General features: G+C 48.5%; 2 protein-coding genes across 3 annotated transcripts; one reads left to right on the forward strand and one right to left on the reverse strand.

Moving 5' to 3' along the window:
* Nucleotides 1–5,511: 5,511 nt before the first annotated feature.
* Nucleotides 5,512–5,829, reverse strand: LOC130829750 (cytochrome c-like). The gene has a single exon (XM_057696211.1). It carries the CDS (start codon nucleotides 5,827–5,829, stop codon nucleotides 5,512–5,514), a length of 318 nt encoding a protein of 105 aa, XP_057552194.1.
* Nucleotides 5,830–12,359: 6,530 nt separating this feature from the next.
* IL6R (interleukin 6 receptor) lies at nucleotides 12,360–60,369 on the forward strand. 2 transcript variants are annotated; one of them, XM_057725373.1, is made up of 10 exons: nucleotides 12,360–12,690; nucleotides 30,600–30,848; nucleotides 31,782–31,905; nucleotides 34,877–35,058; nucleotides 35,352–35,518; nucleotides 36,066–36,207; nucleotides 46,778–46,824; nucleotides 47,966–48,035; nucleotides 51,272–51,365; nucleotides 56,477–60,369. In XM_057725373.1, the coding sequence occupies exons 1-10, from the start codon at nucleotides 12,606–12,608 to the stop codon at nucleotides 56,721–56,723; spliced, it is 1,407 nt and encodes a 468-aa protein (XP_057581356.1). In that variant the 5' UTR covers nucleotides 12,360–12,605; the 3' UTR covers nucleotides 56,724–60,369. The 2 variants fall into 2 exon arrangements, with proteins under 2 accessions (XP_057581356.1, XP_057581357.1); XM_057725374.1 differs by having other exon boundaries at nucleotides 35,009–35,058.
* Nucleotides 60,370–60,948: the final 579 nt, after the last annotated feature.

Below are 60,948 nucleotides of genomic sequence, written 5' to 3' on the forward strand. Positions count from 1 at the left end.
AGGAACTTGTTTTATGCACTGAGGTTATAGTGATGACTGGACAGACACAGTGCCTATGAGAAGGCAATGAGGGCTCTAAGCAAAAAAAAAAAAGATATGATAGATGTGGACTAGTGCAGTGGATGTAGAGATGCAGATGGACTTGAGATCTGTTCTGCATCGCAGTGCTGTAACTAACTGCATGACAGAGGAGAGGAGAAGGAGTTAAGGATGCCTCCTAGGTTTCTGACATGGACAGAGGGTGGGGCAAGTCCCCGAGGTAGAGAACATAGGAGGGAGATTAAGTAGTGCGAGGAAGTGGATGGCTCAGTTTTGGACACACTGAGTTTGAGCCGCACATGAGACCTCAAAGTGGAGAAGTCAGGTAAGCAGTGGTATGTGCTGAGCACAAGTGCAAACAAAATATTTGGGCTGGAGATAAACATTTGAGAGTCCGTGGAAGTGGATGAAATAGACTAGGGAGAGAATGTTTGGGAGGACAAGGGAGCAATTTCAACACTGAAACATCAGATTGAGGAGGAAGAGTTTATAAGAAACTGAGAAGGAGTGGCCAGGAAGGTGGGAGGGAAGCGTGATAGAGAGGAAGCCAAAAGAGTGAACTAAGAAGGAAGGAATGGTAAGCCTGTCCAAGGCTGCTCAAAGGTCAAATATAGTAACCCTAGAGTACGTTTTTGTATTTCTTAATCTGGATGGCAGTACACGGATGTCTATTGTATGATTCTTTTCACCTTTATATGTAATCATGAGGGTGAGTCAAAAATTATCCAAACTGCAGTTGTATGAAAACTTCTGTAAATTATACAGCCAGAGTGCAGATAATTTTTGACTCATCCTCGTAATATAGTATTATATATGAGTAATCAATTACAGGTATAATTATCATGGACAATTATTAATACATTAATATGTAATTAATAATAAAATTGATGGAATTACTATATTGATTTTTCTATATTAAGTATTGCATATAGGAAAAGAAAATCAGGATTAAGAAGCTCTAGAAACATCAAAAAGGAGGATTGAAAATAAACATTTTAAACATTTGAAAAAAAAAAGAGGCACTTCCCTGGTGGCCCAGGAGTGAAGACTCCACGCTCCCAATGCACGGGGGCCTGGGTTCCATCCCTGGTCAGGGAACTAGATCCCACATGCACGCCAACTGAGAGTTTGCATATCGCAACTAAGCAGCCCACAATCTGCAACTAAGACCAGGCACAACCAAAGAAATAAATATTTTTAAAAAAGGGAGAGAGAAAGAGAAGAAAAAAGACGTCCATTGAATTAAGTGGCGTGGAAGATACTTTTTCATAGCTCTTGCCACTATCTGAGAGGACCTTTTCCTTAGTCTGTTCTTCTGTGAGTGTTCATTGTTTCATTCCAATGCCAGCTCCGGGAGGTCTCAGTCACTGCTGTTTCTGGTGCCTGGGAGAGTGTTGCTAAGGAGGCCCTCGATGAAGGGTTGTAGGGTGAATGGTGCCTTTAGAAACAGCAGTTTCAGGGGAAGGGTGGGTCAAGGCGCAGGTTAGATGGGATGAGAAGGAAATGGCGAGGAGGAAGTAGGGACAGTGAGTGAGTTCCCCTCTTTCAATCACAATCAGAAGTTTGGCTGTAAGTACAAAAGAGACAGGGAAGTAAGTGCAAAGCAGTGTGGGGCACAGGGAAAGTTCTTTGTTTCTCAAGGTGGGAGAGAGGAGGGCCTGTTAGGTGCTGAGGGGTGGGATCCATCAGGGAGGGAGAGGTTGACGGCAGAGGAGAAGAGTGGGGTAACTTAGGGTCAGAGCTTCCGGAGAAGGCAGGGTGGTGTCCTAGGCTAATACTGGAGGTATTAGCCTCAGATAAGAAGGGCACAATCGGTCCTTCTTATCTGTGACTTTGTTGTGGTGCCAAGCTCCAAGTTTGGTACATGGCTGACATCCAATAGATATTTGTTAGAAAGGTGATGCTACCTCCTAACGGCATGCTGAGTTAATACTACGTGCCCAGCACTGTGCTAAGCAATTCACGTGGGTTATCTCATGTCCACCCTGTGGTTTTGGTCCTACTCTTGGTCCTATTTTACTGGCAAGGAAATCAAGACTGGGAAAGGTTAAATAACTAATACACGGATTTCAAACTGAGTGTGACTCAAAAGCTTCAAAAATTTATTTCATTTTATTTATTTATTCTTTTAAACAGCTTCATTGAGATATAACTTACATAACATATAATTCTCCCATTTAAAGTGTAAAATTTAGGACTTCTCTGGTGGTCCTCTGGTTAAGACTCTGAGCTCCCAGTGCTGCGGGCCTGGGTTCCATCCCTGATCAGGGAACTAGATCTCGCATGCATGTCACGACTAAGAGTTTCCATGCTGCAACTAAAAAGATCCTGCCTGCCGAAACGAAGATCCCTCATGCTGAAACTAACCCAGGAGCAGCCAAATAAATAAATAAATAAATATTTAAAACAAAAATCCAAAAATACCATAACCTTTAGTTATCACCCCTCTATTTCTTCATCCATCCTCTACACTCCCAGCCCTAAGCAATCACTAATCTACTTTTTTTTTTTTTAAGATTTATTATTTATTTATTTATTTTTGGCTGCATTGGGTCTTTGTTGCTGCGCGGGGGCTTTATTTACTTTTGGTGAGCAGGGGCTACTCTTTGTTGTGGTGTGCAGGCTTCTCATTGTGTGGCTTCTCTTGTTGCGGAACACAGGCTTTAGGCTTGTGGGCTCAGTAGTTGTGGCACATGGGCTCTAGAGCGCAGTCTCAGTACTTGTGGTGCACGGGCTTAGTTGCTCTGTGGCCTGTGGGATCTTCCTGGACCAGGGTTCGAACCCGTGTCCCCTGCATTGGCAGGTGGCTTCTTAACCACTGCGCCACCCAGGAAGTCCCTAATCCACTTTCTGTCTCTATAGTTTTCCCTAATCTGGTCTTTCGTATGAATGGAATCTTATAATATGTGGATTTTTGTGCCTGGCTTCTTTCATTAGCATACTGTTTTCAAGGTTCATTCATGCTGTAGTATGTATCACTACTTTATTCTTTTTTATAGCTGAATTATGTTCCGTTGTATGGAGATACCACATTTTTGTTTATCCGTTCAGCCGTTGATGGACATTTGGGCTTTTTCTGCCTTTTAGTTATCATAAATGACATCATTTATAATAAAATGTTTTTATTTCTCTTGGGTATATACTTGGGAGTGGAATTGCTTGGTCATATAGTAACTGTATGCTTAATCATTTGAGGAACTTCTAGAATGTTGTCCAAAGTGACTGTATCATTTTACAGTCCCATTAGAAGTGTATGAGGGACTTCCCTGGTGGTCCAGTGGTTATGACTCTGCACTTTCACTGCAGGGGGCATGGGTTTAATCCCTGGTCCGGGGAACTAAGATCCCACTTGTGTGGCCAAACAAACCAAACCGAAGCCAAGCACCAATGCTGTTTTTCAATTAAAATTAGAATCTTAAAAAAAAAAAGTGTATGAGGTTCTGATTTCCTCACATCCTTCTCAACACTTATCGCTATTTGACTTTTAAACTCTAGCCGACTCAAAAGCATTTACTCTCTATGCTATATTACTTGAAATTTAATAAAATTATGTTCAGCATGATCTAGAAAAGTGTATAATATATTTAGCAAAGTAACTCATGAAAATGGTCAGTATAAATAAGGTTTTTTCCTTGGAGGAAAGTTTCAGTCAGCAGGAAAAAAAACAAGATATAAGTGACACCTTCATTCTTCTATAAGTAACACCCATCTCTATACATGCAGAGTATTGCCATTGTCATCTAACTGTTCCTGAGCACTTACTGGGTGCCAGGACTGAGCTAAGTACTTCAGGTAGATTTCCTCAGTTAATCCTCACAATAACCCTGTGCAGTAGAAACTCTTACTATTCCCATTTTACAGATAAGGAAAAATGAGGTTGGAGAAATGGAACTGAGAAATTGTCCAAGGGCCTCAGCTGGCAGAGCTGGATTTGAATTCGGGCAGCTTGGCTCAGGACTCTGCTTACACATGTATGTCTGCACCTACGTTTACAGCTACGTGTATAGGGATGATTGCTAAAGAACCAGCTAATGGACACACATGGAGCAAACGATCAGTGACGCAAAGGGTAATTATTACGCGAAGGGTAATTGTTACTCAACCCTTATTCTGTGACAATCCAGAGTGTAATGCAGCCTCTGCTGGGAAGTGCAAGAACAAACAGCTCACAGGTACTCGTGAAGTCCAAGTTTAGACTATCTTCCAGGAAAGGTGAAATGGCAGACAGAGGTAGTAACTGCAGAGGCCCCAGCCCTGAGAAAGACAACCATTGGCAGCAGAAGCAAACCGGGCTGGAACGTGAAGTCTGCTGGTAAATTGTTCCCTATTCCAGAACACTGTTTAACCCATGAGCTAGAAGGGGCCTCAGAGAGTGTCTAATAACCACATTCTTTTGCAACCTGTTCATTTTCATGGGTGATATGATGAGTTATAATTAGAAAACATATTCAGATGGACTCTTTTATCTAGAAAAAAATGTGCTTTGGGAAAATTTACTTTTACATTTTTAAAACAAGCAGTCATATAAGGACCTACCACATGTGGGGCATTGTTATAAACTTTTTACTTATGTAATTAACCTAATTCTCATAAAAATCCCATGAGGGTACTTTTATTTCCCCTATTTTACAGATGGAGATATTGAAACACAGTAATGTTAAGTAATTTGTCTAAGGACACAGCTAATAAGTGGCAGAGCTGAAAGTTGAACCCAGGCAATCTGGCTCCAGAATCTGTATACAAAGAATTATATTGTATGTTGCATTTTAAAAAGTCCACACTCTAGGGGCTTCCCTGGTGGTGTAGCGGTTAAGAATCTGCCTGCCAATGCAGGGGACACAGGTTTGAGCTCTGGTCTGGGAAGATCCCACATGCCATGGAGCAACTAAGCCTGTGTGCCACAACTACTGAGCCTGAACTCTAGAACCCTCGAGCCACAACTATTTTTTTTTTTTAATTTTAGAGAATTTTAATTAAATTGGCATAGTTAAGACCAAAAAGATAAAGTGGACATTGTCAGTGTATCTTCAGCCCTTGCCTTAATAGGCAAATGAACACAACTTGAAACATAGGTGAAACTTGCTCTGTTCTATAAGACAGTGAAGGGATCTTCTCAGTCTTTAAATATATTAATATAACCAGTTATAGAAATCTAAATATAAAACCAATCACCTATAGAGTTTGAGAAGGCATTCACCATCTCCCTGAAAATTTGAACATTCCTTATTCAAGTTGAATCATCTCTTTAGAAGGGGAAAACAATGATAGCACTTGTTGAACTGGAATTACTGTCAAAATTCAAAAAACTTACCATATTCATTTAGCCACAAGCCAATCTTATTTAAATCAGGACAGAAATATTACATCAGCCATTCATGATCTGAATTCTAGTGTAAGAGATCAATTTAAGTATGGTACACATAAAAAGTCATGAGACATTTGTTTCATAATAAATAAGGCAGTGGTCAACTATTACTCATTAGTAGCTTGTTTGAGATAAGCTATCAAGCCTGCCCTTTGTCTCCTCTTCTTAATGCCAGCGAAGATCATTTTTGTTCCAGGGATGGACTTCTTGGGATTCTCCAAATACTCCATCAGGGTCTCCTCTCCCCAGGTGATGCCTTTGTTCTTGTTGGCATCTGTGTAAGAGAATCCAGGAGGCTGACCTGTCTTTCGTCCAAACAGACCATGGAGATTTGGCCCAGTCTTGTGGCTGCCTCCCATTTCCACAGTATGGCACTGGGCACCCTTCGGAACAAAAATCTTCTTGCCCTTCTCGACATCAGCCATTCTCAAATCGTTCTTTCTCCATGCTCCACTGAGAGGGTGCCACTCGCAAGCCAAACATCCTGCTCTCTAACGAGCCACAACTATTGAGCCCACGTGCCACAACTACTGAAACCTGCACACCTGGAGCCCATGCTCTACAACAAGAGAAGCCACCGCAGTGAGAAGCCTGTGCACCACAACGAAGAGTAGCCCCTGCTCACCACAACTAGAGAAAGCCCGTGCGCAGCAGCGAAGACCCAACGCAGCCAATAAATAAGTAAACAAATAAATAAATTTATTAAAAAAAAAAGTCCACACTCTAAAGGAGTTTCAAGTTAAATCCTTTAATAACATGGGTCATCTCCCTTCCCCATCTACCCAATAATGCATCTATTTTATATATCTGAATTTTCAAGCCCCTAGATTATTTGATTTTATAATCGTGATGCTTTTTTAAAAAAAAAAATGTGGTAAAATGTACATGATATAAAATTTACCATTCTAACCATAATTAATTCTACAGTGCAGTGGCATTAAGTACATTCACATTATGTACAACCATCACCGCCATCCATCTCCAGAACTCTTCATCTTACAAAACTGAAACTCCATACTCATTAAGCAATAATGTCCTTTTCTTCTCCCGTCAACCCCTGGCAACCACCACTCTACTTTCTGTCTCTAGAAGTTTGACTACGCTGGGTTCCTCATATAAGTGGACTCATACAGTTTTTGTCCTTCTGTGTCCTTACTTTACTTAGCGTAGTGTCTTCAAGTTTCATTCATATTATAGCATGTGTCAGAATTGCCTCTCTTCTTAAGACGGAATAACATTTCTTGTATAGAGATACCACATATTGTTTATTCCTCCGTAGATGGACACTTGGGTTGCTTCCGCGTTTTGGCTATTATGAATAAAGCTGCTGTGAACATGGGTGTACAAATATCTACTTGAGTCACTGCTTTCAGTTCTTTTGTATATATACCCAGAAATGGCATTGCTAGATCATATTTAATTTTTTTTATTGTAATTAAAAAAAAAGTTTAACCAAATGTTGACATATTTAATTTTTTTTTTTTTTTTTTTTTTTTTTTTGGGGGGGCACACGGGCTTAGTTGCTCCGTGGCATGTGGGATCTTCCTGGAGCTGGGATCGAACCCGTGACCTCTGCATTGGCAGGCAGATTCTTAACCATTGCGCCACCTAGGAAGCCCGACATATTTAATTTTAATTGTCCTGCTTTTTAGCAAAGTTATAACATTCTATAAATGTTATAAAAAGGGGAGATTTTATAAACCTTTTTTGAGAATGGTGCTAAAAATCCCTTCTCAAAGATGTGAGATACACACACACACACACACACACACACACAAGCAGACAATGGATACAGTGGAATATACTCAGCCACTAAAAAAAAAAAAGTTTTCCCATTTGCAACAACATGGATGGACCTAGAGGACATTAAGCTTAGTGAAATAAGTCAGAGAAAAACAAATACTGTATTTTCACTTATAGGTGGAATCTAAAAAATGAAACAAATGCTTATAACAAAACAGAAGCAGACTTAGATACAGAGGACAAACTAGTGGTTACCAGTGGGGAGAGGGGAGGGGGAGGGGCACGATAGGGGTAGGGGATGAAGAGGTACCAACTACTAAGTAGAAAATAAATAAGCTACAAGGATGTATTGTACAGCACAGGGAATATACCCAATATTTTATAACTTTAAACGCAGTATAATATATAAAAATATTGAATCACTATGTGTGCACCTGAAACGAACATAATATGGTACATCAACTATACTTCAATTTTTAAAAAAATCCGTTTTTGAGGGTAAACTCAGCTGGTGATGTGATGAAAAATGGAACAGAAAACGTATTATGCTCTGCTGCAGATGGTGAATGGAGAGATCCTGACTGTTTTGTAGGGGCTGGGGGTGCTGCCCTCCTCCACAGTGCAAGTGGGGAACTTTTCCCAGGCAGGGGGAGGGTGCCGGGCCCTGGCTGGGGCTTGATCTTGGGGGGTGCCTCTGGCCTAAGACACTGAGGTCTGCTGATTAGGGGGGTCCCCATAGTATACCTCAGCTGGCCACGGGTTGTCCACCTCCTCCCAGTTGAGGAGAAAGCAAGGGGAAGGTTTCAGGGAATAATGAGTACCTTCCAGTAATTACTGATTAGTCAGAGCCAGAGGCCAGGGGAGGGGTCTGCAGGTCAGCCCACCCCCATCCCCCACCCCGCTGCGCTTCTTAGGGTCATCATTGCCCCTAAAGGTGAACAGAAAACAAAGGGTATTGTTTTAAACTCTCCCGGTTGAGTATAGCCCTAACATATCAGCCCAAGCCTGGGGGGAATGGGGGCAGGGAGAGAATTAAAGAAAAAAAAAAAGAAGACTCCTTTGAGTCAGTATATCTGGAATCTTGACCAGCGGTCACGCCTGTGTCACCTTTGGCAAAGCAGTCTGGCTCAGGAGGTCTGAGGGAGGAGGAGCAGGTGATGAATAAGTAACTTTTGGATTCAAAACAATCTACGTATTTATTCTATGGGGCCTCCAGCAGACCTCTTTCTTAATCCCTTCAGGTTGAAGGTGAGAGAGGAATTGCTTGTTGGGAAGGAGTCTGATAAAAGCAGTGCCACAAGAACCTACTGTAGAGCATACGGAACCATACTCAATAGTTTGTAGAAACCTATAAGAGGAAAAATCTGAAAAAAAAATAGATACACATATGTATAACTGAATCACTTTGCTGTACACCTGAAACTAACACAACATTGAACATCAACTATACTTCAATTAAAAAAAAAACAGTGGTGCCAGCCCACGGCTTCCCCATCTAGGGGAGACCAGGGTAACAGCAGGGACAAGCACTGGGTAGGGGGAGAGGGTCTGGGAGACCCTAGAAGGGGGTGTCCCAAATGCCAGGGACCCCCAGCCTTCTCTTCTCTCCTAACCTACCTCTATCCCCGAGTGCCTGCTGGGATGAGGTCCACAGATGTCCTGCAGTGTCCTTGGTGCTGTGCCCACTGCGCCCTCCCTCAGTAAGAGTTCTGGGTCAAGAGCCAGACTTCACTCCAGAGCTGCCAGTTACCAGCTGTGTAGTCTTGAACAAATCATCTCACTTCTCTGGGCCGCAGTGTACTCTTCTGAAAACTGGGGACAATATCGCCTAGTTCTCAGGGTTAAGAAATTCAAAGGAGATGGAGTTGTGAAAGCACTCTGTAAGCAGCACAGTTACCCAAGAGAGGTGCCCTGGTGAAAGTCCTCGCTGTCCCTTCTACTGCAGGATCAGTGCAGTATGTCCAACAATCCTGGGCCCCAGGGTGCTTCAGCCCTGTCTGGTCCTTATTTCTGATTTCTGGTGCCTGGATATCCCCATCCTCCCTCTGCAATTCACCTCGGAGCTCTTGCCAAGTCTATATCCCCCTCAGGGTGGAGTCTTCTCTTCCTGGGGACAAGAAGCCTGGCCTGAGACACTGGTGACCTCCATGGGTGTTGGCATCAGGAACCAGACCTGGGAGAGGGTAGGTCAGGCTGAACTGAGCATGTATGTTTTCTTCTCTTCCTTATCAGTGTTTTGCATAAAAAACCCTGGAATGTTGGCCTGTGAATTTTGAACCACCACTTAGTGCAGAGTTCAGGTGGGGCTTGGCAGAGGTCAGAGAGTTTGCTCAGCCTGTACTCCAGGGGAGGCCACATCTCCCGGACAAAGGCCTTCCATGGGGCAGGCCCTGCTCCGCAGTGTGGACACAGAGATGGGCTTTATGGTGTGGCAAGGAAGATGGGGTGGTGAACAAAGTCAGCATGGGGTTTTGAGGCAGCACAGAGACGGACCACCTAATCGGACCTCATGGATGATAGGATTCCAGGGAAGCAGTCACCTTCCTGGAGAAGACATCCCAGCTGAGTCTTAATGGTGAGTAGGGTGTACGGCAAAGGAGGGTGTCCTGAGAAAAAATACACAACCTAAAAGTTGAGAGTCATGTTTTACTTGGCAGACATTCTTACGACTTCAAGACAGCATCTCAAGTAAATCTGAGAGACTGCTCCAAAGAGGCAAGAGGGAAACCAGGATATTAGGAGTTTTTGCAACAAAAGACCAGGTAGTCAGAACACCAAAAGATTACTGATAATAAAAGATAACCAGATATCTCAAGTTAAGGAATTTTATTGCTTTTCTATGTATGGGAAGATACAAGAGTCTGGGCTCACTGGAAATCATTCCTTTGATATGCACCTCAGCTACCTGCGGCCAGTATGCTATGTTTTCTCATCCGGAGTTTCCTCAGGGGGCACCGCTGGGGGTGGCTGACTGCTAGATGGGCTTGGCAGTGGGCAGCCCGTTGGTCTCCATCCTGAGTTCCCTCAGGGCTCACCATCCAGGTAGCAGAGTGATGACTTGATGGCTGCAATGGCAGGCAATATTTTAGTTCTCTAAGGGGATTTCTGGCAGAGGGAATAGCTTGCACAAAGGTGTGGACTTGAGAAGGCATAAATAATAGTGTAGGGACAGAGTCATATACAAGCTTGGAGATGCAGAAAATGAGCTTGAGAAGAAAAGATAGGCCAGATCTTTTAATATGAACCACAATACCAATAATTTGCATATTGTTGTTCTCATCATAGAAATCAGGAAATAGAGGATCTGAGAGGTTCAGTAGCTTGCCCTAGTCACACAGCCAGCAAACGGTAGAGCTGAGATGAGAACTCGAGCTGTCTGACTCCAGAACACAGGGTCTGGATGGTGGTTTAGACGGGGAGGCTCACTTTGGTGCAGAAGCCAGGTGGAGTCTGAGACACCTGTTCTTGGGCTTCAACATCCCTCTTTCAAACTCTCCTGTCTGAGCAGAGAGCTTTCTGCAGCCTTCTGGTTTCGGTCCCCCTTTGATTTTTTTCAGGTCCGTATCTGCCACAAATAGAGGCGAAGGAGGCAACCAGTGGGTACCACCTTCCAGGTCCCCTGCAACCTCATTTTAAATATGAGGAGAGGGCTTCTCTGGTAGCACAGTGGTTAAGAATCCACCTGCCAATGCAGGGGACACAGGTTCGATCCCTGGTCTGGGAAGACCCCACATGCCGCAGAGCAACTAAGCCCATGTGCTACAACTACTGAAGCCCGCGTGCCTAGAGCCCATGCTCCGCATTGAGAAGCTACCACAATGAGAAACCAGTACACTGCAATGAAGAGTAGCTCCCACAGCCACAACTGCAGAAAGCCTGTGCGCAGCAATGAAGACCCAACGCAGCCAATAAATTAAAAAAAAAAAAAAAATTAGGAGAGAGGGCTAGTGACCAAAAGATCTCTTTCAATATGCCCTTTTTTTAAAAAAAAAAACCCTGGCTGTGGGTGTGGCTGGAGCAAGCCCACCCAAACCAGCCTCCATCAGTGGGTGTCGGGGCATGTGCCTGGTTCTGCCAGGCACTGCTGATGGGTGATTCCCAAAGAGAAAGCCAGATGTACCAGGTCTGAAGGTTGCATTTCTTCAGGCCAGGTCCTATCCACCGGGGACTTCCGTTAGGCCATACCCATTCCTGCTGTCCCAGGAACCCGGATCCCGGTTAGGATCAGTCTGAAGCCCAAAGTGGAAAAGCACATTCTAATTAGCAGTTGCTGGGCCAGAAACTGTTTAGCTGAGACCTTATTTCAGCACTTTTCATTCCCTCCAAACTCAGCTTTGAGGCCACCCTGTCAGTTTCAGCCTCCCAGGGGAACCTTGGTGGGACCTTTCAAGAGGTGATTGTGGTTGCTTCTGAAAGCTAAGTACCTGTCTGTCAAATCAGGAGGGCGGACATGCACGTTTTGACATCAATTGAGCACCTGTGGCCTGCACCCTGTATAGATCTTCACAACCACGGTATCTTCATAACCATTCTGACCACTATAGACTTTCTTATATCTGACAGATGAGAAAGGGAAACTCAAGGGATTTCGAACAGCAGTCACAGACACAATAGGTGGAGGTCTGGATGGGAACCCAGGTCTCTATCTGCTTCCAAAGCCCAAACTTTTTCCTGCCCGTGCTGCAGGGGACAGGCAGGGAGAAGGAACCTTTACCTGTACCTTTACCGTAGTGAGTCTCTCGATGCCCAAGCCTCAACCCAGATCGACTAAATCAGAATCTCTGGGGGTGGGACCCAGACATCGATGTTTTTCAGGGTTCCCGGGTGATTCCGAGAGAAAGGTCTGCCAAGCACTGCTTTACCATAACGATAAGAGGCACATCGCCTCTTCCAGGGCTCTCCAGGTGCTCCTTTCACAGAGTAATCCTGGTCACGAAACCAAAAATCAAAACCGAGCTAGTGGTGTCTAATTCCCCTGCTCTGATCAACAGAAGTGGTGGGAGGGCCCCCGGCCGAGCTCGCCCCGGGCGGGTTCGGGGCTCTCGCCCTCAAGGCTCAGGTGCGGCGCTGCGGCAGGAAGCCACCCCCTCCTCTCGGCCGGTGCGCGGGGCTGTTGCGCCATCCGCCCCGGCTTTCGTAACAGCGCCCTGGGACGGCGGAGAGACAACTCCAGTGCGAGTTCCTCAAATGTTTTCCTGCGTTGCCAGGACCGTCCGCGGCTCTGAGTCATGTGCAAGTGGGAAGTCGCACTGACACGGAGCCAGGCCAGAGGGAGCCGAGCCGAGAGCGGCGCGGGGCTCGGGGACTAGCCGTGCGTGTCGAGCGCGGGCCCCCCGGCGGTGGGGGCTGCCCTCGGGGCTTAAGCCCGCCCGCCGCCCCGCCCCGGCCGTCCCCTCCTCACCCGCCCGCCCGCCAGCCAGCATCTTAGGGACCATGGGGCAGTAGCCGAGGAGGAAGAATGCTGGCCGTCCGCTGCGCGTTGCTGACCGCTCTGCTTGCCGCGCCCGGGACGGCGCTGGTCCCGGGGGACTGCCCCGCTCTGGGTAAGGGCTTCGCGCGCATCTGGGGGGCTGGGGCAGCTGACGGGCGGGGGGGCCGCTGTGGCCGCCCCAGATGCGGGGCGGCGGAGGCAGCAGGAGCGGTGACGGCTCCCCTTGTCCGGGGCTGGCTTGGGTTCCCGCGGCACCAGGTGCGGCCCCGGGTGGCCCCAGCAGTCCCGGCGGGCGCTCGCGCGCGCGCCCGCTGCTGCGTCCTGAGCCTTTGGCGGGGCGCGCGTTCCCCGTGACTGCCCTGCGGCCGGGAAGCTCCCTGCGGTCTGCGTACAGGACTTGGTGTGTTCTCAGAAACCCGAGTCTCGTGTCTCCTTCCCAGTGCTCCCAGGAGTCCTTTCACAGCTGCGTCCCGGGTGACTTTAAAAGGAGATGCCCTAGCCAGGTGGAGTTCCTGCCCGGGGCGTCCTTTGTATCAGCGCCCCTTTTGCCCCTCAGCTTTGGGGAAGGCATCCCGCCTGGCTCTCCCCTCAGCCCCCCGGGTTTATGTGTGGATGACAGTGCCGTGACTGTGAAGGGAGTGACATCATGGGCGCTGAGTCACGGACCCTCCCGCTGCCCGCACTCGCTTAGGCAGACACCAACTCTAGCAAGCCGTGTGCCTCAGCCCTGGGAACTTAAGCCAAGTGGGGAGGCTGGCCAGGGACTGGGACGTCTTGAGGCTGACACACACTGGACTCCACTTCCAGACGAGAGAAGGAGGGGTGAGGCGGAGGGCACAGGGCACTTGTTGCTCCTGTGGACTGTAATCTGCCTCTGACCGCCAGTCCTGTCTCTGGGCTCTGGCGGCCTGCCCAGCTGTGCGACTAGGCTCTTCTCTAGAGGAGCTGGGCAGCTGCTTCTCCAGAGGTTTATTTTAGGGTCCGAGGGCTTCTTTGAGGACACAGCGGAAAACCAAGGGGGCAGCCGGCAGGCTTCTGGGAACAGATGGCTGGGGAGACGGTGGCTCTGGCTTTCACAGCGAGACCGCACGGCCCTCCTGTCCTGGGTGAACACCCTCAGGCTGATCCCTGCCTGCTGGAGAGAGCCAGGGGCTGGGGTGCCTGCAGCTCCCTTTGCCTTCTCAATGGTTGTGTTCCTTGTGCTTGGAGGAGGAAAGTAAAAGGATTCTTTTTCTTAGCACACATTTATAACCCCTGCCAGTAAGAGCTATTGTTGATTGAGACCTCCTAGGCTTTACGCACGGTTTCTAATTCTCCCCTGGATCTAAATAATACTTTGTTCCAAGGAGGAGGCTGAGGTTCAGAGAGGTTGGGATGCTAAGATGTCAGGCCCAATTGGTGGAGGCCCACCCCTCTGTGGCCCTGTGCTCTGGTGTTGTAGATCCCCAAGACTCCCAAATGTAGGACTAGCCCAGCAGGCAGAGCTGGGGGTGTTTGGGGGACAAGCTGAGAGTCACCTCTGGCTGGCTGAGTGCTGGGCAGAAGAGGCCAAGGGAAGGGAAGGTCAGGGTTTGCCCACTGTGCTGTCAGAGGGCTGAGGCCTGAGTCGCCCAGGAGGGAGCAAGGCTTCCCTGCCTGCCTCTGTTGCCACTCACAGCACACCCCAGGGCACCTGCCCCAGGGGGGTTACTGCTGTAGCTGCTGCTTCCTTTTGCTCCTAACTGGCTGCAAGGTACTTCGAGGGCAGCCAGTTGCAGTCAGTTCTCTATTGTCCTGGTGCTCAGGTGGGACAGGCAAAGTGGTCTCAAGGCCTGGACAGCCTGTGAAAGACAGAACTGAGAGTTTGGGGAGGAAGTGAAAGCCCTCCCAGTTCAGAAGGAAAATGCAGAGAAGTAGAAAATACCCAGCTCCCCTCCCACACCCACACAGACTCAGCCCACAAACTTGAGAGCAAAAATAAAGACATTGTACAGGAAGCATGGAGCAAATGACTGTGAGATGTCTTGCTTTGGAGAAGTGAGGGGCCGAGGCGGGTAACAGAGGCCGGAGTTGGTTCAGAGGGGAAATCCACTGGCTCTCCGGGCTGTGGGCCCTTATAGCCAGGAGACATGCTTTCCTTGGGATCGGCTGCTGCCAACCTGGCAGGGCCGCTCAGGTGAATCGCCGTCTGGGGGCCTGGATTAGCTGGGACGCAGGTGTCGGGTGTGGAAGGCCTGGACATCGGTGACTCAGGTTCCTTCTACCCTTCTGTAACACAAGACGGTACCCAAAACAAACATGTACACCTTTAAATCTCTCAAAGTCCTGTCTCAACCTCTGAACTTCCCTTTAGGGCAACCTCCTTCAGCCCCCATGCCTACCTGCATTCCTAGTCTCACCCTAAGTCAGTATTTCTCCAAAGGGTAGTTCTGGGTCTGTTTGAATCCGAATTGGTGTGTGTGTGCGTGCTGGGGGTGGGGGATGGGTGCTTGACACAACTTCTGATTCTTGACCCCCACCCCAGATTTAGTGACGAGAACTACCTGGAAGTGAGGCTCAGGAAATGTCCTTTTCAACAAACACCGCTTGTGATTCGCCCGTTTGAGGATGACTGGCTGAAAGGTGGGATTGAGGAACGGAAGGAAGCCCCTCCCCCACTGGGCTTCTAGTTGCCCGAAATCTCTCCCCGCTTTGGCTCTGCCTTTTTGTTTATTCATTGCAGCAAACATTTATTGAGTCCTGTGAAGCCCTGGGATCAGCCACCCTGCGTCTACCCTAAAAGGAGCTTGAAAATGGTCAAGGATGAATCCCTAAGAGGGACTGAGAAACCCTCTGAACTATCCTGCTTGGTACCAGCTGCCCAAGGACACGTTGTCGGGGGAGCGGGGTGGACCAAGACCCTGAGGCAGCAGGCACGTGGACGCTCACTGCGTATCTCATCTCGGACCCTCCACGTCTCCCCCTGCGGGCTGGGTTAACAAATCCTCCCCTTGCAGGGTGTTTGTAAGGAGCACGCAAAACTACCCCGTGCTCACCGCTGTCACTTCCCCTCGGTTCTCCTGTCCCACCAGGCTTGCGTGCCTCCAGCCCACCTGTGAGCCAGAGCGTTCCCATCACCAAATCTGGGCCTTTGCAGGTCCGTCTCAAAGGTCCAGAGCTGTTCTCTCGAATATGGTAGCCATTTCCTAAGTGTGGCTATTTGAATTTAAATTAATTAAAATGAAATAAAATTTAAAGTGTATTTCCTCAGTTGCACTGGTCACGCTTGGCGACCGTATTCGACAATACAGATATAGAGCATTTTGATCACTGCAGAAAGTTCTACTGGACAGCGCCGGTCTCAAGTGCTAAACAGTTTCTTCCCGAGGTTTTCTGTTGATTCTTCCTATCCCTCTCTGAACCCTCTCTCCACCTGAACACAGCTCATCTAGCACAGGTAATGGTTAAGGTTTTGGTGTCAGACAGATCTCTGCCCAGCCCTGCTGTGGAGAAATAATGTGAGCTTGGGTGTGGAATTTTACCTCTCAGAGACGCACTGTTCTCATCTGGAAAATAGAAATAATTAATGTACTACCCCGCAGAGTGGCTGTGAAGATGAAATGCTCTGAGTAAGGTACTACAGAGTGTACATTGAGGTCTCTAGCACAGAGCAAATGCTTACACGGGTGTAGCTAATACTTTATTCATTTGAAAAAAATACTTTGAGTTCCTCCGATGTTCCAGGCACCATTCTAAGGGCTGAGGATACAGCTGTGAGCCAAACAGCCAAAAATCCCTGGTTCGTTGGGGCTTCATTCTACTGGGGATGTAAATTAAATATATTGTATGATAGTGACTAGTGCTAAGGAGGAAAAATAAATCAAGGGAGGGAGATAGGAACTGCGTTAAGTATTGAGGAGGATGCAGAACTGATCTTTTCGAGGGGAAGCCCGGGGAGTTCTCACCAAGAAGATGATGCTTGAATGCAGGCCTGAGGAAATATGAAAATATTTAGGGATTCCTTATACTCCCATCTTGTGCAGGAAAGTTCGTGCCTCCTCTTTAACAGTCTGGTCCTACCTGAGGTCCTGTTGGGTTCTGGAGCAGAGGGGCTCTCTGGGGACACACGGGTGCCCCCTGCCCTGGCGAAGCTTGGGCTTGTCTCTGGGGAGACCAGGCCTCAGCCATTGGGCCCCTTAGACTCCAGCTGAGTCTAAGGACCAGTATCTTCCCCCTCAGGGAAATACTAAATGTCCTGTCGTTAACTATCATTGAGGTATCAGTCTTTGGAAGAGAACCCTTGAGGGCTGGAGTGGCGAGAGGAAGGTGGCAAAAAGGAGGCTCTTACCTCTTAGACTCTCTGTTTGGTGAGGCCCTGGAGTGTTTCTTTCGGGTCATCCCCGTGCTTTACTCTCTTCTGGACTTGAGATCCAAAAGAGTCCAAAGTCTCTGGCAGAGTCAGGGGCTTTTCCGGCATGGTCCTGGGTTTGGCCTGACTTTGAGCTTCACCTCAGCAGGCTCCCCCACTCCCAGCCACCCCCGCCAGCTCTGCCCTCTGGCTCAGCTCTTAGGCTTGTGACCCCAGGGCACCGCATCCAGGCTGTCCCCCGGCCCCTGTGCTCGGTTTCCCTCCACCTCCCAGCTTCCTTTCCCGAAAAGCATCCTCTGGTCTTCCCTCTCTACGTGATGGTGACAACAACTGTTACCGTCCTGCGTGACGACTGTACACGGAACTGTGCTGGGCTCTTTGCCTCTGTGACCTCCTTTACTCTTCACAGAAACCGTATGTGAGAGGAGTCTTAGAGCATTGCATCGATGGGGTAGGCTGTAGGACGGCAGGTTTTATTAGGGGAAGATCAGGAGGTCAGTTTGGGCCTGTTGAAACTGAGCTTTCTATTGGACGAGGTGAGAAGGTGCTGAGGAGTTGGGAATGGGAGTCTGGAGTTTGGGAATGAGAACTGAGTCCGAGGTATGAATTTGGGAGTCGACTGATGGCAGCTGTTATTTCAAGCCTTGAGAGTGGCTGAGATCCCCGGGGGTGAGAGTGTAGATGGAGACGCAAAGAGGCCTCGGGCTGAGCCCTGGGACCCTCCAACCTTCTCAGGCTGGAAGAGGAGGAGGAGACTGAGAAGGGGAGACCAGTGAAGCAGGAGGAGTACCAGGGGATTTGTTGTCTGGAAAACCCAGCAAGGACAGTGTGTCAAGAGGCAGGAGCAGTCAGTGGTGTCAAACGCTGCTGAGAGGTAAGAGGACAGCCTGACCAGTGGACTTAGCTACACACAGGCCATTGGTGACCTTGACTCGACGTGAGGAGTTTCAGTGAAATGGTGGAGGCCAAAGGCTGACAGGAGTAGACTGGAGAGAGAACAGGAGGAGGGAAACTGGAGCCGACCAGTAGAGGCTTCTCTTCTGAGGATTTCAGCTGTAAAGGGGAGTAAAGAATTGGAGTGTTTGTTGGCTGGAGAAGCGGGGTCATGAAAATAATTTTTAAAAAGATAACTGAAATCGCAGCATGTTTGCTTGCTGATGGAAATGATCTAGTAGAGACCAAAGATTGACAAGAGAGGTGAGAATTGCTGAAGCAGTGTCCTTGAGTAGGCGAAAGGAAACCGAGGCTCAGAGAGGTTAAGTAACTCACTCAAGATCGCACAGCAAGGAAGTGACAGACCTTGCTCTGAACCTTGCTCTTTCCACTATATCACGTGTGTCGCCCACAACTCCCACCCTTCCCAAAGCACGGGGACATCAAGGTCATCGTCTCTCTTCTCAGTATTCTCAGAGACTCAACAACGCCATATCCACTGTTGTGGCAGAGACAGCCCCACTTTCGCCCCAGGAAGTGTCCTCTTCAGTACTTCTCTTAAGAAGAACAGTTAAGGCCACAGTGTATGTTTAAGCCGTTGCACTTAACCCTCTCCTCCCCCGTATCCATTCATATTACTCTGGGTCAGGGGAATGCTTTGCAACCACATATCACTGTAAATGAGCTTTCTCTGTCTCTAAGCAAGGCAGCTGCGATAGCAGAGTGAGAAAACAGCTCAGGGGTCAGACGGTCCAGGCCTGTCACTTGACCGCCCACGTAACAAGCCAGCACAGACCTTATGCCAAGTCACTCCAAGCCCAGGCAGAGCAACACTTCTCGAGGCTGAAACAAACAAAAGTGGGTGCTTGATAGCTGTTAATTGATCTGAAGAGCCCATTTTGATGGGAGGAGGGGGAGGCTATAGTATGAAGACTTTATCACAGAAAAGGGGAAAGACCCACTAATGCAGTGGGAATAATAGTTACAATGGCTCACATTTTTTGAGCGATTAGGTATATCTTGAAAATAGTGCTAAGTTTTTAACATTAGCTTTTTTTTTTTTAAGTATTTAAATATTTATTTGGCTGCGCCGGGGGTCTTAGTTGCCACATGTGGGATCTTTAGTTGCAGGATGGGATGCGGGATCTAATTCCTTGACCAGGGATTGAACCCAGGCCCCCTGCTAACATTAATTATCTGATGCAGTCCTCGAAACAACATTTTGAAGTAGGTATTATTATTTCCATTTTATGGATGGGAAAAGTGAGGGCTAAAGAGGTTGAGAAAGTAGCTCAAGGTCACACAGGTAGTGACTGACTCAGGGTTGGAACTTGGGAGTGTCTTGAATCCTCTTAACCATTGTACCCAATGGACTAGGAAAGAGTTTATTTCCATGAAATAAAGAACTTCCTCTTTAGCTTTTTTTGGTATTCCATTACATGGACACACCGAATTTCTTTACACAGTCTCCTTTTGATGGACATTGGGCTTGTTTCCTGTCTTGCCACTATCGACAGTGCTTTGGGGAGTAACTTCGCATATCCATCATGTTGTCTGGGCACAAGAACATCTGCAGGATAAATTCCTCGAAGGTGAATCCGTGGGTCAAAGGCTGTGTGCATTTGTACTTTTGAGTGAGAGTGGAAGTTGCACCAATTCATACTCTCAGCAGCAATGAGAGAATGCCTGTGTCCCCACACCTCTGACGAAGATGTGTTATTAAACTGATATCTACACAGAGATGGTGTCTGTGTGGAATTAATTTGCAAATTTATCTTATCTGAGTGCGATTGTACAGGTTTTCCCATGTTTAAGAGACATTTGTGTAACCTGTTTCTATGATGCGCGTTCACAGCCATCGCTCATTTTTAAAAACTGGGCTGTTGGTCTTTTTCTTGTTTATAGGAGCTCTTAATGTATTTAAAGAATTTAGTCTTCTATGATATGAGTTGTGAAGATTTTTCTCTAGTTTGTCGCTTGTCTTTTGACTTTTTTTGGTGGGGGCTGGTTTTTGCCATGCATATTTTTAAAAAAATTGTAGTTGGGTTTATCAGTTTCATGACTTGTAGGTTCTGTACCATATTGAATAAGCTCTTCCCTATGCCAATATTGTTTTAAAAGATTCTTTTGGTGGGGGGGGATAAAAAAAGATTCTTTTCTTTCTGATGTCTTTAAGAATTTTTTATAGTTAAATGTTTGGTCCATTTCGAGTTTATCATGGAGTGAGCTACAGCTCTAACTTTTTTCCCCCCAGTTATCACCTGATGTCCTTTTTTATAGTTTATTGAATAATCCATCTCCCCCCCCTCCACTGATTTTATTTTATTTTATTTTTTTATTTTTATTTTTTTTAAAATATTTTATTTATTTATTTGGTTGCGCTGGGTCTTAGTTGTGGCATGTGGGATCTAGTTCCCTGATCAGGGATTGAACCCAGGCCCCCTGCATTGGGAGCTTGGAGTCTCAACCGCTGCACCACCAGGGAAGTCCCCCCCCCCACTGATTTTAAAAGTCACCTTTAAAATCTACCAGATTACTGCATATACTTGGGTTTATACTGCTTGTTGGCAGATTGAGTAGTTTAAAAGCAGAAATTCTAAGGCCTGATTGCTAGGTTTTGAATCTAGGCTTATCCCTAATTAACTGTGTAACCAGCCTCCTCTTCTGTAAGATAAGCTGTTGGGAAGATCGAGTTAGGTCATCCATGTGCATGCTTAGACTAGCACCTCTATATAGCCAGTACTCAAACTAAACTATTTTAAAATAATTGTGGTAAGATACACATAGTATAACATCAATCATCTTAGCCATTTGAAAGAGTAGCTATAGCCCCAACTACAGACAAAGCTATTTTTGGTTACTGTTATTTCTGAACTTTCTAATCTCCTGCATAGTTTTGTCTGTCTACTCGTGTGCCAGTACCACACTGTTTTAATTACTATAGCTTTATAATATGCTTTAGAGTTTGATAGGGCTAATCTTCCTCTCAGTTCTCTGCTTTTTCAAAATTGTCCTGGCTATCCTTGCTTGTTTACTTTTCTGTGTGAACTTTAGAATCAGCTTCCCTAGTTCCAAGAAAGAAAAAAAAAAGTCCTGTTGGTATTTTTATTAGGATCAAGTAAAATGTAGAGATAACTTAGGGAGCATTGACATATTTATAATGCTGAGTGTCCTTAGCTCAGAACATGGTAGGCCTGGCGTGGCTGATTTATGAAGGGAACAGGCTAGGGGCAGGAAAGTTGGAATCTGGGTTTGACAGATTCACTGAGGGTACATGTGCCTGCTCTTCCATTCTGAGCTGCTTCCTTCATGATGACATGAAGCTAGACTAGTGTGTGAATATGTGTGTGTGTGTGTGTGTATCTGCTCATGACACGTGGGGGTCAGGAGAGGAATATAGGCTTGAATTCAGGCAGAAGGACTTTGGGGCTTTATGAAATGCATATGACAGCATAATACACATGTGGAAAGTTGGCTCAGCATATATTTAACAGCCCAGTGAATTGTCACAAACTGAGCACAGCCACGTAACCGCCACTCAGCTACGTGACCAGCCCTGGCAGGCTCTCCTGTGTCCCTTTTAGTTACTCCCTACCACACACACCTCCACTTTGTGACTTCTCACATCTTTAACCTTGCTTCCTCATATCTAAAGGGGTGGAGAAGTGGAAGTTGGGGCAGGTGGTGGGGGGTGGCTCTGGTTTGGGATGGGGGAGGAGGAACAGATATCAGGTGTGTGCTGCACCCTAATCCCTCTGCTTCCAGAAACACATAAAAGACCCTGATGTGGGTCAGGCTCCTGGTTAGACTCCAAGGCCAAGTTCAGAGACAGGGAGACAGGACCCTTTGTGCTGTACTTCTGGGAAGGCAGTGGGGCAAGCACGACCCAGAGTTCCAGGGCCCAGGGTTGCAGTCCTGGCTACACCACACACTCTGTGTGACTTCTGGGCCCTGGTTCTCCTCATCTATAAAAATGGGCAGGTTGGCTGAATCATCCTTAAAGGCCTTTATAGCCCTAGAAGAACAACTTTTAGCTGAGCACCCACTCTGTGGATGTAGCCCCAGCTTAGCCCCTTTCTGGATCCAAGTCCCATCTGTGTCCACCTGTGGCCATGTGCCCTTCTTCCTGGCCTGCTTAGTCTTTTTTTTTTAATATTTATTTATTTGGCTGGGTCGGGTCTTAGTTGCAGCACGCGGGATCTTTGTTTCGACATGCGGGCTTCTTTCAAGTTGCGGCTCCCAGGCTCAGCAGTTGCAGTGTGTGGTCTCTCTAGTTGTGGCACATGGACTCTAGAGTACGCAGGCTTAGTTGCCCCACAGCATGTGGGATTTTAGTTCACCGACCAGTGATCGAACCCATGTCCCCTGCGTTGGAAGGGGAATTCTTAACCCTGGCCTGCTTAGTCTTGCCTTTACTGGTTTTATTTTTCAGTCTGCTTCCTGGGGTTTAGTGGGGGTGAGGTGGGGGGGGGGCGGGCGGAGTTGGATTGTCTGCCCTCCTTTGATATCTTTTCCTCTAATTAGTTTATAATCTTTGAGAGGTGACCCAGACCAGACCTTCTGGGCCCTGGGCCAACTGATTGTGAGGCTGCCGGGGGAGGATTAAATGTTTTTCTCTTGAGGAGCTGGTCACACACGCTGGTCTCTGAGTCAGCAGCCAGCATTACCTTTTTATGGTGCAAAGGAGCCTCCCAGGCCCTCTCTCCGAGCAGTAAGTGTATAGTCCACGGTGCGGACGGAGGGGAAGGCTGGGCCAAGGTAAATACTGACTCCGCCAAATACAAGACAAATACAAGCAGGTACAGAAGTACAAACACATTAGAGGGCGAGGGGGGCAGGAGTCAGCACTCGGGGGAGGGGGCTGTGGAGGAGATGGGGCTGGGAGCTGAGTCAGACAAGGTGGCAGGGGCCACAGAGGCCGGGCCCTCGATGGCAGGGGAAGGTGTTCTGGGGATTTTAAGGAAGTGAGTGGGTGACCTGGTGAGAACGGGAGGCTGGGGGTCGGAGGGGGGCACTTTTAAGCTTACCTCCTCACAGGAGTTGCTGCTGCTGCAGGGTAGAGGGAGAAAGGTCAAGGGTGCTTGGCCACTGGCTTCCTGTGAGAGACCCTGAGGGGCTACTAGGTGTGTCGGGGCTCGCTCCCCCTTCACGCAGATCCCTCAACCCCAGGACTCCCCCTCCCCCAGCCTCTGTGATGGGTGGAAAGGCCTGGGGAGAGCGGGAAGGAGGAGAAGAAATTGGGAGAGAGGGGGAGACGCAGGGTGGTGGGCAGCCCAGAGAAGGCGGGGCTGGCCCAGAACACGGGGAGACACCTGGACCCCTGGAGAGAGGCGGGCTTTGGCCAGACTCACCTGGAGTCAATGCAGACTCCCTCCCTCACTAGCTGCGTGAATTGGGGCCAGCTGCTTAACTTCTCTGAACTGGCACAGAAATGGGGACCAGCCTCCCCGACAGGGTTGTTGTAGGAGCAGGGGCGCTTAGGTAAAGCGCCTGGCACGTGCTAAGTGCTGTAGGTGGTGCTGAGTGATTATTATTACTTAGAAAGTCAGGATGTCATTTTCAGTCCTTATATGTGGATGCAGGGAGAGGGCACAGAGCCCACGGGGGACTCTTCCTAGGCCCCAAGGGCTCAAATTCTGCCTCTGTTTCCCTGTGGACGTGAGGTGCCCACGATCTCCTCCTGGAGACTTCTCAGCAGCCCCTCCTTCCAGATCAGGGTCTTTACCGCCGACAGGGGCCCTGCGGTTCCTCTGTGAGCCCTTCTGAGATCCTGTGTCTCTGCAGCCCAGAGGCTGGAGGCTGCCCTGTGCTGCCAGCCACGCAGCTGCCCGCTGGGAGGACTGTCCCTGCTCAGAAACTGGGGCGGTGGGATTAGCAGGCGTGAGCTAAGCCCGTGTCGGCGCTGGCACTGGGCAGCTGCTTCACCGCTTACATAAACGGGGCCAGGAAGCTGAACTTGTTTTTGCTGGCAAGAGCAACGAGCTGCAAGAGAGTTGAGAAATACGTCTCCGTGTGTGTGTTTTTCTCTGGTTATTGACATCTGCAAGTTTACGTGAAGAAGGAAAAAAAGTAGAAAAACAACAAGCTTGTTGTTGGGTTTCTGGCACCCAACCTTAGGTCCGGAAGGGGGAAGAACCCCACTTCCCGGGGCTCTATTGTTACGTCCCCAGGCTTGAGGGGTGTCGGCCATAGTGGAGCACCCAGATGCCCAGGGAGTGGGGTTGCGTGAGCATTGGGCCGGGAGGTGTGGGTTTGGTTGCCAGAGGTTAGTAGGACCTAAACTCTCTTCCCCTTGAGGAGTGAGAGGCGAGGGAGGTTGCGGGGATTTCCCTCTCCTGGGGCTCTCTAGGGATAAGAAGACACGTTTGTCTGAGGGCACTGGGATGCCCCGGCCATCATCCTCCAAAAGTCATCAACTATTAGAATAATAAGTCCATAGATTAATTGTATTTTCGAGCTGGGCTGTTGTCTGAGATAAACAGACAGGCATGCTTCCTGCCCTCTGCGAGCTAGTGATTCAGGGTGATAAGATGCTAGACGGCCGGAACGAGGCAGCAGGGAGCTTGAGATGGTAGTCTGAACCCTCATCTCACAGAGAAGGTGAGTGGGGCTCCACCAGGGGCTGTGCAAGACTCATTGCAAGTCAGTGGCAAGACCAGGAATAGAGCTCGGGTCTTCTGATAACACGGGAATGCTTCCCCTATGCCAGGCTGCCCACCACTCTTAGAGATGTGCTTTATATTAAAGGACAAATCAAGACAAGAGTGTACCTTGGTGTCAGTCCAACCCCACCCAGCTAGTCGTCAGTGACTAAAGACCAGAGCAGACCAGATACCGAGTGCATTGACAGTCGAGGAGGAGATTCGGGAAGGTTTGTTTTCAGGAGGGGATACGTCTCTGCTCTCGGTCCCAAGTCAGGTGCTTTTGTCCTCTGCACAATCCCTTTTTGTTGGAAGCTGGGATGAAGGGTGCTGCCACCCTGCATCTGACATTAACAGTCTTTGGCTGCCCCTCCTCTCTCCTGCCTCTGGGATGCTTTATGATGCACTAGGAGCACTAGGAGGCCAGGAAGGGGCCGGGGTGGGTGGGTGGGGAGTGGTCAGTTGGTGATTAGAAGATTAAAAGAAGGAGGAAGCCCTGTTGGCTCCTGTCCTGGAGGCTGGGGTTGGAGGTGGATGGGCACTGAGCCTGCACATAGCTCTGCCTGCAGAGTTAGGTTTGATCCCCTTGGAGGTCACCAGATACCTGCCCTCCCTGGGCCCTCGCTTCTCGCTTCTCGATGCCTTTTCATGCTGTTCCCTGTTTATACAATGCCATTCCCTGTAGCTCCACTTATCAAACTCCCACTCATATCTCAAGGCTCCACCCAAATCTCTCTTCCTTTGGATCCCTCCCTTTTAGAGTGTTTTACCCCTCCTCTTGGCTCCCTCAGTATATCAGGGACATTTGTCTTAGGGTGCCCTGGGTTATAGGTAGTTTTAAGTTCTCCATGGGGTTTTGTGGAGAGGAGTGTCAGTGCATAGAAAGCGTTCACTAACTCAGTTCTCTCTCCGGGATTAGGATTTCTCGCCTTGCACTTGATGGTGCACAAAAAAAATTTCTTGAATTCTTAAGGAGGCAACAGGCATAGGCTTGCAACTCTGGCCTCAATTGGCTGAGCAATTGCTCAAGGGCAGATGCTAAATTGCGTGCTGTGCTGAATGTCAGAGTGTGCAGGGCCAACCCCTCCCTCCCCACCCTGTCCCTCACCGCCCAGAGTGGGAGTGTGAGAATAGCTGGGGCACATCTCTGGGGAGCAGGAAGGGATGCTCTCAGGAGCTCCCTCCTCACCTGTTCCCCGCTGTATCTCTCCCCTTTGGCTCTTCCCCATTAGGGAGGCCTTTGGGAGGGCCCTGGCAGACTCCAGGGAGCAGACGAACAGGGCAGAATGGGGGGGGGATTGGTGACCTTGTGTCCACCAGAGGATGAGGCCAGCACAGCCGAGGGCTAAGTGTGTAGCGTGCAGCGAAAGTGACAAAACACAGAGCTGCAAGGGTGGCGGGTGAACACTCTGCGGCCTGGAAGGTGCTGTCAGAAGCTGCTTGTCCTGAAAAACCCACTCTCAGCCCACCCTTATTCCTTGGGGTCCACTGCACTCTGCCTCACCTCCCCCTCCTCCCTAGGCATGATAACTGGGACAGATCCAGGCTACGTAGCCTCTTTGTTTTAAATATATGTATATATATGTGTGCGTGTGTGTATGTGTGCGTGTGTGTTCATTATGAGAGTAATACAAATAGCTTGTAGAAACTCGAGAAAAATACAGAAAGATGAAAGGAAGAGAAAGAAATTGCCTCTCGTTCCATCATTTGGAGAGGTGGGTGGAAATACCAGGAAGTGAACATCACTGAACATTCTGTGAACATCACTTCTTCCTTTTCAAAGAGATGCTCTGGCGAGGGTTTCCCTGGTGGCCTAGTGGTAAGGATTCCGGGCTTTTATGTCCTTGGCCCGGGATCAATCCCTGGTTGGGGAACTGAGATCCCGCAAGCTGTGAGGCACGGCCAGAAAAAAAAAAGAGATACCCAGGGGCTTGCCCACAGCCCCGCGGGTGTCAACTGCACTGACTCAGAGATTTGGGCCAGGAGGCAGAGGGGTGGGTGGGGAGGGGCAGAACCGCCCACTCTGACTGTAGCAAGTATATTTCTTGTGGTCTTTCCTCTCTGAGTATTTGACTGTGGTCCTGCATAGAGTGCTTTTAAAAGCACAGTTAACACAGCATTGTTCACAAGTTCTAGAAGAAATATATTTCGGAGAAGGGCAAGGACAGGCAATACTTGCCAATGGGTGGTTTATAATTAATCATTCCCCATTAAAAAAGAAGAGTGACTCAGTTTTAAAGAGTCAGAAAACCATTACTCAAGTTCCTTGGCCGAGGAAGTGGCCATTATGTCGCTCCCGAAGCTCTGCTTTAATAGAAGAGGAAAAAAAGCCTCTTTATTTGTGACGTCTCTGACCAAATGCTCTGGCCATTGTTAATGAGCTCAGGAGCAGAACAGTCCCTGCTATTGTTCAAGCTGGTCACTAACCGTGGCAAGAGCTTCCATCTGAACTGGGGCTGAGGGAAGTGACCGGAGAAACATATTTCCTGGAACTGGCAAAGGCAGAAGCAGAAAAGAGAGCCCCTTCTGGCTCCAGGCTCATAGTTTCTTTCCTTAGCATCTCCCGGCTGTGACAAGCTGGCCCTTCTGGTCTCTAGCATAGGGCCTGCCCACTGCACAACACGAGGGGCACCATGTAGACCACTGTGTCCTGTGTCAAAACTCCTGGGAGTTTTCACCGTGGGGGCCCTGACCCTGTGGGCATCTCTTAGGTGCCCTGCATTAAACATTTATTAAGCACCTACTGAGTTCTCTGATGAGTGCTAGCAGGAGTTCACAGTCTCGTAGTCATGACTGGGGATGGGGACCCGTATATAGCTAAGGATAGTGCCATGTGGAAAGTGCCGCCGAAAAGATGAGCCTGCCGTGGTCCTTGACCCCTGCTTGGACTTTCGGGTGACCCTGAGAGTCTATTGGGTATCGGTGCCTTGTGAATTCTGATATCCGCCCATCAGCTGATGGAGGGATGTTGTTGGCATTGCACAGTGGGGCCGGCCAGACAACAGAAGACTGTCCTATCTTGACAGTGTCTCCATCTTTTTTTTTTTTTTTTGGTCGTGCCCCGCGGCTTGTGGGATCTTAGTTCCCCCGCCAGGGATCTAACCCATGACCCCTGCAGTGGAAGCGTGGAGTCCTAACCACTAGACCACCAGGGAATTCCTGATAGTGTCTCCATCTTTGTTCCTACATCGTTGGTAATTTGTGCATGAACTTGACACCTATCGTAGGTTTTGTCCTTACAGCTGCTTTATCAAGTGGAAAATGGAAAAGTGAAACTATCAATATACTGATTCAAAGTGTTGGTGGGTCTTCTAAACCTAACCTGATTCAGGCACGGATGGAGTTTGGTATGTGGACTGGACGTGGCAAATCATAGCCACCGTCAGGTGCACGTAAGACTTAAATGGTTTGGACTGTGTGTCAGTTATGAAGGAAAAGGACATGTGTGACACACACACACACACACCAGGACCAGTAGTTCTACTCAGGGAAATTCTTGGGCAAACGTGCCAAGAGCCACATTTGAGAAAGTTGATAGCACCCTCTTTGGTATAGCAAAACACTGGAAACAACCCCAAGCCTCCCTCGGCAGAATGATATAGTTGTCCGATGGAATATTACACAGCAGTGAAAATGAGTAACTGTAACTGCATGAATCATAGAAACATAACAAATGACAAAAATATGTTACAGAAGACTGTCTACAATGTATTTACATAAATCTCAAATAGACAAAGTTAAGAAAAATTTAAGGATCCATGAGTAGAGAACCTGAACCTATTTTTAAAAGTGAGGGAGTGATAAGCTCAAAACGTAACCCTGTATAAGCATGGAGGCTGGGGGAAGCTTCGCAGGAGCACAGAGGGAGCTTAGGAGACAATGATTGTGCTAGTGGTTCAATTGGTGTTTCATGTGTCGTACTTTCATGTAAGTTACATGTGTTAATTTGCATGTGTTCAATATCATTTAAAACAATATTTGAAATTCTGGAAATATATTATTGAAGATTATGTATGAAAGGTGTACTGTAGTTAGGGCTTTTCATACCTCTGTTAAGCCCTCTGGGTGTGGAGGTACCCTCAGTGGACTTGGTCTTCTAGGGATTGGGATTTTGCTGATGTTCAGGCGAGCCCTGTGTCCTCTGTCCCAGTTCTGCAGCACCGAATACATCTTACATGTCTTGTCCTTGAGGGCAGGGTCTCTCTGCCACCTAATTGTGTCCTCTTCACTGGTGCCTGGCTCTGGGGGGCCTCCTCAAATGTTTGTTGAAGGTAGGTCATTTGGGACATAGTGGGGGAAAGTGGGGCAGAGGGGTCTAAGGATCCTGAGGGATCACACTTGCCCCTCACAGTGAGATTCAACCATTTTTCTCACCCAAGGCTCTGGTAGTGAAGAGAAAGACACCTTAGGTGACCGCCTGCTACCCTGCCTTTGCACCTGTTCCTTATCTGCCGGCCTGGGGGCAGAGGGTGCCTGGGTGGAAGACTCAGACTCCAAGCGATAAGGTGAGAAGGAAGCTTGAAGGGAGTCTGTGTAGCCAGACAGGAGCTGTCGCTGTCCCTTTGATGCTCGTGTCCCTGGTGCCTGGACTGTGGCCAGCTGTTAGTCTGGACCGCCAGCCCCATTGGCTTTGGGAGTGTTATCCTCCTGGGAGTCACCAATCCTTTGTCCCTCTTCTCCAATAGCTACCTTGGCGGGAGGAAGGGCGGTCAGCGAAGCGTGAGATTAAAAACACTCCCAAGCAAGAAGCCTTTGTAGGTCGGGGGGGACACTGGTGCTGGTCCTCCTGGCCAAGGAGCACAGGCGGGAGGTGAGGTCAGGTGCCTGGGCTGTTGCTGGGCCTTTCGGAAATCTTTGACCAGATTTATTGCTGCTGTTTGCTAAGAAATGGCTGCACATTTGGTTAGAAGGACGAAGTGTGCTTAACATGAAAACTTGTTGTTTTCCCTGGCTTCAGTTGTTTCAGACGGTTAGACTAACATAAATCTCAGATTCCATAAATCTATTTAACCTATGCTAAAAAAAAAAGTTTGCTTGTTCCTTTAATCTTTAATATCCTTTCCTTGAGTAGCACATTCATGATATTTTTTAGGGGGCTGGGGAGTGCATTTGTTCTCTTTTACTTTCCAATTTGGCCTCTAGAATAAAAATAGCATTGCCCTACGTGGTTTAATAGGTAGGTATAGGGTTCTAGAGGGAGCACTGAACAGAGTTGGAAGACTTGGTTTGCCTCTCAGCTGTGTAGCTAAGTCATTGATGAGCTTGGGCAAGTCTCCTGAGTCCTCTGTGCCTCCGTTACTATCTGTGAAACAGGGACCCTGGGATTCTGAGACTTCCTGTGTATGCAGGCATCTTGTGGGTCCCACTGGGCACCTGGCATTCATTCCTATGTGTATACATTCATTTATACATTCATCAAGTGCTCAGTGGGCCACCGCCATGTGTCAGACAATGCTCTAGGCACTAAAATATAACAGAGAACAAAACACACTGCCTATTCTTGCGGCGCTTGGAGTCCTGAAGTGAAGATGGATACGGAATTAGTAATTATAAGGCAGTGTGTGATGGGTGACATGGTGAGGGAGGTAAAATGGGGGCCTAATGCGGCTGAGGATAGGGAAGGCCTCTGGGGAAGGGACATTTAAGCTGAAACCTGCAACAGGAGGAGGTAGTGTGGAGATGGGTTGGGGGAGAGTGAGTGAGAACGGAGCCTAGGAGCCTGTGGGGGAGGGGCTCTGTCTCTTCTAAGGCTGAGCAGGGAGAGATGAGGCCTCAGAGGTCAGCAGGGGGCAGGTGGTGGAAAGCCCTGTGGGCCAGGCCTCTAAACTTGGACTTTATGCTGTGGACAGTGAAGGCCCTTGAAGGGGTTTCTAATCAAAGGAGTGAGGTGGCCAGATAGACGCTTTGGAAGGCTCCCTGAGGCAGCTGGGTGGAGAGGGCCAAGGCTGGGGCTGGGAGGCCATTGCCATAGCCCAGGAAGAGGTGATGTGATGGTGGCCTGGGCCAGTGGATGGACTTGAGAGATGTTTAGCACTAGAGCCTTTTGTGGCTTCCCAAATCGGAAACAACGTCCCTTCGTCAGGTTGCTGTGGGCTTACCCGGTGTCTTCTCCCCTTGCAGAAGTGGCGGACGATGTGCTGAGCAGCCTGCCAGGGGCCAGCGTTACCCTGACCTGCCCAGGTGGGGAGCCGGGGGACAACGCCACAGTTCACTGGGTGCTCAGGAGTCAGGTCGCAGGCTCCCACCGCGGCAGATGGGCTGGCGTGGGAAGAAAGCTGCTTCTGAGGTCCGTGCAGCTCGGTGACTCTGGAAACTATTCGTGCTACGAGGACGGCCGCCCCGCTGGAAGTGTGCATTTGCTGGTGGATGGTGAGTTGTGTCCTCAGAGAGCAGACGAGAGGAGACTAGACGGCTCCCAGCACGGCTCTGCGCATTCCGGAGAGAGATTCCCTCCTTGACCCTTTAAATTCCTGTTATTTCCTTGGCCCAAGCATTTCGGGGAAAGGCCTAGTGACGTCTGCCAGCGAGACTGGTTGGAGCTTCCAGCTGGTGGGGGCATCTGGCGGACGGAGACGCCGTACCGCTGGCCTTGCTGTGCGGTTAGGGCTGGGGGGTCGGGGGCAAGGGGCCTGGGGTTGAATCCTTCTCCTTCACGGCTTAACTTTTCTGCCCCTCAGTTCCCTGGTTGGTAAAATAAGGTTAATTTTATTAACTTACTTCAGGGTGGTTGTAAACATTAAATATGGTGTTAAAAGCTCTGCACAGCACATAGTATGCTCTCAGATGAACTATTCTTAGTGTTAGAATTAGTAGGTACCTAGGTTCCTCGCATCTCATAGGACATCCTAGAGTCAGATGCCCCGTTTGCCAGGCCCTGTGCTGAGGGACTTTCTTCCTTGGTGCCTCATATCATCTTCCCAATGTCCCAGTGAGAGACAGCAGTATTATTGGCAGTGATATTAAGATTATTTTATCATCCTTTAATTTTATAGTAGAAAATGAAGAGAGCTTGGGACTTGCCCACAGAACCAGGCCTGTGTGACTCCAAAGGCCCGATTCTTGGTGTCAGTCTCGCTTCCCTTTAGGCACGTTAGCCCCCAGGTGCCTCCCCTCACTTGCCCCACTTCCTAGCCTGCCGGGAGGACGTTGACATCCTTCACTCACCGGGCCACCGTGAGAGCTGTGCGTGGCTGTTTGGCTGCAGTGCAGGCGGGTGCCGGGGCGGGGGCAGGGCGGCGCCAAGGGCTCCCTCGGAAGGGAGGTGAGGTGTGCTGCCTCCCGGCCTCTGTGCTCTCCTTCCAGTGCCCCCCGAGGAGCCCCAGCTCTCCTGCTCCCGGAAGAGCCCCCTCAGCGACGTGGGCTGCGAGTGGAGCCCTCGGAGTCCCCCATCCCCGACCACCAAGGCCATGCTATTGGTGAGGAGGTTGTAAGTATCGTGGGCTGGGCTGTGTGTCTGTCTCCTTCATGCTTCCGGAGGCCCCGGGAGTGGTGGGGGGCTCTCAGAGGAGCCCCGTGGGACGGGCTGGCCAGCGATTCCAAAATGTTATTGGAAAATAAGTACTTTGGACTGAGGAGGAGGGAATGAAGGAGGGAGCTGTGATTTCACCTCGAGTGCTCGCCCTGTGCTGGTCACTGTGCTACCATGTCAGTCCCTGTTAACTCACACAATAGCGGAGGGTGGGGGTGGGTGTTGTTCATCTCGTGAACAGATGGAGAAAGTGTGGACTACAGACCCTGGTTAATTTGTTGAAGGTCATCTCGCTAGTAAGTAGCTCTTCCAGGAATCAAATCCCAGTCGATCTGGTTTCATTCAGAATACAAAGGTTTTGGGCGTTGCTCTTAAGAAGATGCATATGTCCTTGGGAGGGGAAGGGCAGCTCGTGATCAGTGTCCCCGACTGTGAGCTTATCAGGCTTTTCCCATTATAATGGCAGATGAGAGGAAGTGGTGATAGCCTGGGGAGAGGGAGCCAGGGGGCAGTGGGGCAGGAAGTCACACCTGCTTGGGGGTCCCTGTGGCACCAGGAGACGGCACAAAGTGGGGGTACCTGGGATGGGTTCAGGCAGAGATGTAGAGGAGGTGCAAGGTTACACCTCTGCAGTTTTCTCTGTCTCCATCCCAGAGCCAGGGTCCCCATCGTCCAGATGTTTATGACTGAGTTTGAGCTGGCAGTCGTCAGCGTATCAGAAAATCCGAGCCGTGACGTTATCAGGCTGTTTTGGTTTCCGCTTGTGTCTGTCTCCAGAGAGTCACCTGATGGTGATATTTATGTTTTGGTCTCTGCATGGATATGTATAGATTGCCCACCTGCACGTGAGGCAGCAGCCGTTAGGACTGATGGCTCACGCTCCAAGTGGGGGAAGGTCAGAAATCTCCACAACCCGAAGCTGAGTTAGGATATAAATCGTCTGGGACCTGGAAGGCATTCCTCCATAGACCAGGTGTTCCGTACAGTGGCCGGCAGCTCAGCTGCCCAGCCCAGCCCGGGGAAAGCTTATTCGGCTGACACCTGGACTAGAATACTTTGCGTGTTGACAGTAAGAATGAGAGAGAACGAGGCCCTTAAGCTCACAGCCTCCTCCTGCCAGCAGCCTCAGGCACGTCCATTCTCCTCCTCCTGGGCTGTGTACACTGAACTGAAGGGGAACTGGGGAGACACTGTGAGAGCTTCGGGGCCCCCAGAAACCACTCAGGCCTGTCCTGGGACTGCAGGGGTGAAACAGGGCCCTGGAAAGAGGTGTGTGTGTTCTGTTCTTTTTCGCGTGTGTGTGCCTGGCCGTCACACCCGCGGCCCACTGTGCTTGCTCGCGCTGTCTCCATAAGTGTTTGGCGAGTTCAGCATCTGTCATGTGCTGGGTGCTGCACTAGGGCCGAGGGAGAGACATGAGGCAAACAAGACTGGGCGCCTCCCCTCACGCCCCACGGAGGGGACATACCTGTAAGCAGATGACCCCGCCTGCTCAGTGTTAGGTGGGACGGATGCCTGGGTGATGGTGGAGGGAGGGAGGGAGGCCCTAACTCAGACTGGGAAGGTTGTTACGAAGTCCATGCTCGCTCTGCTTGCTGCACAGCAGGCCAATAAATCAGGATATGAGGCAAGGAATGGCGACTTTATTTGGAAAGACGGTGGACCAAGAAGATGGCAGACTAGCGTCTCAAAAGAACCATCTCATAGGGGTCTGGAGGCCAGTTTCTTTTATAGAACAGAGAGAGGGAGAAGGTGAGGAAATAAAGTTAAAAGACCATAAGTCTTGCAAAATATCTCCTGGAATGGCCAGCCTGGGGGGGGGGGTGTTAATTTCTTCTTTCTTGCAGCCATTCACAGGTGGACAGGGTCAGGATTATGTATATAGACAGTATCCTTTTAGTGAACAAAAGCAACGGGAAGCAAAGGTTAAAGTAAAACGGATCCAACCGGTAGTCAGTTTTGGCTCTTCCCTGTTACAAGGTGAGGGCAGGCTTCCCAGAAGGAGTTTGTCCTCGGCCTGGGGTTCAAACTCAGATCAGAGGTTGACGGGTGATTCGTCACGGCGGCGGCAGTGTGGCTGCCCCGGCCTCACATGCCCACACACGACACAAGTGGGCGAAGTCTCGGGCATCCAGGCCAGGTGGGACAGGGTCTGACTCACCTCTAATATATTCATCACCCAGAATTCTTTTCTGGGCTCACCTGCCGGAAACGCTCCCACCTCCTCGCAAACCCCTCCAGCAGTTCGAGCTTCTGAAATGGCATTCTGCGGGCTATCCTAGTCCTCTAAGGGCAGGTCTTTTTTGTTAGTGTCTTGAGGCCAGGGTAGGGCTTCTTGGTTCTTTTCTGCATCCCCCCCGCCGTGCCAAGAGCACAGGACCTGGCAGGGAGCCCAAATGCACCACCTCTGTGATGCCACAGTGGTTACGTGCACCCTCCAGGTCACCCTCTTTGGCTGCCGTGCCAGGTGCTAAGCCAGATGTTTTACACTCATTTTTCAATTAATCTGAAGAACCCCCTGTGAGGCAGGTACTGTTAATATTCCCATTTTGGGGGACTTCCCTGGTGGTCGGAGCAACTAAGCCTGTGTCCCACAGCTACTGAAGCCCATGTGCCTAGAGCCCGTGCTCCGCAACAAGAGGAGCCACTGCGCTGAGAAGCCCCCGCACCGCAATGGAGAGTAGCCCCTGCTCGCCGCAACTACAGAAAGCCCGCGTGCAGCAACAAAGACCCAACGCAGCCAATAAATAAATAAATTAATTAATTAATTAAAAAAAAAATCCCAAGTGCTACTCAGTGTGAAGTGGAGATTCAGACCCCAGGGTCAGGCTGCAGAGCCTGCGCTTCTACCCTCTGCCCCCTCCTCCCTCCCCTCCCGAGTAAAGTGCAGCGAAGGATAGCGAGCCCCGCCCTTGTTTTGTGTCCCCAGTGAGAACATTCCGGGGGAAGACTTCCAGGAGCCATGCCCGTATTCCCCTGAGTCGCAGCAGTTTTCCTGCCAGTTGGCAGTCCCGGAGGGAGACAGCTCTGTCTATATAGTGTCCCTGTGTGTCGCCAACAGTGCCGGGAGCCAGTCCAGCAGACCCCAAATGTTTGAGGGTTACGGAATCTGTAAGTAAGCTCTTCAGGCCTCCCCCTCCCCTCCAGCTGTTTCCTTTTTTGATTTAATGCTCCTCACGGAGGGGCCGGGTGAGGGGTTTGGTGAGCTGGTGCCTTTTGGCCTTTCGCGCTTTACTTGCCAGAGGTCCGACGGGCGGGCGGGAGCCCTTTCCGGATGTGAGTGGGGAAGTGGAGTGGGGCTGGAGGTGGGGGTCCTGCCTGCTGGGGCTTGCAGTCTTCGTGGGCCTCTCCTTTGCACCAAACTTGCTGCTGTATCATAGGAGCCGTGCTCCCTTTTCCCACAGTGCAGCCCGACCCACCCGTCAACATCACGGTCACTGCTGTGGACAGAAACCCCCGCTGGCTCAGTGTCACCTGGCAAGACCCCCCGTCCTGGAACTCATCTTTCTACAGGCTACAGTTTGAGCTCCGATACCGAGCTGAACAGTCAAAGACATTCACAACGTGGATGGTAAATTTTTCTTTTCCTTCTGGACAGAAAAGAGCCCCTAGATACTCAGGGGTAGTGGAAAGGGTACTAGAAGGAAAAAAAATGAGTTCTGGGTCCTGGTCAGTCTCTCACCACCCACTTGGCCTTGTGTAAGTCTCTGAACCTTTCTGAGCCTTGGCTGCCTCGTTTATAAAATGGGAATAATAATGCCAGGCCAATCTCCTCTTTGCAGGCCAGTTTGTGAGATGGAGAGTGTGACCTGGGAAGAGAGATGGGCGGCCTGCAAGTCAAGGGTGTGGCTTGCAGGATTCTGTGGTGCTTGGGGGTGGGGGCAGTACCTGACAGCTTCTGCCCCTGTTGGGCCAGAGGGCAACCCCACCTGCCCCTGAGCCTCCAGAGTGATGTAAGTCTTCGGAGCATCTCTGCCCAGCAGAGTTGCCCACCGGACCCAAGAAAGGGAGCAGCTGAAGGGCCGGGGGTGTCCAGGGACTCCCATGTCCCTGTGGAGCTGCCTAATCAGGTGCCACCCAGGCTGCACCCCAGCGTCACCTATGCCTCTGGCCCTCAGATCAAGGAGCTCCAGTATCGCTGCATCATCCGCGACGCCTGGAGTGGCATGAGGCATGTGGTGCAGCTTCGGGCCCAGGAGGAGTTTGGACATGGCTTATGGAGCGAGTGGAGCCCGGAGGTCAGGGGCACCCCTTGGACAGGTATGTGATACATTGGGAAGGGATGTTTCAGCTTTGTTACTGTATCAAGTATCTGTTGCTATGTAACAAGTCACCCCCCAGCTCGCGGCAAAATAGCAGCCATTTATCTGCTCAAGATTTTGAAAATCAGTCACCTAGGCAGCTCTCGTGTGGGTCTTGCCTGAATCACGAATGCCGGTGCATCAGGTCCGCACGGTCCAAGATGGCCTCCCTTCCATGTCCGCCAGTGGACGCTGGCTGGTGGCTGGGGCCCTCGGTTCTCCCTGACGTCTGTCATCCTCCAGCAGGCCAGCCCAGACTCAAGAGGAGACAGTTGCTCCACAACTTGGTGGGAGGAGCTGCAAAGAATTTGTAGCTATATTTAATTTACCACAGTTACTAGTGTTTGTACTTGAAAAAAGATGTTAGAGGTAAGAATAATCATCTGTGAGTAATTACTGCGATTAGTGAAAAATTCCAGGAAAAATATAAAATATAATTATCACCAGTGTTCTTACCACCTAGAGAAAACCAGTGAGAACGTTTTACTATAGTTCTTTCCTTTTCTAGGTCTATTTATGTGTGTGTGTGTATTTATATATAACATTTTGTGAGCATTCCCATGTAATTCAATATTTTTGAGAAATATATTGTTTGGCAACTGCATGACTAATGTTTTTCTTTCATCCATGGGAATTTTTTTTTTTAACTTTTAAAATTTTTATCAGATTAATGCTCATGGCAAAGAAGCAAAGAAGGGCTTATATTAATAACCAGTATAATAATAACCAGTGTCCCTTGCCCCACCCCTTCCCATTTCCAGCCCTGCTTTCTAGAGGAAGCTGCTCACTTTGTTTCTAGTTCTTCTGGGGGTGCCCTCCTTTACTCTGAATAACAAACTAATATGACTGTTGTTGGTTTTTTTTCCTGAGAAAATAATTTGAGACATTATCTTTTGACTCCTTCCTATGAAAAATCAGGATTTAATAGACCTGCTCCCAGTGCAGGAATCACCCAGAGAGTGGGTACCCAGCCTCTGCTTGAATGCTTCCAGAGATGGAGAGCTTACTGCCCCTTGCAGCAGCCTGTCCCATTGTTCCCAGCGTTCTTATCATAGAATAACTTCCAGGCTTGTTTCGGTGCCAGATCTTTTTAGCCCAGCAGCGTAATTGGACCAAATTAGTTGTTCTGAAATACTAGGCAATTTAAAAAAATAATAAAATACCCATTTATTGAGTGTGTATGGAAAAAAAAGGAAAAGAGAGAAATAATATCAATCGTCTAGGCCCATTCGTACCCCTGCTACTTTCTACTACCTCTGGCTTCAGGGAGACTTTTGTATGTGGGCTGGCATTCTTCCCCCAAAATGGATGCTGCAGTGTGATGGCCTTTCCTCTACCCTGGCCTTGCCGTGTGTGGTCCTTGTCTTTCCTGTCCTGGGAGAGCCAGAGGAGTGGGCTTGGGGCTTAGGGTGTCTTCTTAATTGGATGCAGGCAATGTCAAGTGCAGGCTCAGATCTTTGCTTGTGCTGTCCCCCCTCTCCTGTCCATCAAGAGCAGGTGGCAACTTTCTATTGAACCCTCTCATCAGAAGTTTATTTCCTGCTAAGACCTGGACGAGAAGAGAGGCCTAGCTATTATATCTGACTTAGAAAGATCATTTTAAATAAATCAGAACATCCTTCAAGCTAAATTGTGTTGACCTGTGCATGGGTGTCTTTGGTTTGTATACACTTTGAGCCAAAACACGCTCATTATCTGAACGCCAAACATTAATATGGCCTTAAGGCGCCTGTGTGAGGGGAGCAAATCATTCACAACATTGCGCAGAGGAAATGTCCCGGATACAGGCCGACACTTGTTTACCTTTTATCCCAACCACTTAATTTCGATGGTCACAAACAGCTTTAGGAAATCCTGTTTTGTTAGAAAGTTCATTCTGGGGTCTTTTTTTTAAATTTTAAATTGTGGTGAAACATAAGTGACTTATAATTTACTATTTTAACCACTTTAAAGCATATGGTGCAGTGGTATTAAATACAGTCACATTGTTGTGTAGCCATTACCACCAACCACCTCCAGAACTCTTTCCATCTTTGCAAAACTGACACTCTCTACCCATTAAATAGGAACTTCGCATTCACCCCTACCTCCAGCCAGCCCCTGGCGTCTCGATGAGTTTGATGACTCTAAGTACCTCATATAAGTGGAATCATACTGTATTTGTCTTTTTGTGACTGGTTTATTTTACTTAGAGGAACATCCTCGAGATTCATCCATGTGGTAACCTGTGTCAGAATTTCTGCCCCTTTTAAGGCTGAAGAATATTCCATTGCATGTATATACCATATTTTGTGTATCCATTCATATGTAGATGAACACTTGGGTTGCTTCCACTTTTTTTTTTAACTGTGTATTTATTTGGTTGTGCTGGGTCTTCGTTGCAGCACACGGGCTCCTTAGTTGTGGCATGTGAACTCTTAGTTGTGGCACTCATGTGGGATCTAGTTGCCTGACCAGTGATTGAATGCAGGCCCCCTGCATTGGGAGCACAGAGTCTTAACCACTATGCCACCAGGGTAGTCCCTGCTTCCACTTTTTGACTATTGTGAATAGTACTGCTGTGAATATGGGTGTAAAAATATGTTTGGGTCTCTGCTTTCAATTCTTTTGAGTATATACTTAGAAGTTCAGTTGATACATCATATGGTAATTCTATTTTTAAGTTTTTGAAGAACCATTGTACTGTTTTCCACAGTGGCTATGCCTTTTTATATTGCTACATTCCTATCAGCAATGTGCGGGGTTCCAATTTCTTCATATCCTCGCCAACACTTGGTATTTTCTTCCTTCCTTCTTTTCCCCTCCTTCCTTCCTTCCTTTCTTTCTTCCTTCCTTTCTTTTTCTTTCTTCCTTCCTTTCTTTCTTTTTCTTCCTTCCTTTCTTTCTTTTCCTTCCTTCCTCCCTCCCTCCCTCCCTCTCTCTCTCTCTCTTTCACTCTTTCTCTCTTTCTCTCTTTCTCTCTTTCTCTCTTTCTTTCTTTCTTTCTTTCTTTCTTTCTTTCTTTCTTTCTTTCTTTCTTTCTTTCTTTCTTTCTTTCTTTCTTTCTTTCATGATAGCCATCCTTATGGGTGTGGTACTGTGGTTTTGATTTGCATTTCCATAATAAATAGTGACGAACATCTTTTCATGTGCTTACTGGCTATTTGTATATCTTTTTAGGAGAACTGTCTATTCAAGTAGAAAGTTCTTTCTCATGTGAACCCAACTCTGGCCTTACGGGCCTTGGTCTCCAGGGTAACCCCTGATAAGTCTGCTCTCTCTGAATTCTTCTGGAATTCCCAGGGGACCCGCATCTGCATGGGCTTCTGTTCCCAGGCTGTTGTATGGGATGGCTTGTGGGTTCCTTATCTGTCTGGTCACTTTCCCCTAAAGCTGGTCCATTTGTGGATGCTCCTCTTTAAAATTCTCCAGCCAGTGGAAAATGGTGTAGTAGGGACATGCCTCTGACCTTTCAGCCTCAGGTCCTGTGGGTGACTTGCTGCAGTGACTGTGTAAGCTCAGACAGAACTCTTGGCCTCTTCTCACATAAGGGGCTGAAGAGTGTGAGCTCCCCATTCTGTACAAGTGTGGTTTTTTGGGGGGTCTTCAAAATGCCAGTGGTGAATATAGCCAAGGTGAGCGCAGGGCAAGTGGAACTTGGATGATTCTGATGCAGGAGGGATTTAGGCTAGAAATTGGGGAGCATCCTGGAAAATGAGAAGGAGGTTAAGTGTGTTTTACTGACAGTAGAGTTACTTGACTGTTTGGGACACGTCAGTGCACTAGATACAGCACTGATGGGCTTTCCCACCCCAAGGACCTGCCTCTAGCCCTCAAAGCCCAGACAGATAGGATGCCCCTGCCTAAGTTGCGGGGATTGTGACACAAATGTCAAGTACATTGGATGTGGGAATAAGGTTGTATGACCTTGGGAAAATTAGTTTACCTCTCAAAGTCTCACTCTTGTCATCTGTAAGGTGGAGATGATATGAAATGTCCCCTTTGGAGAGTTTTCATAAGTCCAGTGAAAAAGCATTCCTAAGAAATAGTCACCCCTACTGCAGATGTAGGTGGGTTAGCAGTTGCAGTGCTGTGTTGGTTGGTTCTTGGGATAAAGAGAGCGGGGCTGTGGGCATCCCAGAATCGATACCTTGGGTACAATCCTGGACCCACTGAATTGGAATGTAGAGGAGGATGTGGAATGGGTATTTGAGAAAGCTTTCCCAGTGATTGTAGGATGTGCCCGGGCGGGTGGGGGTGGGGTGGGGGAGGTGTGCTGGGAGAGCATCCCATTGCAATTGATAAGGCTCTGAGCAGACAGTTTGTGGGATGGTTTAGAAAGAGAAGGAAAAGCTTCCTGGAGGAGGTAACATTTGAGTTGTGTCTTGGAGGATGTGTAGGAGTTTCCCAGGTAGAGAACTGGGATTATGGGCAGCGGGAACAGCAGGTGCAGACGTAGACTGGGGACAAGGGCGGGGCTGTGTGGTGGGGCTGGAGCACAGGTGTGTGGCTGGGAGGTCCGGGTGGGGCAGGTGGAGGCGGCCTCCTCCTGCAGGAAGGCCTGCAGAGAGTGGGGGTAGAGCCTGGGGGAGGGGACTGAGGAGCCTGGACTTAAGTGAGTGCTGCCCCCTTGAGGCCAAGGCCTGGCCGCACACAGTCTGTGGCTGCATTGAGTTTCCCTGTGTGAGGGCCCTGAGTCACACAGTATGGGGCCCCTACTCCGGCCAGCAAGGCCAGGTGACTGCTGACAGCACCTGCTGCAGTGACTCGTCGAGTCCCTGCAGGTCAGGGCTGATGTCACCCTGATATCAGAGCAGGAAGAAGAGGTTACACATTGACAGGCGGCTGCTCAGCCACTCTTTGTAGAGTGGGCGTTCTCCCAGAATTGTCCTTTCCCATAGCACTGGCAGGGCTGGCATCTAGCAAGTCTGTGGACCCTTTGCACAGTGAGCTTGGGGCAAAATGCCAGGGAAAAACCCATGAGGCATATGAGGGTTATTTCTCGCTCCTCATGAATCCCTTTAACTCCCTCTTACATCCTGCTCACCGACACCTGGAAAATAATTGGAACCACCTATGACAGGTAGTGAGTGGTGTGGACCCATTATTTGGAATCACACTGTTGAGGAGGTGCTGGAGGTTTGTATCCACAAGGCCTTTGGGGGCCCCAGAGGCCAGGGCTGCAGACTTTCTGGGCAGGTGGGTCTCCCTGGCCCGATCTCTACAGCCACATGCTGTCACCTTAACCCCTCCGGTCCCATTCTGGAGGTGTTCACTGCGTTCCTCTCCTTGGCACCCCCCAGGGGACATTGTGCAGGTTAAAGAGCACTTGGGGACACGTTTCTGAAGAGACCTCCCAGCGTGCGTCCCCTGCCTCCGCCTTTGTGCTGTTTTGCACGGCGTCTCCACATGCCCCTTCCATGGGGTGGCCTCACCACGTCCAGCGTGTGCAGTGTCATCCCTGGGTGTCAGGTGGGCTGGGCTCTGGTTGCTGACCCTGCCCCTCCCAGCACGACCTTAGGGAAGTGCCTGACGGAGCCCAGGTAGGCTTAGTTGTCTGTCGAATGCAAATAATTTGCCTGCCTCAAAACCCCCAAAACCAAAAAAACCTGCCTCATAGGCTTGTTGTGAGGACAAAATGAGCTGGAGAGCGGTTTGCACCCAGCCCGACGTGGTAAATGTATACGAAATGCCAGCCTTGCACCTGTGTCTTAGGCCACACCTGTCCCTCGAGCTCCGGATTCTTGTCTCCACTCTGCCCAGAGCTGGACCCACGTCCTCCCTCATAAACCTCCCTGTGTTCCTTGTCCAGAGAAGGACGCCACCACCCAGCCTGCTCCCCGAGCCAGGACATCCCCAGGACATCAGGCTAGGCACCCCGCTTCCTGGGCTCAGGTTCTTGTCCCATCTTGGCCGAATTCTTACAGTGACCCCCAAAACTGATCTCTGCCTCTGGTGTGCGAGCACCAGGCGTCCTCCACGCCACTGCTGTGGGCATCTTTCTAGATCACAAGCCTTCAGGTTGCTCCCACACACTCGCTGAGAGCTCAGAGGTTCTTGAGATTTCTGTAAAATTTCAAAAAGAATTTTGGGGACCAACTAAGGTCCCCAACTTTTAATTTGGCAAAGTAAGGACATAAAATTAAGTGGTTAAGTAAAAAGTAGCTGTCGCCATTGACCATCACCATTATTTCATAAAAGAGAGGATGAAGCAAGAGCTTAATCCCAGAAGAAGACCCTTGGGCAACCTTACATTATACCACGGAGACATCCACGCTGCCTCGTCGGTCTTTTTCTCCTCTGGCCTGAGACCAGTAGGCTTCTCCACAGACCATCCTGGGGGATGTTGGCGCCCAGCTGGAGGTGATTTATTTCTCCTCGGGAGATTGTCAGCTCCTCAGTGAGGTTTTTTGGGTTTTGTTTTTTGGGGTTTCTTTTTGCACGAATGGAGGAGCAATGATTAAGTTTCTGGTTGGTGGTTTACAGGTTGTGAGGGAAGGTGTGAAGCTCACGGGGAAGGCGCTGCCTGGCACTGCTCAGCCTGTGGGTCCCTGTGTCCCCGCCCCCACCCCCTCTCTGTGAATGTCTGGCTTTGTGGTTTGTCCCTCATCCCTTGTTCCCTCATCTCTCTGCCACCCTCTGGCTTCCTTTTTCTTTCTTTTCTTCTACTGATTCTCAGCCCACTCCTATTTTCCCTCTCTGTACTCCAACTCTGGAGCCCAGGAGCCCATATCTTTACTGTCATAATATACAATTTGTGTTGGAAAATGTTTTACATTCTCTGTTCTGAATTTTGAGAGCTGGATCAGTTTTTATTTTTATTTTTTATTTTTATTTATTTATTAAAAAAATAAATTTATTTATGGGTCTTCGTTGCTGCATGCGGGCTTTTCTAGTTGCAGCGAGCAGGGGCTACTTTTGTTGTGGCGTGTGGGCTTCTCATTGTGGTGGCTTCTCTTGTTGCAGGGTACGGGCTCTAGGAGCTCGGGCTTCAGTAGTTGTGGCATGTGGGCTCAATAGTTGTGGCTTGTGGGCTCTAGAGTACAGAGTTAGTACTTGTGGCGCATGGGCTTAGTTGCTCCACGGCATGTGGGATATTTCTGGGCCAGGGATCGAACCCGTGTCCCCTGCACTGGCAGGCGGATTCTTAACCACTGCACCACCAGGGAAGCTTGGGTCAGTTTTTAAACAGATATTATTGTGTGCTGGGTGAGTGCTAGGTCTTTTCAGCCCATGACCGCAGGTGATCTGTGCAGGAGGAAGCCATCCCTTTGCTTAGAAGTGAAGAAACAAGGTCGAAAAGAGGTTGAATGTCTTGACCAAGGTTACACATCTGGTATGAAGGCCTCTGCCATCTTTTATATTGGATTTCTGTATTTCAAAACCCAAGCAAGCAGACCCAAATTCATTCGCAAATTAACAGAAACAAGTTTCTTGTTTTAAAAACTCGTGTGGAAAAATTCGCAGGTGGTCTTTATAAGTCTCATTGGAGTATGGGCATTCATTCATTCACTTTGTTATGAATATAAAAGTACATCTTCCGGGCTTCCTAGGTGGCACAGTGGTTGGGAGTCCGCCTGCCAATGTGGAGGACATGAGTTCGATCCCTGCTCCAGGAAGATCCCACATGCCGCAGAGCAACTAAGCCCGTGTGCCAAAAAAAAAAAAAAAAATTACATCTTCCCATCTGGAAATATTAATACAGGGAACACACTCAGTGTTGATGTTAATGTATCGAATAGTCTTTTTTTTCCAAGTGATTTTTCCATAATTGAAATTTTACTAACTACAGAGTTTTTCAGCAAGATGCCAGGCCTGTGTTAAGTAATGAGTTTACAAAGATGAGTAAGATACAGTCCCTGAATTTGAGAAATGTTCAATCTAGAGATGATTTTTTTTTTAATAAAGGGGAAAAAAGTTTATTCTTGTCAGAAAGCTTTAACACTTATTTCTTACAAACCCTCGGGGAAGCTATTTAACCTCTCTGTGCCTCATTTTCCCCATCTGTAAAGTGGGGATAGTAACAGTACCGATCTCAGAGTATTGTTGTGAGGATTAAATGAGTTAATTCACATAAAGTAGGTAGAATGGTGCCTGGCACGTAGTAGGTGCTCAATAAATGTTAGGTGTTGTATCATCGTTGCTGTTATTGTCTAGTTACCACCACCACCATCTTTACCCTCGTTACTTCCTGGCATGGGGGGCGGGGGTGTGTGTGGAGCACACGGTGGCACAAGGGGACCAATGAATGATGGCTCCTTCCCCTCTTTCACCCAACATGCTAGCTGAAGTGAGGCATTGCGGAATATGAAATACCTTAGGAGAAATATAAAGTACTTTTGTCTAACCAGAAAAAAAAAGCGCTCCCTGATGTTGCTGATGTTTCATAGCCTCCCTGAGCCTCCATGTCTTTGTAAAGCTGAGATAATAGTACCTGCTTCGTATGATGCTGTGAGGCTTCAGCATCACGTAGGACAGGAACCACTTGGAACTGGAGTAGGGTGAGCTTCCACCAAGGTCGATGCTAGAAATACTAGTAATATTCTATTAGTTAGTAATATTAGCATATTTCCTCCGAGCCCCAGTTTCTTCATCTGTAAAATGGAAATTATTAGTAATAATGATGCAAAAGTTGCTCCATCTCAGGGGACAAATAGTCTGAATCAGGGGTCCCCATCATCATCTAGGGAGCTTTTTAAGTCTTGTTATGTAAGACAGTCTTACTTTGCATTAGAAAAATTTTGTTCATTCTCATAACATTCCTGGGTTATTTGAGATAAAAATTCCTACTTTATCCCTGGAAATCTGAGCCACCAAATGTTAAACATCCTTTTCTGGACCACATACCATGTTGGGAGTCAGAGGTGAGGGTCGAAAGTATGCTGGTCTCCCTTTCTTCCTGAAACATCTCTCTGGGTTTGGGGAACCTTTTAAAAACCCCGGTGTCTGAATCCCATCCTGGAGATTCTGAGGCCGTAGGTCAAGGATGGGACCTAAAAGGCTACCGAAGATGCTAAACATGTCTGGGTTTGGGAACCACTGGACTGAATGACCATCCATGTTTGGTCATATTTCCTATGTTGCGTTGCCCCTGTCTCCTGGTTTTAGCTTTCATTCTAGTGTCCCTGCACCCTCCTTTAATCCTTCAATCACCCCCTGCTGTATGTCTAACTGTTCTCTGCTAGGCTGGGCTGGGAGGAACACAGAGGAATAAGACACTGTGTCCCTCCCAGTTATCTTAGGTTGATTTGGGGCTAACTTGCTGTGTGACCTTGGACAAGTTGCTTTCCTACTCTGGGCGTCCGTTTCCTCTCTGTACAATGGGGACGGTGAACACCTTCCGGTGCTGCTAGTGTGTGGTTTTTCTCTCCTCTGGAAATTCTGTCCTGAGCAGAAGCAGGGTTACCCTCTCCTCCGACCCCTGGCTAGTCCTACTCCTGGCTCAGGGATGCTCAACATATTTGTGCAAACCAGTTCTGTGGTATTCTTAATTTCTTGATGGAAAAATGATGAACTGAAAAGAAAACATTTTAAACTTCAGAGCATTCCACCCATTGCCTGTCAGGGTTCAGCGCCTGTTCCCACGGGCCCACGTTTGCCACTGAGCCTGGCCTCGTGTCAGTGCTCTCGCTTTGATACTTGGCCTTCTGCAGCCTTGGGGGTTTCTGCAGAAACAAGATTCCCATGGAGGGGGAGGGGCCCGGGAGGGTGAGTTCACCTCCCTTCTCAGACAAAGTGTATTAAACCCACCCAGGCGGGTGAGAATCTGTTGTTTATTTTTATTTTTTTTTAAGTATTTATTTATTTGGCTGTGCCAGGTCTTAGTTGCGGCATGTGGGATCTAGTTCCCTGACCAGGGATTGTACCAGGCCCTCTGGCATTGGGAGTGTGGAATCTTAACTGCTGGACCACCAGGGAAGGCCTGAGAATCTGTTTTTTTATTTTTATTTTTAAATTTTTGGGCTGCGTTCAGTCTTCATTGCTGCGCATGGTAGGCTTTATCTAGGTGTGTCAAATGGGGGCTACTTTTCCTTGCGGTACATGGGCTTCTCAATGTGGTGCATCTCTTGTTGTGGAGAATGGGCTCTAGGCTTGAGGGCTTCAGTAGTTGCAGCACACAGGCTCAGTCGTTGTGGCACACTGGCTTAGCTGCTCTGTGGCATGTGGGATCTTCCCAGACCAGGAATCGAACCCGTGTCCCCTGCATTGGCAGGTGGACTCAACCACTGTGCCATCAGGGAAGTCCTTGTTGTTTAAATAAATATTTTTTGTTGCAAAAAGATGCATAAATGAAATTAAAATGTTAATGGTGTTTATATCTACTGCTGCGTATCCTTCCAATTTTTTTCTTTCTCGCATTTTTCACAAAACAGTGTATTCTCAGCTGTTTTCTAAAATATTTTTAAAGGCTATTACAATATGTGGCTATATCATAATTTATATAGGTATTCCTGTAGGGTTGGATATTTGGTTGTTTCCAGATGAGTTTTATTCAATCAGATAGGACTTCAGTGTCCATGAATCATTAATAATGACTTTTCTCTCCACAGAACCCAAGAGTTCTCCTACTGAGACTGAGCTGCCCCCCTCCACGCAGGTGAGCTCATGGTCTTGTAAAAGGGTCACGGCAGCAGCACATAGTGTTAAGGGCTGTGGGCTGGAAGCAGGCAGCAGTTGGTTCAAATCCCAGCTCCGCCACTTCCTAGAAACGTGGCCATGGGCAACTCGCCTGTCCTCCTTACGCCTCTGTAAAGCAGGGTAAGAGCAGTTCCCTTGTCCCAGGACATGGGCCATGTAAAGCGTGAGCGGTGCTGGCCTAGCTCACCGAGCTGCGCTGTGTCTGGTGGCGGCTGTTTCATTGCAACCTCTGGGCACCACTAATGGCTCAGCTTGTGACTCAGATTCAGTTTATCTGAGCTCTTCTCCGGTGGACTCTGGGTGTCATAATTTTCTGGAAAGAGGATTACCTCTGAAGCCGCTTAACAAATCCTTGAGTAATCCAATTTCCCATCCAACTACATCTCCTCTCCTGGCCCTTAATTCCCTAAATGCTAAGCTGAGAGGCTCAGCCACTCCTGGAGTTGGGCAGCCCAGGGAAGGAGCCCAGCGTCCTCCACCTTGGCTATATTGGATGCAGGGCTGTCCCTGCACCAGTGGAAGCAGCTCCAGGGTGAAGCCCATGCCCGTGGGGCCAGAGAGTGGAGGGAACTGACACTGAGAACTTGCCATGCCGCGCTAGGCTCTGAGCCTGGCATTTGCGCTTCATCCTTACGAGGACCAAGATTCGGGTGCCAGGATGGTCATGCCCACAAAGGAGGAAAATTGATGCCCATGTGGGTTAAGAAATTCGCCCACAGTTAAATACCTAGTAAGTGGTGGATGCAAGAGTCTAGCCTGTGCTTTTCCTAGTAAGTGGTGGTATCCATGCCCTGGGACCAGACCTGTTAAGACAACTGCTGCTTCAGGGTATCTATTGAGTATCTCCTCTGTGGAAGGTGCTGTGCCCTTACGCTCCTGGTAGAGAGGCAGATGGGAAGAAATCCCCACCTTGAGTAGGCAAGCTGTAGATACAAATAATAGTGCAGAGACTGAGCGTGACAGGTCAGACATGGAGCGGTCTATGAGATAGAGGAAGGAATGCCTTGGGTGGATCAGGTAAGGGGTTAAGGGGGAGGTGCATCCCGAATGACAGTGGGAAGCTGCAGAAACAAGCTTACAGTGAGTTCTGTCTCTTTTAGGCACCTACTACTAATGAAGATGATGAAAGTATTTTCTCCGAAGATGCTGTAAATGCAACAATCCTCCCAGGTAAGGACCGGATATTTTTGTATTTCTGTGGCCTACGGGGCGCAAAGGAACTTGTCTCTGCCGAAAGTCCTTTCTTTTTGGAAATGTTGGCAGAGGGCCAGTCTTCTTAATAAAAAGAATCAATGGCAGACATATTCTGTTATTACTTCATACATCCAAGATTGATATTGTTAGCTAAGATATAGTGAAGAGACCATAGGAAGAGTGGGATAAATCAGTAAAATCCTTCACAGTTGGCCCAGAATATAAATGAAGGTGCTACAGGCAAAATTATTGGAGTCTGAAATGGAAAACACTTTGAGGAATGGAATAAATCTTTGTTTTGGAAACCCTTGATTTTAATGCTTCTGACTCCCCATACCTGCAAGACCAGGAAAACTTAGTAACATTTGCATCAAGAAAGATCCCAGCCAAAAAAAAAAAAAAAAAAAAAAAATCCCAGATCCTCTGTTTGTTTTACTATATGGATGGAACTCATGGAGTCCAGACTCTGGAGGCTCAGCAGCTGAGCAGATCCACCTGATGGCTCTTGGGCTTTCTCAGGAAAGCCCTTGGCCTCCGTACCTTTACCTGGGCAGATTCCTGCTGCATCTGATGCTGGCCGGCCATGCTCTGTCATCCTGTTGCAAAGCCCTACCTAGTGCAATGCACCTAGGGGGACCTACTCTTCACCTGGGGCTAAGTTCTGCCTGCATGGCTGGGGACTCAGAGGGGATTGAACCCATCCCTGCTCTCCAGGAGTCTGCTGTCCAGGGAGCAGGCTCTGGTAAAGAGTAGAGTAGTAATTAACAGAGTGCAGAGTGTGAGACTGGCCGAAAGAGAGCTATAGATAAAGCAAAGCGGGGGGGAGTACATGTCCACTTGGGGGAATCAGAGAAAGTTCATGGAGGAGGTGCCATTTGAGATGAACCTTGAGTGATGTGGGTGGGCAGTAGTTCAGGGGCTGCTGTGGAGAAAGGACCTTTGAGTCTTCTCCAGCCACTCTCACCGATGATCGGCCTCATTCAGCCCCACGTCTTTCAAGACCGGCTGTGCGACTCCCAAGCTTTTAGCCCCGTCTCTGACCTTTCCACTAGGATCCAGACTCATGTGTCCAACTGCCTTGGTGATGTGTTCACCTGGTTACCTACTAAAAACCTGAAACTTAAAGAGAATGCTTGATGCCTCTCTGCCTCTTCAACCTGAACCTCTTCTTGTCTTTCCTCCTCATCTCAGCAGCTGACACCACATCCTCCGGGTTGCTGGGGCAGGGGAATTAGACACGCTTCCTCTTCTATCCCTCATCCCATGTCCAGTCCCTCAGCAGGTCCTGTCAGTTGTATCTTGAGGCATGTCCAGGAGCTGACCACTTCTCACCCCCTCCCCTGCCAACACCCGGTCCAGCCTGTGCTATCTCTCTTCCTGTAGGACTTTAGGATCTGCCGGCTGGTCTGCTGGCTTTTAGTCTTCACCTCCAGTAGACTCTTTTCCAGCCAACAGCCAGAATGATTCTTAAAACACAAATCCAAGCTCTCCCTGGCTCAACACCCTCTTCTCTCCTGGAGTACAAGCCCAAGACCTGACAAAGGCCCTGGTCTCCATGGGGTCAGGCCCCCGATCATTAGACCTCGCCTCCTCCTTTCTCCCGCTCACTCACCCTGCCCTCCTTGCTCTTCCACACGTGCTGTACCGCATGGTCTTTGCACCTACTGCTTGCTCTACTGGGATGCTCTTCCCCAACCTCCCCTTGGCCAGCCCCTTCACACATCCAGGCCTCTGCTCAAATGCCCCCTCCTCAGGGAGGCCTTTCCCCTCCACCCCGTCTGGCAGAACCCCCTGTGGTCACTCTGTCCCCTTCCCGTGCTTTGTTTTTCATCATTGCCCTTGTCACTACTGACATCATATTATATACGTATTTGTTTGTCTCCCTTGGTTAGAATGTAAGATCCAGGAAGCCAGGAGCTTTTCTGTCATCCAATTCTCTGTATCCCCGAGGCTTAGAACAAAGCCTGGCATGTGATAGACACTCAGTAAATATTTGTTGAATGAAAGAAGGCACAAATACAAAAGATGATGTAATATTCGTAAATGAGTAAGCCAAGCGTACATGAAACGGCTGTCTCTGCCAAGAGATGTAGGACACACAGGGAGAGACCCATCCTTGTGGTCTGTGCCCACTACCAGTTTGGGCTCAAGGCAAAGCCTGCATCCTTTGGCACCTGAAGTGATGACATCTTCATCAGCACTGGGTACCATTTGGGGTGGAAGAACCTGAATCCCAAGTCCATGAGACTGCAAGTATCTGAGAAAGATGGTTTTGCTTAGATGTACTCTATCTAGTCCAGGGTCTCTCTCTGGCGGCCATGGGAAGGAGCTTTCTGTGGGAAGACGTGGCTGCTGTGTGAAGCTAGTTTGTTCTTTCACTCATTCAATGAAAGATTGGTGAACCTGCTTTGTGCAAGGCACCGTGTGAGCAGTTGGGAGCTTTCAGGGAGCTCAGTCTGGAGGTGGAGCTGGAAGAGAAACCAGGAGGGGCACACAGCCAGCTTGGAGCAGGGTCACTTCTCAAAGGAAACGACATCACCTCGTGAGACTCGAAGGTCAAGTAGGGACTGCACAGCCGAGGGGTGCGGCGAAGGTGGACAAGCGTTCTGGGGGAGAAGAGAATGCGGGGGGAGAGCTCTGGGAAGAGAGGAAACATGGCATGAGGAAGATGGAACGAAGTTCATTTGGCTGGGGCTTGAGTATCAAGTGGGGAGACAGACAAGAGGTGACAGCCCAATGGGGAAAACTGCACCCGAACATTTCATTTAAAGCGCCTGAGCCTCCGTGATGCTGTCCTCCGTGGTTCTGCCTTCTACGCGGTCCCCCAGGCCTCTGCTTCTTGCACTCCCTCTGTGCCTTGTGGGGCAGGCTGAACGCCACTAGAAAAGCTGCTCTGAAAGTGAGTGGGCGTCTGTGGCTGGCCGCAGGCGCTCAGAAGCTCTGAGCTTGAGGTGTTTCTTTTGCCAAGTGGTGGAATCCTGGGGTCTGTCAGGTTGTGCCTGGGGTGACTCTTCTAGAGTTGACTTTGGCCAGAAAACTGACAAGCTTGTCAAGTGGCCTGTTGGTTAACACCGAGCTGTTTCCTCCTCCAGGGGTGAGGTTCTTTTGAGGTTTTGATACCATTTGCTGAGTGGTTTTTTCCCCTTCTTTCCCCTGTTCCTCTTCCTCCTCTTCCTCTTCTTTCTCTTACTTTTTTTTTTTTTTCTCCCTAGTGCAAGATTCTGCGCTGGTACCACTCCCCACATTCCTGGTGGCTGGAGGAAGCCTAGCCTTCGGGACGCTTCTCTGCATTGCCGTCATCCTGAGGTGAGAGGGGCCCGGGGGGGTGGCCCTGTGATGTTCTCATGTTTCTGATCTAGTTTTGCCAGTGCTAGGATGGTGGCAAAGGGTTGGAGAGCCGTGAATGGATTCAAGATATATTTTAGAGGTCGAATTGACAAGATTTGATGACAGCTCAGATGAGAAGAAGGGAGAAGAGGGAGGCGTCCAGTCTGGCCCTCAAGTTTCTGGTGGAACCAAATGGGCAGATGGTGGGTGTCGCCCACGAAGACTGGAAAACACTGGAGGTGGAACAACCGAGTGAAAAACGATGATTACATGTTGGTACCACTGGGGAAACCCCAAGTGGACAGGTTTTGGCGACAGCTCAGATCACTGCCAGCAGGCAGATGGTAGTTGGGGCCATGGAAGAGGATGGGGCCAACAGCATAACCTAGGGAATACAATTGAAAATGTGTGTAGAGGAGGAGCTGAGAAAGGGGCTGAGAAGGACTGGCCTGACAGGGAGGAGAAGCAGCAGGAAAACCTGGCTGTGAAAACCAGAGGGAGAAAGTGTGTGTTAGACACTGAAGAAACACCTTGGGCTCTGGGATTGCAGTATGAATATCTCTTTCCTCTCCTCCAAGTGCCACTTACTAAAATGAGTCAAATACCCCATTAGAAGTGCCACAGCAGAGATATGTGCACTCTGAAGTGCCTGGCTAGACCTCTTTGGGAATATTCTGTGTCTCAAAATAAGCAGACCTAGTGGGTCAGCTTTAAATGCCCTGTCCTAGTGTCCTCATCCGGTTGTGGTGAGGAAACACCACAGGTGGAGGCTCGGTTGGCCCCCTGGTCCCTGAAGTGCCGTGCCCATTGCATCCCAGTCTCTCCTTCCACTTGGTCACTGGTTTTGTGGTTCATTCCCAAACTTGCCGAGAAGTCACCTAACTGTGCTCCCGATGAATGGCAACAAAGAAAACTTGCAATGTTCATGATTTTGCTGCAGGAACTGGCAATTTTGCATATGCTGAAGCCCTAAAGGAAATCACGCTGGGCTCTGACTTTGGATGGTGGTTAATTACAATGATAATATAAGTAGAGGAGAAATTTCACTCTTGTTTTCCCTGTCTCTTCCCTTGTGTGTAATTTTCAAGGACTCTGCCTGGTGATTGTGAGAGGTGGTCTTTGAGGTGTTTGGGAAGGAGGGGTAAGACGTTGGCAGCGAGCTTTCCACGTCTTAGCGCATTGGAGTCTCACAGTGACCCCGAAATAGCTCAGCCACCAAGGTGGTCTGGGTTGGAAGATGAGAAAGATGATAACAGACTGTGTTCGGGGTTGTTTTTACTTTGATTTTCCAGTGAAGCAGTGAGCAAGCTGTCCAAAGTGTGTGCAGAAGATAAGGTTCCTAAAGAGTAGAAGGAACTCCTTGGAGGAGCTGAGAACTCACTGTTTTTTATACCCTTGGGCCAGAGAGGGGCCATGCCAGCTTTCAGAGGGCTTCTTACTGCCTTCTAAGGGATTCCTTCCTCAGATACATACTCTGTGTTCTCTTTCTGTTTCTATATCATTAGGGCTTCAAAAGGCCTTTCTTGTAACCCACCGCAGACCCTGTAGAGTATATATTGTGATTTCCACTTGACAGATGAGGAAATTAAAGCTGAAAGAGGTGGAGTGATGACAGCTAGTAAGGGTAAGGCTGAGATTCAAACCCAAAGCTTGTGCTTTTTGGATAGGGCCTTAGGGGTCATTTAGTCCAACTCTTTAATTTTACAAATGAGAAAACAACCCTGAGAGGTAAGTTGACTTGCGCAAGGACACACAACTTGTTGATAGCAGAGACAGGCCTAGAACTCGTGTCCTGAGAGTTCCTTCCTGCTACGCCAGCCTGCCATCAGCTAAGAGGTGGGCACAGTTGGTCCTATCAGTCCAGTGTTGGCCAGTGGCCCCGCTTAACAAGCAGCACCATCTTGGTGGCTGTTCACCACTAAGAGAGAAGCCTTAGGCTGGGAATTGGCCACAGCGCTCATCACAGACCTAGTTTGCTAATGTGCTGATGGTGCTTGTACACTGGCTGGTTGCTACACAACCAGAGTCCCCGAAGGCACAGTGCCCTGTGCAGAGAACATATCAGTAATTTATTTCCTAGCCTGGTAAGTTTCCATTTTCTCTCCTACAAGGCAAATTTATTTGGAAAGAGGCCAGTTATTTCACGCAATGAAAAACCCCGCTACTCCCGAAGTCCCCCATGTCAAGACAAGAGTATAAGTGTAGAGATGCTGTGGGAGCCTGGGGTACCAAAATGGTTGGGCCACCGTGACCGTTGGGGTGGCCAGATTACAGTGGACAGAATGAGAGGCAGGTGGAGGAAGTACAGCCCGCCAGCCTGTGACACCATCTTTTTATTTTTAGTACATTTATTTTGTATCTCAAACAAAGCATAGTATTTTCCTAAATATTTTTCCAGCAATATCACTGACAATTTTTAAAAATTTAACTGTGCTGTTGAAAAGGTGTACCATCTTCTTAAGTGGATGTTATAACTTACAGGGGCCAATTCTCCCTGCTCTACACCCTGTGCCCTACTGCTTCTCTTTGTTTATTTTATGCTCTCAGGCACTGAGAAAATAGGATTCTCAGAGCAGAGAGTTACTTTTTTGCACATTTATCTAGAATGGCTAACTATTAGGTGAGGACTTCCTATGTGTTTGCCTATGTTTAAATCATTTTGGATCGAATGTATTGTCTTGTTTCAATTTTTATTTATTTATTTTTGGCTGCACAGAGAGGCATGTGGGATCTCAAGGGCAGTCTTAACCACTGGATCTCCAGGGAAGCCCCTCATTTCAGTATTTTAAAATCACACTCTCCCACTGCTAAGGCTAAGGGTTATTATAAGTGTTTTTTAAACATTTCTTTTAGCTGCAGAACCTTTTCTTTAAACAAAACATTATGAAGCCCAAATATGTAGAATAGGTAAAAGGTGGAGGCTGAGGTGCAAATGAAGTCCGGCAGCTCAGCTCTTTGTTCCTTCTACCTGCCCTGCACCCTCTCCAGCCCCAGGCCCTGCTCAGACCCCTGCCCAGGGCGGGGCAGTGCCAGGGGTGGATGTGCAGGCCCAGGGGTTTCAAAGTCCCCTTTAAACATAGTGATTTGCTGAAAAAGTCTCATTCACTCCTCAAAATAGTTCAAAAGAAGGAGAGCTCATCTTTCTCAGTTACCCACCCGATTGCTTTGAAAAAAAAACTGAGGACAAAGTTCCATATTGGTTAAGTAACATCTATAGAGACTTTTAAAAAATTGTGATATCAGATTATTTGCTAAATATTGGTAATTTGCTAAATACTGACAGATAGAAAGGGAGAAAATGACATTATGCGGATAGGCACGGTTAATTTTTAAAATGTAAATGTGATCAAGGTCTAACAAACATATAGATAAGTGCAGATGTCATACGTGTACAGTATCATGAATTTCCACAAAGTGAAGACAGCCATGCAATTGATACCCAGATCAAGGACACTTTATATTTAGATGAATTTCCTCTGAGTCTTTTTTCCTCTGCATAGTTTCTTGTCTGTTTTTATGTAGCCATGATTATTCTGTATCTACAACTCAATCCTGCCTTTTAAATTTAGCATTCATATAACATAAGCACTTCTCATTATTACAAATTCTTTGTAAACCTTACTTTCATCACTCCTCCATTAGCTGGATATACCCAAGATCACTTAACCAACCTCCTATTATTGGGCATTTGGGTGGTTGTTTTGCTTTCATAAACAACTCTGTGTTGAACATCATTGTGTGTAAAGCTTTTTCCATAACTATGCTCTTTCCTGAGGGTATGTTCCCAGAAGTGGAATTCTTGGGTCAGAGGGTCTGAATATTTTGAAATCCAAAGTGTAATGGCTCTGTCCTCAGTTCTCTCAGGAGGGAGGAGGATTCCACCCAGGGACCCAACATAGCTCCAGTAAGCGTCCCTGCTGTCTTCCCTTCCTGTGCAGTGCCGGAACGGCGAAGCCTTAAGTCACATTCTGCAGATTGTTTATTCCATTTGGATAACAGGCTAAGAGCCAATGGCAGATTTAGAGCCAACTATCAATTATTTATCATAACAAGGACAGGAATAGCCTGTCGATATAAAAAGAAACCTAAGGAAAATCCCCAAACCTTGTTTTTGACGTTGGTTTCCCCTCTTCCCTCCCAGCCCTTCCTGGAGTAGCTGACATTTGGTGGAACTGAGGGAGACCACCCTGCTCCCACGTTAGGGTCACTGGGCAATGAGTTAGTAGGTGACTAAGGGGGAAACAGGAGCGAGGAGATGAGCTGCCCCACCCGCCCGGAGGGCCCCTGGGGGGAGGAGACCTGACTGTACCTTTGAAGACTGCTATCACCATCGCATCTTTCTCTGGGCTGTCAAGTGACTTTTCTCAGTTACTGAGCCCTGGCTCTGGGCCCAGAGTGGAGCAGCGTGAACGAAGCTGTGATCAGAGAGATGTCTATCTCCTTCCTGTTTAACATTGACTTTCCTGTCAGATGAGTCACTTGTGCCCAAGTGGTGCCCACGGCTGAGTCTGCGAGAATGTGCCAGCATGGTGGGAGGGGACCCAGAGGTGTCGGGAGAATTGGGGACGCCGGGAATATTGGAAGCAAAAGGAGCAGGAGGGCTATTGAGGGAGCAGTTGCAGCCCTTTCCCTGCTGTTAAAGGCAGGTGCCAGCTACCCGCCTCTGGCCAGCCTTAATTTGACTGAGACATCCATTTTCTTCTGCTCTGAAAGAATACTATCTTTTTTTAAGTAAGTGGATTTGGGACTGTTGATGTCTCCTCTGGGCTGCCTCCAGGGCAGGACAAACTAAGTTCTCGGTGCTGTAGAGGGACACTCAAAGCCACATACTCAAAGGCTCAGTTTCCCCATTAGTAAACGGGACCCACAGTACACACCTAGTCTCTTGTGGTGTTTTTCATGACTCTTCAGAGGATTGTGTAATTCCTGGTGACAAAAAACAGCTGACAAATAAATAGTTATCACCCCTTGGAGCTGAAACTCGGGAGTGCCAGGCCACCAGGGCAGCCAGCTGTCGGTGTTTTTCTCTAGGGTTTATCACAGAGGCAACTCAACATTTGCATGGTTTGTCTTTGTGTGTCTCTGTGAAGGTTTAAGAAGACGGGGAAGCTGCAGGCTCTGAAAGAAGGCAAGACGAGTGTGCACCCACCCTATTCTTTGGGACAGCTGGTCCCTGAGAGGCCCAAGCCCACCCCAGTGCTCGTCCCCCTCATCTCCCCGCCGGTGTCCCCCAGCAGCCTTGGGTCTGACAACACCTCGAGGAACAGCCGACCAGATGCCAGGGGCCCTCAGAGCCCTTATGATGTCAGCAACAGAGACTACTTCTTCCCCAAATAGCCAGCCGGGTGGAAGCTGGAAGTGTGGGGTGTCAGGCCCCCTGGACTGTGTGGATGCTGAAGGACAGGCTGGCTTAGCAAAAGATGCTCCTTACTGCCACGCAGCTCATCTCAGGTACCCGGGGCCGCTGGCTTCACCTTTGTGCAGGGCCTCACAGAAAGTTCTGTACTGGATGAAAAAAAAGATTTGCTACGTCTGTCCAGAAGGAAGAGGTGGTTGAGTTTTTGAACCACCCTTCCCCAAACGCCCTGCTTACAGGGGTTAGAGTGAACTCAGGGCCCCGTGAAGAGGGGGGTGTCAAGCCTAGGTGGGCAGAGCCGGGTGGCTGCACAGCCTCCGACTGCCCATCCCCCCAGGCTTGGTGTGGATAAGCTGTGAGCTGCCTGCGCACCCCGACCCCCCTCCAGGAGCTGCAGCCTCACGCAGGTGGGATGGATTTCCAGCCAAAGACTCCCCGGGTCGCTTATGTTGGTCCACCGCACAGTTTCATCTTCCAGCTCAAACTCTTGAAACTCAAGTGCCTTCGCGATTCAGTTTTTCTAGGCCTGAGGACCATGCTTTTCGTAAGCCACCCAGGCTGGGGGAAGGTCTCACCTGCTTTTCTTCACTGAACAGCTGAGGGGGTGGGGGTGGGGTGATAGTATCTCAGGGCCTGATGGTTTGAAATGGAATTATAATGAGTTCCTCATTAGCATTTTTCTCAATGTGAATGATAATCCTAGGCACTTGCTGAATCTGGAAGCAACTGCACTGTCTTGATTTCCCTTTTTGGATCCCAGGACTTCAGGAAAGAAGCTGAGAGAGGAAGGAGGGGTGTGGGGACGGGGTCTCCACGCTTGTCCACAGTAGCATTGCTGAGGGAGAGGGCAGCCTCCGTAAACCACCATTCTCCGTCCTCCACCTCCCCCGGGCCCCCCGAAAGGAGCACTGGCATTAGGGAGGGCTTCTGCCCGTGGTGAAATCAAAGCTGCCTTATTCTAGCTTTGTTTATTTTGTTTTCAACTGAGCCTCAGTAACCAGGGAAGATAATATTTATGTGAAAAGACCAAAGAACCCGGCAAGAATGGATTCGAATTTGGTTTTTAAGAAACTGCTGACTGTTTTATCTTCAGAGGGTGGAAGATCCAGTTTTAGCAGAGGGTCTGTGTATAAATAATGGGGGGAAAGCACAATAACTTTGTGTAGCGCAAAACTGAGTCAGGTGAAACAGGAGGAGAAAAGAGGATTTTGCCCTCTTAGAGAGGAGACTCTGGTTTCATTCTAAATTTTGTTTTTGCCTTAAAAAGCAAAGCAAAAAAAAAAAAAAAAAAAAGCCTGCCTCTAATTTCGCGGAAAAGCAGCTTGTTACTGCTCCCCCTGGCGGTGGAGAAGGGAACTGTCCAGCTCCGCGGCACAGTGCTGGGAAGTGAGCCTCCCACGACTGCCAAGCAGGTCAGGTGAAAACCCCCACCCTTGAAAGCCACGAGCCCTCAGGTATCAGAGGAGGTTCATTTTAAAAAAATCCCTGAACTTGTTACCTTCCTCTTTTTAGTTCGTTCCTTGAGTGTGATTCGGTTTAGCTAGTACTGAAGCACCGACTAAATGTCTAGCGGTGACACTGCGCTAACCACGTCAGTTTACTTTTCTGTCTGGGCTTTGAAAATTCTGTGATGTTAGTGGTTTTATCCAAACAAGCACCCTCAAGTATCCTGGGATGTCCCAGAATGAAGCTGTGATGAAAATCAGTCATGTAACCACCACTAAAAATTTACCAGACCAAAAAAACTTCTAGTAGTCTCCCCTTTTAGAGAAACAACCACCTGCACCAGACAGGTGGGGCAAGGATGGAAATGACCATGTTTTATTAACTGTTTTTCCAGGTTCAAACTGTTACGATGCTGGGCTACATAGTGATTTTTCACTGCTGGCTTTGGCTGTAAATTTCAGACCCTGTTGCTGCTTTTGGCAACTAATCTTAAGTTGACAAAAGTGAGGCAGGTGGTTTTGGTTTGTTTTTTTTTTCTCTAAAGTTTCCTTGGTTGAGAAGAGCAAAAATGCTGTTAAAGGGAAATATAAGAAATGAGAATCTGCATGAGATAGGGTGATTCTGTGCCCACGGTTCTTTAACTCTTGACAAAGTTTTACCCACGTGTAATATTAACAGAGCCGGGCAGAGCAGTGCTAGTGGAAGATGTGAAATCCAGATAGCTCATGACTGCTGAGAGCTAGGCAGCTTTGATCTCCAAACTGTTATTGCTTTCATTATTATTGGAACGGAACTGCTTTGTTTTTTTTTTTTTTTTTTAATTGAAGAGGGGTTTTTTTCCCTTTATTTTTTTATAAGCTAGTATAGATGAAGGAAAAATATTTGTCTTCTGTGGGTTGAAGGCCTTGCTCAGTGTACACAGGTATATGGCCTCAGCTTTCTCTGTCCTTGAATCTGGTCAGTGAACGTGTGTTTCAACCCACAGGTCATCCTTACCTGTGTTTCTGCAGCACACACACTGCCTTTTATCCTCAACAGTGATGCTATTCACCTAATACCTGTAGCAATCTGCTACACAGCCAGATGTGAAATGTTAGCACAGCCACAATTTTTATTACAGATGGGCAGCTTATCCTACTGGGTGGGAAAAAATGAAAATATGCTTGTTCAAGGTCTCAATTAAAGTGGTGATTAATTCTTGTAGCATTAATGAAAAAAAAAGGTCAAGGAGGTCGCATTGAATGTGTCTACAAAGACTTTGGTAACTCTGAGAGCTCTTGCAGTTTGTTTGCCAGGCTCTGGGCGCACCCCAAGTCTCCACCGTTTCCCTGTTGTCCCTCAGGGAAGGAAACACCATGACAAGGGGTGGAATCCGCTGCTGGAAGGGACTGGGAGCCCACCTGGTGGTGAACAGAGCTCAGTGGGGCAGGCTGGGAGTGGTCATGGTTTGTGGGTTTCCTGCAGAATGTTCAGGAATGTCTTGCCCAGCTGCTTTGGTGCTGAGCTGTATTGCTTCATCAGAGGCACTTAAGATTGACCCAGCTGGGGAGGAGTCTGACGCTCAGCTGCAGGTGGAGTTGGTGAGAAATTTGTCTTAATTTGGAGAAGCAGGGGCAACTGGTGGTCCTTGGAGCGTGAGCCAGGATCGCAGCCCACCATGCGGCAGTTGGCAGTGGAGCTGTTGTGGGAAGGGAGCCCAGCTGGCTCAGCTTCTGTGCCAGACACTTCTGAGCGTCCCCTAAAGGTCCTTCCAGCATCGTGTCCTCAGTGTAGCCTGGCGCCAGTGCCAGTGAGTTTCTATGGCAACCTTAATGATTATTAAGGAACATTGTCAGTTGTATGAACATATGCTCAAATGCAGATCTACTTAAGGAGGAAAGGATTGGAACAACATGTAGCAAGGCTGTTAATAGAGAAACCATATTTGGATGGAAATCACACATCTGTTAAATAGAATACCTCAACTTTACATTGTTTTTTTTTTTTTTTTCTGGAGAGAAATAATAGTTTTAAGTTTTGTTTTTATTTTTTTACCTAATTACCTGAAAGCAGATGCCAAAGGCTGATGATGTCTGTATATGGTGCAAAGGGTCAGTATGATGTTTTTCAATGTTTTCTCTTTTTACCAGCTATTTTGCATTTAAAATGAAAATTGTAAATATTTGAAATAAATAAATTCTAAAACTATGTTTGAGAGGTAATTATGCTTTGGCACCGGGGTCATTTCAAGGAAAGACTTGCATGATTACGCGGGGAAAGAGGTAAGGAAAGATGGGTTTAAAATGAAGGAGGAACATTTTGGGGTGAGCTTTTCCTTAATGCAGGATTAAATTACCTCTGGAAAAAAAATCAGGTAAGTTTAAGAAAGAAGTAGCAATTTCCCAAAGACTTTAGTTATGAAAGTATTTCCCCAAATGAGCCCTGGGGTTTCTGGAAGGGGCGTGGGTGCTTCTGCCATATTTACATCATTATCAGGTGATGGACCTGTGGGGAAGGAAAAGGAGGGACCATTATTCATCAGAAGACTGTTTATGAGACAGGGGGTTGTTAACGGAATCACAAAGGCAAGCCTGCACTTGATCATCAGATAGGTTGCCTCCGTCCCTGTTGAAAAGGGTCCTCAATAGGAAAAACTTGGGACGCCGCCATCCCACATCTTCCAAACAGAGGAAAGTCATCGTGCAGAGGCTCTGTGGATAAGAGTTGCTGTGTAAACAGTGCAGGGCTGGGGAGAAGGAAACGGCATGGAAGCCTGGAAAT

Source organism: Hippopotamus amphibius, chromosome 1 (assembly GCF_030028045.1).
Source record: "Hippopotamus amphibius kiboko isolate mHipAmp2 chromosome 1, mHipAmp2.hap2, whole genome shotgun sequence".
In the NCBI taxonomy this organism is placed as follows: Eukaryota; Metazoa; Chordata; class Mammalia; order Artiodactyla; family Hippopotamidae; genus Hippopotamus; species Hippopotamus amphibius.

What these genes read in the sequence shown, in the direction of transcription:
- LOC130829750 (XM_057696211.1), bottom strand. Translation starts at nt 5,829, where the DNA reads ATGGCTGATGTCGAGAAGGGCAAGAAGATTTTTGTTCCGAAGGGTGCC.
- IL6R (XM_057725373.1), top strand. Translation starts at nt 12,606, where the DNA reads ATGCTGGCCGTCCGCTGCGCGTTGCTGACCGCTCTGCTTGCCGCGCCC. An exon ending in CAGGGGCACCCCTTGGACAG is followed by an intron (nt 36,208 to 46,777) that starts GTATGTGATACA and finishes TTCTCTCCACAG; the next exon opens with AACCCAAGAGTTCTCCTACT. An exon ending in AGCTGCCCCCCTCCACGCAG is followed by an intron (nt 46,825 to 47,965) that starts GTGAGCTCATGG and finishes TGTCTCTTTTAG; the next exon opens with GCACCTACTACTAATGAAGA.